Raw genomic sequence first — 72,089 nt, forward strand, 5'->3', positions numbered from 1 at the left:
TGAGTGCTGTTCTGCAGGATAAATATTAGAAAAGGATGAAGTATTGTTCTGAATTGTATGTTGTGTGTCTGATAAAAAATATAATTATTGCTTTTTTAAATCTCTCTCTCTTCTCTCAAATTATTGGGGAGGCCAGGCCTCCTCCACCTCTATGGAGGAGCCTCCACTGCTGTACCTGTCAACATTGGGATTTCTAAATAAGGGAAATTGTGTTACGTTCTAATGCTTTGGTCTGCATATCTTTAGCTTAAAGGGTCTTACCTTATTAGAATACCAAGATAAACTAAATTCTCTGTTGTTACAATGCTAATTGGCATTGTATTTTATAACGTTGGAAAGCCTGTTTATTTACCTTTACAATGATGTCCAACTTGTAAGGATCATGCATTTGTGGGATGGCCAAAATCCTCTGCCAATGCTAAACAGTGTATTCTCCTGTTGGTATTGACTCTTGTTTTGAGTTGTTTGGTGGATTGGATGATTGAACTCTCTCTCAGTACAAGGAACAAACAAGATATATGGTCAATTTGACACTTTATTCATTTAATACACCGTCAGGAGCCTCAGTAGCAGGTGGAAGATCCATACGCATTTTTCATCATTATAAGCATGATAGTGTTGTATCTGACTAAAGACTACAAACATGATTTCAGTATCTACAACCTACACTTTTGTTTTTGAGCCCTTAAAGTACATCATCTAACGTCCACAGGGGGGCAGCAGAGACAATGTTATCAGAGACTATGTTACTTGTATAGTATATTAGAGGGTCAAAACATTATTGTTTTGGTTTCACAGGGCAGGGTTATCACAGAGCAGGGTTACCACAGAGCAGGGTTACCACAGAGACAGAGCAGGGTTACCACAGAGCAGGGTTATCATAGAGACAGAGCAGGGTTATCACAGAGACAGAGCAGGGTTATCACAGAGACAGAGCAGGGTTACCACAGAGACAGAGCAGGGTTACCACAGAGCAGGGTTATCACAGAGACAGAGCAGGGTTATAACAGAGCAGGGTTACCACAGAGCAGGGTTACCACAGAGCAGGGTTACCACAGAGACAGAGCAGGGTTATCACAGAGACAGAGCAGGGTTATCACAGAGACAGAGCAGGGTTATCACAGAGACAGAGCAGGGTTACCACAGAGCAGGGTTACCACAGAGCAGGGTTATCACAGAGACAGAGCAGGGTTATAACAGAGACAGAGCAGGGTTATCACAGAGCAGGGTTACCACAGAGACAGAGCAGGGTTACCACAGAGCAGGGTTACCACAGAGCAGGGTTATCACAGAGACAGAGCAGGGTTACCACAGAGCAGGGTTATCACAGAGACAGAGCAGGGTTACCACAGAGCAGGGTTACCACAGAGACAGAGCAGGGTTACCACAGAGCAGGGTTATCACAGAGACAGAGCAGGGTTATAACAGGGCAGGGTTACCACAGAGACAGAGCAGGGTTACCACAGAGCAGGGTTACCACAGAGCAGGGTTATCACAGAGACAGAGCAGGGTTATAACAGGGCAGGGTTACCACAGGGCAGGGTTATCACAGAGACAGAGCAGGGTTACCACAGAGCAGGGTTACCACAGAGCAGGGTTATCACAGAGACAGAGCAGGGTTATAACAGGGCAGGGTTACCACAGGGCAGGGTTATCACAGAGCCATAACTGCTCATTTCAAACATCATACATGTCACACTGACACAGATAAAGCCCAGGTCTAAATCACACTTGCAAAGAAGGATCATTGAAGTTGGTGATATAATATTTGTAGCACACACATTGTACAGTGTATGGCAAAATGTGATTTCATCCCTATTTTTTCTTTGTTCATGACATGATAGTGTTGTATCTGACTAAAGACTACAAACATGATTTCAGTATCAACAACCGACACTTTTGTTTTTGAGCCCTTAAAGTACATCATCTAACGTCCACAGGCGGGCAGCAGAGACAATGTTATCAGAGACTATGGGTGAATCCCAATTCACCACTCTGGCTCCGTTTTCACCCCTAATCTCCGTTTTGCGCGTTCACGTGTAGCCGTAGTGGCGTCCCAATTCATTACTCATTTAGGGTTAGGGTTAGGGTTAGGGTTACCCCCCTGATGTGCTGCCACCTTGTAGTGGTGGGGGGGCTTAGGGGGACCCTCACCCGAGGACTCTATCGTCCTTGGGTAGGGCAAACCTGACTAAGAGCAGCACATGGCCCTCCAGAAGTGGGGTTGCGTGTGGGGCCAACCACTCCACAGCACAAAAAGCTAAACTGGTTACGGAAAAGAGGGGAAAGAGCTTGGGGAAGCTTGGGGAAAGAGGGGCTTCCACAGAGGAGGTATATGACGCCGGACAGCCAAAGCCGAAGGGACGCTGTAAGGCCGACCCCCCTGCTAACCCCCAGGACCATCACCAAGATCGCTACATGGAACATCAGGACCATGTTCGAGACCGGGAGGACAGTCCAGGTAGCACAGGAGATGAGGACCTATGGCATCCCTCTCCTGGGACTGAGTGAGACGAGGTGGCTGCAAGCGGGGCAGAAAAAGCTAACATCAGGGGAGATGGTGCTCTACTCAGGACACGCAGAAGAGGGAGCACACCACACAGAAGGAGTGGCCCTCATGCTGGCTCCAGAAGCTCAGCGCTCTCTAATCGGCTGGGAACCAGTGAGCCCAAGAATAATCACTGCTCAGTTTGCCACCCAGAGAGAGAACATCAAGCTAAATGTCATCCAGTGCTATGCTCCAACCAACGAAGGCACAGAGGAAAACAAAGACAACTTCTATGACCAGCTACAGGGTGTCTTGGACAGACAGAGAGGGGGCGATGTCACTGTTCTCATGGGAGACTTCAATGCCAAGATCGGAGCTGACAACACTGGGTATGAAGATATCATGGGAGCACATGGGCTGGGCCAGATGAACGAAAATGGAGAAAGGTTCGCAGACCTCTGTTCCATAAACCAGCTGGTCATAGGAGGCAGCAGATTACCACACAAACGAATCCACAAGGCCACATGGATTTCCCCTGACAAGGTAACAGAAAACCAAATAGACCACATATGTATCAGTCGAAGGTTCAGAGGGTCATGCCAAGATGTGCGAGTGAAGAGGGGAGCAGATGTATCATCAGACCACCACCTCCTTCTGATGACTGCAAAGCTCCGTCTGAAAAGACACCACAACACCAGCAACACAACAGCAAGGTATGACCTGGAACTTCTCAGGAACAGGGAAGTTGAGAAAAGTTTCCAGATAAGCCTCAAGAACAGATTCCAGATACTGCAGGACGAAGGAATGGAGGGAAAGGGAGATGTGGAGACCCGGTGGCAGCAGTCAAAGAAGATCTGGCTGGACACATGCGAGGAGGTCCTTGGGAGGAGGAAGACAAAACACCAGGACTGGGTCTCGGCCGAAACACTGCTGAAGCTAAAGGAGAGGAAAGGGAAGAAGGAAAGGATGAACATAGGTAAGACAAGAGCAGCGGAGGGAAAGGCACAGGAAGCTTACAGCAAGGCGAATAAGGAGGTGAAGAGGGGTTTCAGGAAGGACAGAAAGGCCCACATGGACAGTTTGGCCTCACAGGCCGAAATGGCAGCAGCACAGGGAAATATGAGGGACCTATACAGTATCACCAGACAGCTAGCAGGCAAGTTCCACCAGTCTGGTAAGCCAGTGAAGGACAAGCAGGGCAAACCAATTTCCAGCATTCAGGATCAGCGGGGAAGATGGGCAGAGCACTTCAAAGAAGTTCTTAATCAACCAAACCCAGTAGTCAGGCCAGACATACCACCAGCAGATACACCTCTACCAATAAATTGTGAGAAACCCAGCAGGGCAGAGATCAGACAGGCTATCAGGGCTCTGAAGTCAGGAAAGGCTGCAGGGCCGGATGGAATACCAGCAGAAGCAATCAAGGCCGACATCGCAACCACCACGGAGATGCTCCACAGCCTCTTCGCAACAATCTGGGAGGAGGAGAGGGTGCCGGAAAACTGGAAGGAAGGAGTTATTATCAAAATTCCAAAGAAAGGAGACCTAACCTGCTGCAACAACTACAGGGGAATCATGCTTCTTTCAGTACCAGGCAAAGTCCTGAACAGAGTGTTACTGGAGAGAATGAGAACTGCAGTTGATCCCCTACTTCGAGACCAGCAGGCAGGTTTTAGGAGTAACAGATCCTGTGCCGACCAGATTGCCACACTACGCATCATAGTGGAACAATCTATAGAGTGGAACTCCTCCCTATTCATACATTTCGTAGATTACGAAAAGGCCTTTGATAGCGTGGACAGAGAGACACTGTGGAAACTAATGAGGCACTACGGAGTCCCTGAGAAGATCATCTCCCTGGTCCAGAACACCTACCAGGGAATGACTTGCAGGGTCTTACATGCAGGCCAGACGTCAGACAGTTTCGAGGTCAAGACCGGAGTGCGACAGGGATGTCTACTGTCACCCTTCTTGTTCCTCCTGGTCATAGACTGGATAATGAAGACCATCACAGCGGGCAAGAAGGAAGGCATACAGTGGACCCTCTGGTCACAGCTTGATGACCTTGATTTTGCTGACGACCTGGCACTCCTGTCACACAGCTATAACCACATGCAGGACAAGACCACCCAGCTTTCAATCACATCCCTTGCAGCAGGCCTCAGGATGAACAAGGAAAAGACCAAACTGATGAGGATTAACACCCCGAACACCACCCCCATCATCATAGACGACAGACCCATCAGAGAAGTTGACTCCTTCACCTACCTTGGCAGCGTCATTGACAAGCAGGGTGGCACAGACAGTGATGTCACTTCTAGGGTAGGCAAAGCCAGAGCAGCATTTATCATCCTGAAGAACATCTGGGCCTCAAGGGAAATAGTTACTCCAACGAAGGTGCGCATCTTTAACTCTAATGTCAAAAGTGTCCTTCTCTATGGCTCAGAAACATGGAGAATGACAAAGAAAACATTGCAGAAAATCCAGACTTTCATCAACATCTGTCTGAGGCGCATCTTCAAAATCAGGTGGCCAGATAAAATCAGTAATAAGGAACTGTGGCAGAGAGGGAGCCAGGAGCCAGTAGAGAGCCAGATCAGGAGACGGAAGTGGGGATGGATTGGTCACACCCTGCGCAAACCAGCAGCTACCATCACACGACAGGCCCTGACATGGAACCCACAGGGAAAGCGGAAAAGAGGAAGGCCCAGAAACAGCTGGAGGCGGGACTCTGAGGCGGAGTTGAAGAGGCAGGGTACCAGCTGGGGAGAGGTGGAAAAGAAAGCCCAGAGCCGTGATGGATGGAGAAGAGTCGTTGATGGCCTTTGCTCTGCAAGAGATCCAAAGGCATAAGTCAAGTAGGGTTAGGGTTAGGGTTGGCTCAGTTCGGGGAAAATCTTGACCCTCGTTCGATTCGGATCCATGAGACTCCCTTCCGGCATGCATTGCGAAACATCTACAGAAATGTTCTTTTCGCTCTCGTAATACGGAAGCGAGCCTGAAATGTCATTTACTTTTTCTGGAATTACTTGTAATTAAAGACTTGAAAAATTATGATAACCATCGTATTATCTTAGTTCAATGTCATTACAATGCATTATAGACCTTTTATTTATAACAAGCATAACCAAAATATCGCTTTTATGTCGGTGCTGTGTCTAACATTACAGTAACGCAACGCTGCATGACAGTCGAGCATTTCAGAGATGTACAATCATAAATCAATTATTACCTGTGGTGTTTGACAGCGGATGATGGTACACATACAGTATGTAAAGTTATCTATCAAACGTTCGTCTGACTTGTACATGATGCGCATTTTGACCTATTTCCACCCGCAATCTAATCCGAGCAGTTGTTATTAGGTAATATTATTAATGGGTTGTATCATTCATTTAAATGCATTATAGACCTTTTCTTTATAACAAGCAAAATAAAACAAAAACAAAACGTTATTATGCCGATGTGCTGTGTGTCTAACGTTACAAGCTGATTTGTGCATGACAGCCGCGCATTGACATATTTCCATGTCTGATGTCAAATGTCTGATGTACTAATGTCATTTCAATGCATTATAGACCTTTTCTTTACAACAAGCATAACAAAGAAAGATCGCTATTATGCCGATATTGTGCCTATGCAGCGCCCCATGGAAGTGTCAAGCACAGCCATCCCATAAGGAGCGCGATTCACATCGAGATGTACATTCCTGTTTAGAAATAAAACCATTACCTGTGGCGTTTGACAGCGGATGATGATAGACATATTTAATGTGAAGTTATCTATCTAACGTTAGGCTGATGTGTGCATGATAGACGCGCATGACCTATGTCCATGTTTTATTTACAGCTATGGCACGTATTAAACATAAACAACCCGCAATCCTATCCGAGCAGTTGTTATTATGTACTAGTTTATGTGCCATTTTTGATGGAGGGCAGTCGCTCCTAGCTGTGTCGATCGTGATAGGAATGTCGTATCGACACCATTCAAATGGTTTCAGATTCCCTGTCCTCTCCCCTGTCCCCCCCCATTTTCACCGTAAGCCCCGGTAAAGCGACGTTATTAACCCGCAAAGAGTGTGCCCCGGGCACCGTCTTTGTCCATTAATAACACCGGCTAGGAAGGTGGTAAAAACGAAATACTGCTTTGCTAACTTCACCATCGCTATACGGTCATTTTAAGCTGTCAACCACCCTGCTGGCAAACCCGGGAAGTTATGTTTCGAACCCCGAGAGCATGCATAAATGTCTATCCGGAAAGAGTGCACTCTTCCCGGCCTCTGCACGCGCCTCTCCTCGCTAATGCGGAGGTCCAAAGCATAATAACGCATACATGACATAAAAGCATGTCTATAAATGCTTTCATAGGGGGGAAAAAACGAAACTGTTTTTTTTTACCTTTATTAACTAATGCAGTGGACAGCGGCTGTTTCTCCAGTTTTCCTGTCACATCGGATTTCGTAACGCCATAAAAATATATCTGTGCTGTTATATATATATATATATATATATATATATATATATATATATATACATTACATGTTATAAGGCTGATCTGCGCATGATAGTGCTGCATTTTGACATATTTCATGTTTCCGCCCGTTGATGGTATAAGACGCTTTAGTCAGTCCCAATCCAAAAGTCAAGCGCTTCGTAACACAGACGGGGTGAATGTTATGAATGAAAGTGAAAGTTCTGTCACAAAACGCCGTTACGTATCCTCACACATTTTTAAGTGGGTATACGGAAATCCTTGGCCTTTCCTAGTGGGTATACTATACGGCATAGTCCTGCGTATCACCTAGACCAGTGGTTCCCAACTGGGGGTACGCGGACCCCTGGGGGTACGTGAGGGGATTGCAGGGGGTACGTGGAAAGATTTGGAATTCTAATTTATTTCCCTTTCCAAAAAAATTATTTAATATAGTCGTTTCATAAACCTGTTGTTAAAATGGTACGCTGCAACTTAAGTTCCTCCCCGACAGGTGATGACTGTAACACAAGTGGTAGTCACGTCACATTTAAATCACGTTCACGATCATTTTCGCGCGCAAGTCAGCTAGGCCTGTCAGTATACCGCAAAGATGGACAGATGGCTAAAACGACCAGCTACAGTAACGGTCAGATCAGACGGTCAGATCAGAGAGAAAAAGAAAAAAAAGGACCCCGCTATTATTTGGAAACATATGTTTTGTGGGGATTTACATGTACATCGGCTGATCCACCACAGCCACAGTGCTTTTTCTGTGGCGAAGTCCTGGCTAATAATTCAATGAAGCCAGCCCATTTACAGCGACACCAGAGCACCAAACACCTAGCAACTGTTGGTAAAACTGACGACTTTTTCAAGCGAAAACTGTCAGAGTTCAAGTCAAGTCAGGCTACACTGAAGGAAGCGGCAAGTGTGTCAAGCAAAGCACTGGAGGCGTCCTATGCTGTTTCATTACTGGTGGCTAAGTAAAAAAAAAAACATTCAATCGCCGAAGATCTGATTTTGCCTGCCGCTATGATTTTGGCTAAAACTATGCTGGACAAGAAAGCAGCTGACGCGCTCAAGTTGGTACCATTATCAAACAATACCGTCTCCCGTCGGATTGATCATCCATAAATATTGTCGGACAAGTGGTGGATAAAATGAAGCAAGCAGGTCAGTTCGCTTTGCAATTAGATGAAATTACCGACGTTAGTGGGGAGGCTCAGCTGCTGGCTTTTGTGCGTTATAAAGAAGAGTCGGACATAAATGAGCATATCTTGTTTTGCAAGACGCTGCCAGGAAAGATAATTGTTGAGGTAGTGGCGGTTGAGGTGAATCAGTTGCGATTTCTAATGGCCTGCGCATAGAAACTGTTCCGGAGCCTGTTGGACCGGGTCTGGATGCTCCGGTACCTTTCGCCAGAAGGCAACAGAGAACAGGGAGTGGCTGGGGTCTCTGATGATCTTACCACCTTCCTCTTGCACCTCGAGTAAATGTCCTGAACGGCAGGTAGTTTGCAGCCCATGACATTTCACAACTTAAATATAAAACTATTCAAACTGATAAGAGCGGTCTTTAAATTATGTGAAATAAAGTTTATTGCTTAGACTTTTCATTGAACAACACAATACATATATTTCCTTTACAAGGAAAAAGTAATTTACGTGAGAACAGTTTAGAAAATATTTTCTTGGTTCACCATATATTTCATGTCAGATACACACAATCACACAACACTGCCCTCTGACTCCTCTTGTATCTAAAATAAATAAGCCCCAGGCAGTCATGTTATATTGATACACCTCTACAGCCTCCTGAGGAGAGGCCGCAGTTGAACTGTTGGGACGGGATCCGAAAGAGAGGAGTGCTCCGTGCATGCATCCAAAAGAGGGCCTTCTTCATGCTTCCCTTCCCCTCTAAAGGACCCTAGTGTGGAATTTAGGAAGTCAAGTTGTGCAGTCGCACCAGGGCTTTTCTTCCCCTCTCTCGCTAACGCCAGACTACACAATAAAGGGCCTGGATTCAGCTGATCCTGTTAGAAGGCCAATAAAACGGGGAGCTGCTTTGTCCTGCGGGCAGGAAAGCTGAACACTGCCAGCAGTGTGCAACACTTTAACACTAGGAAAGCCGTGAGGTGTCATCGGGCACCAGTGAGTACAAAAAAAAGTTTACCTTTGCACTCGATCAAATTTCAGGACCCTCCTTTCATGACTTTTCCTAGATATGTGCGTTCTACCACCCAGCATCTTTACATTTTCAAAATCGAGTTAGTATAAAGCGATTTTGCAGTATTTCTGTGTGTGCCTGTGTATTTGCCTTGGGATTCGGCTGCCATCTTTTTCTCCAAGGCTGCAATTCTCTTTTATATCAGCAGAGGTAGCAAGGGGGCACACACTGTGCTCAACCTTCAGGCTTCAGTGCTGAATTAGATACAGTGGATAAGACTGATATTTGTAACATAATGTGTTTATATGTAGGCTATATATAGCAATAGTGATACATAAGATATGTATATGTACAGACAGTTATGAAAATGATAAACTGTACAGTATGTCTCCCAATCCCTTCAGATTTGTTGGAGCTGAGTTTTTTTTTCTTCACAGCGGGTTTACCCAAGTTCCATGCAATAGTGATAAGATATTATGATATGTGTAGCCTATGTACAGTTATGAATGATACACAGTGGTGTAGTCTAGTTTTTTCTAGTGGGTATACTGTGATTTTGCCCTCCCAGTCAGAGCGACACCTGTCCCGTAGCGACACCCCATAAGCACCACCACACTCACTTATGCACACAGTATGCATCTACACCGGTGTTTGCTGCCTTGGGGGGGGGGGGTGGCATGGACTGTACTTGTACATCAAGCTGCCTCACGCTACAGAAACAGGAGATAGGCTCCTGCCCCTTAAGGGCCGTTAGGCTCGAGAACCATCGGTTCTCAAGGCTACTTATGTGGTCTTGACTACATGTCCACTTTCTCACCTGGTTCTTGCTGTCTCTCTGGTGTGCCGACACCATCCTGCTCTCTCTCATTCTCTCCCTCTCTATCCTCCCCTCTACCTCTTTTGCTGTCAACCAAAAGGCAAATATAACAACCAGAGTATTTATAATTTAATAAGAGGTATACATTGAATTCATATCAAATCATAACATCATTCTAATTGAATATTGGGTTGCTGTGGGCAATGCAGTCAGATACTGTCTTTACTTACTCTCTCACCTGTAAGAAAATCGTATGTCCAACTACAAAAAACAGACATTTCCAATGAGTGAGGGTTTGTTCCAATGCTTCAATCCACTGTCCATGTACTGTAAATATACCATTATGGTATTACCATAAAGCCCAATTCTAGCAGAATAAGAAAGATTGTATATCTACTTTAAGTAAAATAATAAAGTGCATCCAGTTAGCTCTTTAGCTGGCATGTGTGCAGCAGACTAGCTCATCTAATCACCTCTGAGCACGCTAGCTAGCTTGCTAGTTCTTTGACACTATTATTCACATCATGAAACTATAATCAGACACTTTCTAGTCACAATAATAACGACTAATTTAAACCAACTTTCTCTGTCAGAACACAGTAATTATATTTGCTAACGTTTCAACTTGCTTACTTTCTTCTGCAGAGCTTTCACCCTGCAAAAACTCTCTCGGTCAAAACAAAACAAAACCAAAACCATTCTCCAGCACGGCACGAAGCTGTGTGTGGAGGTCTGGCCCGCCCACCCCAAGGCAACTGTAGGGGAAATACTGAGAGCATTCTGAACGACTGGTTATGCGATAACAAACACAGAGCTGCCAAGTCTCACGCAATCGCCGTGAGACTCACGCATTTCAACCAGTTCTCACGCTCTCACGCCACATCTCTATTTCTCACGGCGAGAAATAACAATTGTTTTATGGGACTTTTATTTTTGAAATTCCTTGAAAGAAAGCTACCGGACATGAGTTTCGTGGCATCTTTCTGCACGCGCGTTAACTTGAGTCTGCAATCGAAGCGGCAGGCGAGCGCTGATGGAAGAACCTGTGTTCACGCGAGCTGCAAGAACGTAGCAAGCAGTGTTGCCAGTGTTACACCCACCATATAGGTCCCTAGCATAAGAATGACAGTTGAGAATGTACTTTAAATAGAAAATAGTTTTATTACATTAGTTCACAATCCAGGCCCACATTGACCTCTCTCCAAAGAACCTCAGTTATTGTTACCAGGGCAGGTGTTATATTCACTGCACACCATAGGCTACACACTGTAGAAAAGGGTTGTTCACTGCACACCATAGGCTACACACTGTAGAAAAGGGTTGTTCACTGCAATCATCTATAAATATAGCACACTCAAACCTGCCCTGATGGTCGAACTGGGATTAACCCGGTGAAGTGGCAATGGTGGGGGAAAAGCGGATTTAAATAACAAATAAACAAACAAACAAACAAACAAAAAGAAAAACTAGTCCGCCCCTCTACCGGCACACTTGCCCAGGCGGACTAGATAAGAACATAAACTTTAACCAAACAAAACGTCTCACGGCAAGAGCAGCTGGCCGCACTGATGCTCTGGAGGAAACACAAATGAACAATCTTAAAACACTATTACCGACATATTAAAATACATAATGATTCAATTTACATGACGAATACATTAAAATACCTGGTACGTCGATGGCAGCGTCCTACCAGCGACTACCAGCCGCCTTCAACCCAGCAGGGAAGTAGGTGACCTGTAATACATCACACCATCAATATTACATACAATCAAAGAAATAATATAAAACACTACGCACAGAAAATAGCCATAGGCTGCGGCCTACCTCTTGATCTCTGCCTGTCAGCATGGAGTAAGGTGTGCAACTACCTTACCTCCGACCTGATCACACGGCTGCGCTCTGGCGTTCCCCCTAAGGTGAGCCCTAAGTGCTTTCCTTTGGGCACCTCCCCTTTTCCTATTGGCGCCACCCGCCACACCAGATTGGGCTACTTTTGGTCACACTGGACGGGTGGATTCGGCAGCTTTTAGACCGGTTGGGCTGGACATTGTCAATTCCGTCTGGCAACCGTGGTAGCAAAATATGTGCATACATTACAACATCGTATCTGGTAGCCTACTGGACTGGGTTGCACCAATATGGCCTAAGTCATTACTAAATGCAGGCATTTAGTAGTTACTAAACCCCTAGTTGTTACTAGTTAGTTTCAAACTAGTTGTTTACTAATTTCGGTTGCACCACGCCAATCTTTTGCCAATCTTAGCTACTCAGTTTTGGTAACTGTTTTTTGTTTCTCTACTGTAACATAACCAGGTACATTAATAATAATAATTAATAATTACAATTTACAATACAAATACAACAATTGGGGGTCCCTCCAAAAAAATATGGGCGCGCTGTGCGCGCACAAAATCACCCACCAAGCCCTCATTCGGACCCAGGAAAAACCCTGGTATGTACTGTATAACATGATAGCCATCTATGAGCAATGCACTGTATATAAGATGATGACCACGGGTCTTCCTGCTGCTGACCAAGGGGCTGAGTCCTGTTGATGGGGCCCATTTTTCTTTTAGAGTCTGTAGGCTACTGTATTTGTTTATTAAGATTTCATAAATATGATATATTGTCTGAATGTTTTTCTTGTTTTATAAAATGTTATTATTTATTAGTTATTATTTTCATTTCTTGTGCTGGTTTATTATGAACAACATGTAAAATTGCAGGAAACTAGCACAAATAATTGGGTGGGAGAGAGGGGCCGCCGCTGCCAAAATGTGCACAGTTTTTGTTACATATAGGCATATGTTAGTAGCCCGTGTTACAGGGACACCTAGGGGTGACCTGATAATGTTGCATGTAAGACCCGGATGTTGTATGTGGGCGTGTGCGGGAGGAACCGCAGTTTAATAAAAGTCATACTGAAACATGGAGTCAGAAGCGGGATCTAAGTAAAAATAAAAATAAAATAAAGACGCTTAAAGAAATGAAACGCCATGGCAAGCAACAGCATCCCCGCGCCCGATGGTATGCGCATGACTGGTGATCTGGCGAAAAACTGGGAAGTCTTCCGTGCAGAGTTTGAGGACTTTTTGCTCGCTACCAGACTGAGCGAGAAGTCGAAGCTGATCAAGGCAGCCACGCTGAGACGGCTGATGGGAAGTGAGTGCCGTCATGTGTACACACATAGCCTCACGTTGACGGAGGATGAACAGAAGGACCCAAAAGCGATTATGGACGCTTTGGGGGTTTACTTCAAACCGGCGAGAAACGTCATTTATGAGAGGTACATGTTTGGAAGCTGCAAACAAGAGGCTGATGAGCCAATAGACAGTTTCCTGACAAAGCTTAAGGAGAGAGCATTGTCATGCGAATACCGTGCGCTGAAGGACGAGCTGGTTCGTGACAGGCTCGTGCTGGGTGTTGCGAGTGAGGGCATCAGGAGGCGTCTGCTACGCGAACGTGAGTTGACGTTACACACAGCGACTGAAATCTGTAGGCTCGCTGAGCTAACCGAGAGACACATGAGAGTGATGGCCCCGCTAGCACAGACGGACAATGTGAATGCCGCGGACAGGCAGAGTGAGAGGCGCGCACATCAAAGGAAAACAGCGCCAGCGGAGAGAGAGCCACAGTGGAGCTGCAAATACTGTGGAGGCAGCCACAAACGGGGCAGGGAGCAGTGCCCAGCCTATGGTAAGACATGCCGGATATGTGGCATAGCAAATCACTTTGCCAAGGTATGCCAGGCTGGCAGCAAGGCTGACAAAATAAAAAAAGTGAATGTGCTTGAAAATGATGAGCAAAGAGAAGATGACTCAGATACTGATGATAGACTGTTTCTAGTAACTGATTGATTGATTGATTGAAAACTTTATTAGAAGATTTGCAGAAGTAGGTACATGAAAGTACATATTACATACAAGGTCAACTAACAGGATAAAAACCCAAGAAAGCCACTGGCTTATTTCAATTGGGGTCCTTGATTGTTATAGTAAAAATAACTGTATGTGTCAATACTGCAAAGGCCCAGCAGGGGCGCAAGTGGTTTGTGAATCTATGCCTGAATGAGAAAAGGCAACATTGTCAGCTGGATACAGGCTCCACCTGCAATGTCATGGGCCGCAAGATTAAAGAGAAGCTGTCACCCAGAGCGGCGCTAGGCCCGAGCGCAGCCAAGTTAAAGTTATACTCTGGGGAAATCATGCCATCACTGGGGAAATTCCACACTGAATGTGTCATCCGGGGAGAAAAGCACAACCTCACATTTGAAATAGTCGACACAGAGCAAAAGCCTCTTCTCGGGGGGGGGCACATGCGAACGTCTGGGCCTCGTATCCTTCACCGTTCCAGATGAACTCCACACAGTTGATGCAAGCCAATCTGTGCCCCTCACCAAAGATCAGCTGCTGAGAGACTATCATGACGTCTTCAATGACCCAATCGAGTCAGTCCCGGGCGAGATACACTTCGAGCTGGATCCTGATGTGACGCCGGTGCAGTGCGCGCCGAGGAATGTTCCAGTGGCTCTGAAGGCGAGAGTCAAGGAGGAACTTGACAGACATGTCAAGGTCGGCAACATTGCGCCGGTGACTGAGCCGACAGCATGGATAAGTAACATGGTGACTGTCGCAAAGCCAGAGAAAATAAGAATCTGTATCGATCCAAAGCCTCTCAACCGAGCGCTGCTGAGGTCTCACTACCATATGCCTACGCTGGAAGATGTGTTGTACAAGTTGCCCAAGGCTCGCCTCTTCACGTTGGCAGACGCTCGTGTTGCCTTTTTACAGTGCAAGCTTGACGACGCGAGCAGCCGTCTGACGACCTTCTGGACACCATGGGGTCGGATGAGATGGCTCAAGCTCCCTTTCGGAGTCTCAGTAGCGCCTGAGATCTACCAGCGCAAGCAACACGAGCTGCTATCGGGCCTGGCCGGCATCGAACCGATCGCGGATGACATCCTGGTGGTCGGGTGTGGCGATACGGATGCCGAGGCCGAACTGGACCATGACAGAAACTTGAGTGCTCTCATGGAACGATGCAGAGCAGTGGGACTCAGGCTGAGTGAACGCAAGCTACAGTTCAAGCTCAAAGCCGTACACTTCCACGGCCACATTCTGTCCTCGGAGGGACTGAAAATCGACCCAGAGAAGACACGGGCCGTGCTGGAAATGCCGACACCCACCGACGTGAAAGCAGTGCAGCGCTTTATTGGGTTCGTGACGTACCTTGCAAAGTTTCTGCCAAAGCTCTCGGAGGTCTGTGAGCCGCTCCGCAGGCTCTTGGATAAGGACGTCATGTGGCACTGGTTGCCCAAACACGAAGATGCAGTGCGCGGAGTGAAGCGTATGGTCACCTGCACGCCCGTACTATGATATCACAAAGCCTGTCACGGTCCAGAGCGACGCCAGCATGACCGGGCTGGGGGGCTGTTTGTTACAAGGGGGACAGCCGGTGGCTTTTGCATCGAGGGCACTAACGCCGACAGAGCAAAACTACGCTCAGATTGAGAAGGAGTGTTTGAGCATAGTCTTTGCCTGCCAGAGATTCCACCAGTACCTGTATGGCAGGGAGGCTATCACTGCAGAAACAGACCACAAGCCGCTTATCACAATATTCAAGAAGCCCCTCCTGAGCGCACCGAAACGTCTCCAAGGCATGTTGCTGCAGCTGCAAAGCTACAATCTGGATGTTGTGTACAAGCCGGGCCCCGAGATGTATGTCAGCGACACTCTGAGCAGGGCCACGCCCCCGTGCCGTGGGTCTGACACCCCGTACGTGCAGCATGCTGTGTGCGCCGGGAACAGCACCCAGGCCGGGTATTCACAGCTGGACCAGGCGCAGCACCTGGACGTTACGGCTTTCAGATTCCACCAGATTGTGCAGCACACAGAGACGGATGATGTGCTTCAGGAGCTGGCATCTGTGATCCTCAGTGGCTGGCCAGACTTTAAAGAGGACACTCCGCTGGCAGTGCGGGAATACTGGCCCTTCAGAGACGAGCTGAATGTTCAAGACGGAGCGTTGTACAGGGGACAGTGCGTCGTCATACCAAAAGCCATGAGATCTGAGCTGCTCAAACGCATACACGCTAGCCACATTGGTGGGGAGGCGTGTTACAGACGGGCCAGGGATACGCTCTTCTGGCCGAACATGAGAGCGGAGATAAAGGACTTTGTGGCGAACTGCTCCGCATGCAATGAGTACGCACGGGTCCAGCAGAAGGAACCGATGATGTCGCATGACATACCGGTGCGCCCGTGGCAGGCAGTGAGTATGGACGTCTACTCATATGCGGGCAAGGACTTTCTCGTCATTGTGGACCAGTATTCGGATTTCTGGGAAATCGACCAGCTGCCAGATCTGTCTGCTGACACGCTCATCACGCGCTGCAAAGCTCAGTTTGCACGTTATGGGCAGCCAGAGAGGGTGGTCTCGGACAACGGCCCACAGTTTGCATGCGAACGGTTCAGGAAGTTTGCAGCGAGCTGGGGGTTTGCCCATGTCACCTCCTCACCCCGACATCCTCGATCCAACGGCAAAGCTGAGTCGGCCGTTAACATTGTCAAGTCACTCTGCAAGCGGGCGAAATTGGATGGCACGGATGCGTGGATGGCCATCCTTCACTGGCGCAACACACCCACAGAGGGGTTGGACAGCAGCCCGGCCCAGCGCTTAATGGCACGCAGGCTCAAAACTTCACTGCCCGTCGCGGACAGCCTGCTTCTACCACGTGTGGTGGACGGAGTGGCAGAGAAGCTGCGGTGGAAACGGCGGGTCGCCAAGTCATTCTATGACACGTCTGCCAGAGACCTTCCAGAGCTGGATGTTGGAGATCACATTAGGATGAGGCCTCTGCCAGGTGATCGCACAGGGCGGTGGCGACGAGGCCAGTGCCTCCAGAGAGTCGCTCCCCGCTCGTTCGTGGTGGATGTGGACGGCACACTGTACAGACGCAACCGAGTGGATCTGCGTGTTGCAGAGCGCTCAGCTCAAGCGCAACAGACAGACATTCTACGGCCTGAGCGGAGCAGTCCTGACCAGACCCAGGTCGCTGGGGAGACTGCCTCAGCCGAGACACGGATTGTCTCAAGTCGGGGGGAGACAGGCGGCGAGGTACATCCTCGTACACCAAGGGCACCGGCGACGCCGGGGGGTCCTGCCACGGCAGGCCAGGGTGTCTACTCACGGAGTGGTCGCCTGTCACGGCCGCCACAACGACTGGACTTATGACTTTGAAAAAAAAAAGGGAAAAAAAAGGAAGGGGTGAGTAAAGGGACAGCTCTTCTCGGACTGTTTTGACTTTGCCTCAGACGGCTGTACTGGACTGTTGTTCTTTGTTCAGAAAAAAAGAAGAAAAAAAAAGAAAAAGGGAAATAATGCAATGTTGTAATGCTATTGTTAATGTTTGGGATTGTTATTGTCAATGGAATTGCAGACGGAGATGCAAGCATGTCATTTGCAACCAGCTAAAGGAAAGGAGATGTTACATATAGGCATATGTGTGGTGGCCTGGGAAAACCCGTCGGATGTCGCTGGCGTTCGTTTGTGGCAAAGAGCAAAAATAGATGGAAATGTCCTATTTCGGCGATTTTGATATTATGTGGTATTCTAGTACTTTGAACTCCATACTACATTATGGTGAATAAACATTTTAAGAAAACAAAAGAGAAAGTACTTATTTTTATGTTTTTGTGGTGGGTAGTTTGCTAGCGAAACAACGTCACGTTGAACGTGTCTCATTCTCAGTTAAGCAACGCACGCACACATGAGCGAAAGGAGAGACGATACTTCCACCTGTGTTATTGCCAGTTTACTGATGCTCACAATAAGCATAAAGTAATACAATCTTAACTAGAAGACACACAAATGGATCTGTCCCTCGCATACCGACGAGGCGAGCAGACTAACACCGCATCACAAGCAGACAAAGGAGACCGGCCGATCTGCATAGGCTCCTCCCCCGACCCGGAGGAGAAAGGTTTCGGGGGCAGCATGGGGGCAGCATTTCTCACCTTTCACTTTTTTTGACATGATACATTAAAATGCTCATAACTTTTTAAAATAAAGGGCTATCTCAGTCATTCAACCAGTTATGAATAGCTGAGAACTTCTAATTTATGGAAATATAAACAAATGAAAATGTCAAAATGCCACCATGGGTTTTCCCAGGCCACCACACATATGTTAGTAGCCTGTGTTACAGGGACACCTAGGGGTGACCTGATAATGTTGCATGTAAGACCCGGATGTTGTATGTGGGCGTGCGCGGGAGGAACCGCAGTTTAATAAAAGTCATACTGAAACAGTTTTGGGTCGCTCCACCGCCAAAAAATCTCACTCCAAACTTTTGGTGAAACTTGGCAGCCCTGCAGATTCACCCAAGATGGCCGCCAGCCTAACAACACAACCAGACTCACCTAAGATGGCCGCCAGCCTTACAACACAACCAGACTCACCTAAGATGGCCACCAGCCTAACAACACAACCAGACTCACCTAAGATGGCCGCCAGCCTTACAGCACAACCAGACTCACCTAAGATGGCCGCCAGCCTTACAACACAACCAGACTCACCTAAGATGGCCGCCAGCCTTACAAACACTCTCCAAGTATATCCAGCTGCGGACATCACGCCTGAAGGGTATACCGCCGTCCACTAGGTGGCAGTATCTCGTTTGTTATGCTGTCCGGCTCAGTCAGGAGTCGGCCATGTTATTATTTGTTTAGTTTCAGACGTTCATGTTACGGTGGCCGTCTATTGAGCTGTCCACCTAATTCCTGTAAGTTGGTTATTCGAATGTTTCTGGTTAAGTTATATATATTACATTTACCCTGCTTATACTTTATCTCAATTCATGCTTCTATTGTTTGTATTATTGCAGGGCTTTTTCATCTGTGTCATTAAATACTTCATTGACATTGAGGAGCGTACGTATTTCTTCAACGCCTATCACCCGGACGCTTGATGGACCATATTTGGTTGGAGTGGTTGGAGCGCGTCATCATACCGCGCCTGCATATTTGCATAGACTATGTCATCGCCTTACAATGGTATGTTTTTTTCAAATCATTTATGCAAGAAATGTTTATACTAAGGATTGTTGATTGTTGAAGTGACTGGATGAAAAGGTAATGTTGTGGCTTATATGCCTTGTTGTGATTTTAATAGATAGCTGGAACTCAGCCATATGTTTTACGTACCATTTTCTAGCATTGACTAATTTTAGATGCAATTGAATTCTACAGGGAAAGGAGGTTTTCATTGCTGACCTTCATGTAACCGCAACGTGGGTCCAGCCCCACAACTGTGATCCCATGAGCCATTTCCCAGTAAGTCAAATGATTGAGCCGGTATTTGAATAAGATAAACAGCTATGTAGACAACATTGTATCCAGCATTACAATTGGCATGCCCTTCAAACTGCGACACTTTAAATGAATGTGCAATAACACTATGTGCAATATGACAACCCTAGTCGTTTTATCTGTACAGTATAGTAGTGGATAGTGTACATAGCCTTTATTTATGTAAACTAGCTCCTTTCCCTTCTCACCTAAGATGGCCGCCAGCCTTACAACACAGCCTTACAACACAACCAGACTCACCTAAGATGGCCGCCAGCCTTACAACTCACCCAGACTCACCTAAGATGGCCGCCAGCCTTACAACACAACCAGACTCACCTAAGATGGCCGCCAGCCTTACAAACACTCTCCAAGTATATCCAGCTGCGGACATCACGCCTATCACCCGGAAGCTTGATGGACCATATTTGGTTGGAGTGGTTGGAGCGCGTCATCATACCGCGCCTGCATATTTGCATAGACTATGTCATCGCCTTACGACGGTATGTTTTTTTCAAATCATTTATGCAAGAAATGTTTATACTAAGGATAGTTGATTGTTGAAGTGACTGGATGAAAAGGTAATGTTGTGGCTTATGAACATGCTGATAGGATGCCCTTATCCTTCCACTGTGGGTTCCAGGCCACTTTGTCCTGTGTGTAAGTGTACTATACCCATATATATATATACAGAGCATAACTTTATGGTGAATGGTGAATGAATGGTGAATGGTCTTTATTGTCATTGCTATAGTACAGGTACCAAACAACGAAATTTGGGAGGGGTCTGATAAAGGTCTGATAAAGATCTGATAAAGGTCTGATAAAGGTCTGATAAAGATCTGATAAAGGTCTGATAAAGATCTGATAAAGATCTGATAAGGGTCTGATAAAGATCTGATAAAGGTCTGATAAAGATCTGATAAAGGTCTGATAAAGGTCTGATAAAGGTCTGATAAAGATCTGATAAAGGTCTGATAAAGGTCTGATAAAGATCTGATAAAGATCTGATAAGGGTCTGATAAAGGTCTGATAAAGGTCTGATAAAGATCTGATAAAGATCTGATAAGGGTCTGATAAAGATCTGATAAAGGAGATATGTGAAGTCCTTACATTTTCTAAATCACATCAGGATAAGCTAGTATGAAGCTATTTTGCCGTTTTTCTGTGTAGGAAGAAAGCAAACTTCTGGTATCTGGTTTTCCTCAATAAGCATTTACGGCCTGTGTGTGTGTGTGACACGGAGTGGGTAAAATGCTTTTTTTTCACACACGCAAACATCTCGTCTCAAATGATTTTCTTTTAGACTATCCTAGCTGCTCCGTAAGCCCTGCTCATTGTGTTTAAATTCTTTCAATCGCTTTTTTCACTGTAAAGTCAGTGAGGAGCTTCCATAGGTAAGCTAGTTCACATTTCTTCGTTCACGTTTGATTTTAATACGATTTATTATTATAATATAATTAGTCAGCTAACTACCTAGCTTGCTAGCTATCCCAAGGTGATTAGCAGCATTCATGTTTCCTCTCACAGCCCTGTGAGCAGCCCCGTCACATGACCTCATAGCTGTGTGTTGATCACATACTCAAACACAATCACATGTGTGCTGTTTGTCTTCGCAGACAAATCCTGTCTTGGAGGGGATGCGGGCGTCTCTGGTACGCCAGTGACACAGACACACAGAGAATCTTGTCACTTAACAGTAACGCTTAAGTAGGTATGCAGTATGTAGTAGGTATGTAGTATGTAGTAGGTATGCAGTATGTAGTAGGTATGTAGTAGGTATGTAGTAAGTATGTAGTAGGTATATAGTATGTAGTAGGTATGTAGTATGTAGTAGGTATGTAGTATGTAGTAGGTATGCAGTATGTAGTAGGTATGTAGTAGGTATGTAGTATGTAGTAGGTATGTAGTATGTAGTAGGTATGTAGTATGTAGTAGGTATGCCGTATGTAGTATGTAGTAGGTATGTAGTATGTAGTAGGTATGTAGTATGTAGTAGGTATGTAGTATGTAGTATGTATGTAGTAGGTATGCAGTATGTAGTAGGTATGCAGTATGTAGTAGGTATGTAGTATGTAGTAGGTATGCAGTATGTAGTAGGTATGTAGTAGGTAACCAGGGACCCAATTATCAATATAATGTACCATACAGAGTAGGGAGCTCTAGTGCTTGATTGGAAGTGCCGTTTGTAAAAAGACATCTCACACGTACAGGCACACAACAAGTACAACATGTTGCATTTTTATGCCATTAGGCAACTTGCTTCCTAGCATAGCAGGTCCCTGCTAATATATAGCAGTCGCGTGCAGGGCCTCTAGGGAATGGCCTAGGAGGGTGAAAGTTGACATGGTACAATGTCCCATGAAGGGGAAGGAGTGTGTAAAGTTTGGTGAGTGTGACTCTTTCGCAGCCCCTTCCCTGGGCCCAAACGTACCCTTTTCTCCACAGACACAAACAGTGGCCATATAAAGTCATGGAGGTATTTCAAAGTCCAAATGGACCTGCTATGCTAGGAAGCAAGTTGCCTAATGGCATGAAAATGCAACATGTTGTACTCGTTGTGTGCCTGTACGTGTGAGAAGATGTCTCATTCCAAACGGCACTTCACATCAAGCACTAGAACCTCCCTACAGTTGTCCGCCGTGTCGCGTGAATACGTTAGTTTACACCTGCGTTCGTCCTGCTCAGGACTTGTTTAATTATTGTCATTTCGCAGAGTCGTTTCATTAAAGCAAATGAACAAATGGAATATTGTTCTTATTTATAATTAAACAACGTGATGCAGTCAAGCAGACAAATCCAGCAAAGAGGAAGACGCATGTATTCGCGGACGACTCACACGGACATCGGCAAATAACGCCACCCCGGAATCTGTAAGCAAATGGAATATTGTTCTTATTTAGAATCTATGTCATGGTATTTGATGTACTGTACCAACCTGGTCTCACACGGCAGCCGGCAGGATTCGACGTCTGTCGTATAGTACAGTGGATTGTGTACATAGCCTTTATTTATGTAAACCAGCTCATTCCCTTCTTGTGATTTTTTTAAAAGTGTTTTTTTTTTCCCTTTCCTAACACCAGGGGAGCCACCCCTCCTAAATTTCGTTGTTTGGTACCTGTACTGTAGCAATGACAATAAAGTCCATTCATTCATTCATTACAGGGACACCTAGGGGTGACCTGATAATGTTGCATGTAAGACCCGGATGTTGTATGTGGGCGTGCGCGGGAGGAACCGCAGTTTAATAAAAGTCATACTGAAACAGTTTTGAGTCGCTCCACCGCCAAAAAATCTCACTCCAAACTTTTGGTGAAACTTGGCAGCCCTGCAGATTCACCCAAGATGGCCGCCAACCTAACAACACAACCAGACTCACCTAAGATGGCCGCCAGCCTTACAACACAACCAGACTCACCTAAGATGGCCACCAACCTTACAACACAACTAGACTCACCTAAGATGGCCGCCAGCCTTACAGCACAGCCAGACTCACCTAAGATGGCCGCCAGCCTTACAGCACAGCCAGACTCACCTAAGATGGCCGCCAGCCTTACAACACAGCCAGACTCACCTAAGATGGCCGTCGGCTTAACAACACAACCAGACTCACCTAAGATGGCCGCCAGCCTTACAAACACTCTCCAAGTATATCCAGCTGCGGACATCACGCCTGAAGGGTATACCGCCGTCCACTAGGTGGCAGTATCTCGTTTGTTATGCTGTCCGGCTCAGTCAGGAGTCGGCCATGTTATTATTTGTTTAGTTTCAGACGTTCATGTTACGGTGGCCGTCTATTGAGCTGTCCACCTAATTCCTGTAAGTTGGTTATTCGAATGTTTCTGGTTAAGTTATATATATTACATTTACCCTGCTTATACTTTATCTCAATTCATGCTTCTATTGTTTGTATTATTGCAGGGCTTTTTCATGTGTGTCATTAAATACTTCATTGACATTGAGGAGCGTACGTATTTCTTCAACGCCTATCACCCGGACGCTTGATGGACCATATTTGGTTGGAGTGGTTGGAGCGCGTCATCATACCGCGCCTGCATATTTGCATAGACTATGTCATCGCCTTACGATGGTATGTTTTTTTCAAATCATTTATGCAAGAAATGTTTATACTAAGGATAGTTGATTGTTGAAGTGACTGGATGAAAAGGTAATGTTGTGGCTTATATGCCTTGTTGTGATTTTAATAGATAGCTGGAACTCAGCCATATGTTTTACGTACCATTTTCTAGCATTGACTAATTTTAGATGCACTTGAATTCTACAGGGAAAGGAGGTTTTCATTGCTGACCTTCATGTAACCGCAACGTGGGTCCAGCCCCACAACTGTGATCCCATGAGCCATTTCCCAGTAAGTCAAATGATTGAGCCGGTATTTGAATAAGATAAACAGCTATGTAGACAACATTGTATCCAGCATTACAATTGGCATGCCCTTCATGGGACATCAGCACATTAGCTGTGTTGGTCCTAAATACCTTCTTTTTTTTTTTTTACTTGATTTCATCAAGGTAAATTAAATGGTTTCCTAACACTAAGCCAAAAAAAACACTACATGTATGAGAAAGGACTTCATCAAATTATCATGTAATTCATAATCATGCACACCCCAGTTAAGTGTTGGATAAAAATGATAAATGCAGTACATGGTTTTGAACAGGAACATGCTGATAGGATGCCCTTATCCTTCCACTGTGGGTTCCAGGCCACTTTGTCCTGTGTGTAAGTGTACTATACCCATATATATATACAGAGCATAACTTTATGGTGAATGAATGGTGAATGGTCTTTATTGTCATTGCTATAGTACAGGTACCAAACAACGAAATTTGGGAGGGGTGTGGGGGTGTGGGGAGGGGTCTGATAAAGGTCTGATAAAGGTCTGATAAAGATCTGATAAAGGTCTGATAAAGGTCTGATAAAGGTCTGATAAAGGTCTGATAAAGATCTGATAAAGGTCTGATAAAGATCTGATAAAGATCTGATAAGGGTCTGATAAAGATCTGATAAAGGTCTGATAAAGATCTGATAAAGATCTGATAAAGATCTGATAAGGGTCTGATAAAGGTCTGATAGTATGTAGTAGGCAGTGGCGGGCGGTGCATTTCACACCTAGGCCTTCAGTGATGTCCGACACATTCCTACCTGAATTATTCTACCTCTTAATACCATCGTTATGACGCCATGGCTCTAGAAACTAGACAGAAACACAGTATAACCGGGCGTTGCATCACCTTAACATAGTCAGACAAGTACAACAGAGTTATATTAATATTTCCGAAGCATTTTTAATCAATAAATCCGCATTTACAATGAAGAGTGTTAAACTAACATCTTTAAGATCGCTACATTACCCACGTCTGTCGTCTCGTCCACCATAATAGCGACAAAGGGTGCCTTTTTAATCTCCATTTTGATCTCTTCTTCCATCACTTCAGCAATAGCAAAAATCAGGTCGTTTTGTATTTTGCCTGACGTCCCAGTAAACACTTTGTTTGTGGACAGGTGGTAATGTAAATCTGGGTTGTTTTCAGCCAGAAAAGAAAGAAGCTCAACGTAGTTTCCTCTGTTTGTGGACTTGGCGCTTTCATTGTGTCCCCTAAATGAAAGTTATTGTTTACCCAAAAACAGGACACAATCGATCAGTATTATCGATCAGTCAACGAAAGCTTTCGTTGTGAGGCTCCGTTTCCCTGCGCCCTTTCAAAAGTTTCACATCTACCGGCATAGTTCCGCATCTCAATAGTGAATATCAATAGTGCGTATCAATAGTGCGTAGCAATAGTGCGTATCCAATCAAAAGACGTGCTGGGTGCTGACATCATTGAGCCTTACAGCAGGCGCCGTTGTTGCTTTTGCTCGCATCTACGTAGGTTTACTAGGTACGCCACAGGTTTTCTCGTTCCAATGTTAAGTTACAGGTCGAATCCGCAGCACCGTATAATGTGAAGGCGGGCAGATTTTTGAGCCCCCTAGCAACACATTTTGATTGGATAAAAGCTCTAACATAAAGGCCAGCCCTCCAAATCTCAATCGGAGACTGGAAGCAGCGCAACCAAGAGGAAAGCTATGAAATGAAGAGAATAGACTATGGGGAATCATTAATACATATTTGTGGAAAATATATATTAAAATAAAATGTATATTCTGATGATGTTTAGGCCAGCAGAGAAGGCCTTGCTGGCCCTGACGGCACACCACTGGTAGTAGGTATGTAGTATGTAGTAGGTATGTAGTATGTAGTAGGTATGCAGTATGTAGTAGGTATGTAGTATGTAGTAGGTATGTAGTAGGTATGCAGTATGTAGTAGGTATGTAGTATGTAGTAGGTATGTAGTAGGTATGCAGTATGTAGTAGGTATGCAGTATGTAGTAGGTATGTAGTATGTAGTAGGTATGCAGTATGTAGTAGGTATGTAGTAGGTAACCAGGGACCCAATTATCAATATAATGTACCATACAGAGTAGGGAGCTCTAGTGCTTGATTGGAAGTGCCGTTTGTAAAAAGACATCTTCTCACACGTACAGGCACACAACAAGTACAACATGTTGCATTTTTATGCCATTAGGCAACTTGCTTCCTAGCATAGCAGGTCCCTGCTAATATATAGCAGTCGCGTGCAGGGCCTCTAGGGAATGGCCTAGGAGGGTGAAAGTTGACATGGTACAATGTCTCATGAAGGGGAAGGAGTGTGTAAAGTTTGGTGAGTGTGACTCTTTCGCAGCCCCTTCCCTGGGCCCAAACGTACCCTTTTCTCCACAGACACACACAGTGGCCATATAAAGTCATGGAGGTATTTCAAAGTCCAAATGGACCTGCTATGCTAGGAAGCAAGTTGCCTAATGGCATGAAAATGCAACATGTTGTACTCGTTGTGTGCCTGTACGTGTGAGAAGATGTCTCATTCCAAACGGCACTTCACATCAAGCACTAGAACCTCCCTACAGTTGTCCGCCGTGTCGCGTGAATACGTTAGTTTACACCTGCGTTCGTCCTGCTCAGGACTTGTTTAATTATTGTCATTTCGCAGAGTCATTTCATTAAAGCAAATGAACAAATGGAATATTGTTCTTATTTATAATTAAACAATGTGATGCAGTCAAGCAGACAAATCCAGCAAAGAGGAAGACGCATGTATTCGCGGACGACTCACACGGACATCGGCAAATAACGCCACCCCGGAATCTGTAAGCAAATGGAATATTGTTCTTATTTAGAATCTATGTCATGGTATTTGATGTACTGTACCAACCTGGTCTCACACGGCAGCCGGCAGGATTCGACGTCTGTCGTTTGTCTCCAAACGTCGAATTCCGACGAGAAAACGAGCTCTGAAAGCGCAGGGGTACACCTGTTATGTGCGCCTGTCGGGCTGCACGCCACATTAATTAGTTACGCCACATTTTGAGATACAAGCGCTTCAACGTTCATTCATTTGGAACTGCGAGAATGAGTAACGTTAGCCCGATTGCACTTGCATTAATAAAGCGTTATATAAATATAATTAATTATTATTATTATTGCCTACAGCTAATTGTTACAAGGTGAGAGCTAAAATAACATACGTGTAACGTTAGCCAGCAATAGCTAGACTAGATATATATAGCTAGATATAGTCACCATATAGTCTAAATGCAACCTGGTCTCACACGGCAGACGTCAGGATTCGGATGTAATATTAAACTCCCATATTTATTCTTTAAACAAACACATCTGGGGGAGTGGTCGGAGTTAACGAGATATTGTTCCAATCCATTACCTGGCCATTACCTGCCTGTGAAAAGTATGAAACGTTTGCATTGCCTAGCGTGTAGGCCCGTGAGAAATTGAGAGCATATAAATCACTAGATGCCTACAACTACGCAATCTGTGGTCATGTACAGTCAACCTGGTCTCACACGGCAGCCGTCAGGATTCGACGTCTGTCGTTCGTCTCCAAATGTCGAATTCCGACGAGAAAACGAGCTCTGAAAGCGCAGGGGTGCGCCTGTTATGTGCGCCTGTCGGGCATACAAGCGCTTCAACGTTCATTCATTTGGAACTGCGAGAATGAGTAACGTTAGCCCGATTGCACTTGCATTAATAAAGCGTTATATAAATATAATTAATTATTATTATTATTGCCTACAGCTAATTGTTACAAGGTGAGAGCTAAAATAACATACGTGTAACGTTAGCCAGCAATAGCTAGACTAGATATATATAGCTAGATATAGTCACTATATAGTCTAAATGCAACCTGGTCTCACACGGCAGACGTCAGGATTCGGATGTAATATTAAACTCCCATATTTATTCTTTAAACAAACAAATCTGGGGGAGTGGTCGGAGTTAACGAGATATTGTTCCAATCCATTACCTGGCCATTACCTGCCTGTGAAAAGTTTGCATTGCCTAGCGTGTAGGCCCGTTAGAAATTGAGAGCATATAAATCACTAGATGCCTACAACTACGCAATCTGTGGTCATGTACAGTACATCAAATACCATGACATAGATTCTAAATAAGAACAATATTCCATTTGCTATTCAGATTCCCGGGTGGCGTTATTTGCCGATGTCCGTATACAGATTCCGGGGTGGCGTTATTTGCCGATGTCCGTGTGAGTCGTCTGCGAATACATGCGTCTTCCTCTTTGCTGGATTTGTCTGCTTGACTGCATCACGTTGTTTAATTATAAATAAGAACAATATTCCATTTGTTCGTTTGCTTTAATGAAATGACTCTGCGAAATGACAATAATTAAACAAGTCCTGAGCAGGGCGAACGCAGGTGTAAACATTAGAACAGTAGTCTAATCTATTTCCCTTTCCGGTGCGTGCACCTAAACATAATATGACCGTAGTGCAATATTCCCTAGATTCAGACTTTTATGTCTTGAAATCAGAAGTCCTCCCAAGCCAAAGACAAGATAGGTTGTCTTACAATCCGTGCGTTTAATTGCGTTTAATTGCGTTTAATTGCGTTTAACGCTTCGGGTTCAGGTGGTGAAACGGGGCTCTGATCTAGAGTCAGTTTACCATAGCGTAATCATTATGTAGGAAAGGGCAAAACTGATCTTAGGTCATTATGGGTAAATTGGTCTGACAGGCCATCAGAGTTGGAAAGACCTCCGGAGAGAGAGGCTTCAGATAGGCCTTCACTGTCTTAATCTTAACATAATCTCAGTTTACAGCATGCTTTGCCCAATCCATCCCAGCTGGCTGTTAAAATCACTCTCTCACTCAAAAAACAAACATGAGATTAAAACGGATCAAATGATCTGACAAATAGGTTTGTTAATGAGCAGGAGCAGATTACTGCCTTTCAGTAATCCCTGAGTGTGTGTGTGTGTGTGTGTGTGTGTGTGTGTGTGTGTGTGTGTGTGTCTGGCATCTCTGGACCTATGAGCATTTTGCATCCATTGAATTTCAGAAACTCACCCTTTTGACCACGTACAAGGCTCATTCAGAGGAGCAGAATGTCTGGGTTTACGGATCTTTCAGAGAGAATTCACGCTGGTTTTTAGTTACAACAATCAGCCACCAGTGTTTATTAGGATCTATTGTCCAAGACAGTATATTCCTTCGGTGAATTGATCACATACAGACATTAAGATAATATTCCTAATCAAATTATCATGCCAGGTTAGATATCGCAATATCGGTTTGAACAATCAGCCATTTCAAAGCATTCGGCTGATCAATTTCCTAACCATTATCGGCCAATACCGATTGCTGCCCAATTAATCAGTACATCCCTAAATATATAATGATTATGACATTATAATTGTCTCCAAAGAACCCTTCTATTTCTTTCTCCAGGGTCCGAGCCCCGTTGGAGAAGTTTCTGCAGCTGCCCTTCTGGGTCAGGAAGTTCCAGCTGGCTGGTATCCAACCTGTGAGGCTCCAGGTGTCCATCTACGAAGAGAAAGCTGAACTAGTGTAAGGGTTAACTAACTACTGAACTAGTGTAAGGGTTGACTAACTACTGAACTAGTGTAAGGGTTGACTAACTACTGAACTAGTGTAAGGGTTGACTAACTACTGAACTAGTGTAAGGGTTGACTAACTACTGAACTAGTGTAAGGGTTGACTAACTACTGAACTAGTGTATGGGTTGACTAACTACTGAACTAGTGTAAGGGTGACTAACTGCTGAACTAGTGTATGGGTTGACTAACTACTGAACTAGTGTAAGGGTTGACTAACTACTGAACTAGTGCAAGGGTTGACTAACTACTGAACTAGTGTAAGGGTTGACTAACTACTGAACTAGTGTAAGGGTTGACTAACTACTGAACTAGTGTAAGGTTTGACTAACTACTGAACTAGTGTAAGGGCTGACTAACTACTGAACTAGTGTAAGGGTTGACTAACTACTGAACTAGTGTAAGGGTTGACTAACTTCTGAACTAGTGTAAGAGTTGACTAACTACTGAACTAGTGTATGGGTTGACTAACTACTGAACTAGTGTAAGGGTTGACTAACTACTGAACTAGTGTAAGGGTTGACTTACTACTGAACTAGTGTAAGGGTTGACTAACTACTGAACTAGTGTATGGGTTGACTAACTACTGAACTAGTGTAAGGGTTGACTAACTACTGAACTAGTGTAAGGGTTGACTAACTACTGAACTAGTGTATGGGTTGACTAACTACTGAACTAGTGTAAGGGTTGACTAACTACTGAACTAGTGTAAGGGTTGACTAACTACTGGACTAGTGTAAGGGTTGATATTGGTCTTAAATCACTGTAATTGCAATTGTGCTATTAGATTTGAATTGTGTGGTTATTACGGATCCTTGAGAGCTTACGTTTTCATTCTAGACCGTCAAATCAACGGGACAGCTCTGCTACTCGCTATCTGCACAACCTCTTACAAGGTAAACTAATGTTGTGTCCATTGCAAGATAATTCTGTAGCATTGTAAAGATAATTCTGTGTCATTGTAAGATGAGAAGTGTGATTTTAACATCTTTGTTGATAGATAGTCTTGTACAACTTCAGTGTTGAGATTCTTATATCAGCCCCAAATCAGCACTAACTATATTGTCTGTGTGGCCTGGGGTGGTCCAGTGGTCTAGCACCACGGTCTACAGTGCACACATGGGTTCGAATCCGGCCCATGCCCTGCTGACATGCCCTCTCACCCTTCTTCTCCTAATTTTCTGTCTGTCTTCACTATATCTGTCCAATAAAATGAAAACTATGAGTGGGACTGCCCCACTCATAAAAATAACTATATTGTCTGTTCAATTGTTTACCTGAAGCATCCAACCAGATGGAGGCAGTGTTGCGTGAAACACAAGCTGATTCCACTTTCATTGAGCTCTACCTGACCATAAGAAACATGAAGGTGCGATGGTGCGGAAATGTGGATTTGCAAAAAGAAAAAAGTAGTGAAGTGTGCAGAATTTCTAACGTAAATTTGTTTAACGTTAGTCATAGAAGCTAATTCTCCCACTCTCTCTCCCAGATCTGTGTAAATGACGATCTAGTCACCAAGAGGTTTGCATGTTTCCCAAGCGGGAAGAGTCATTCCCCTGCACAGAATGGTGTTGTGGATCGATCCCCTGCCATCCTGACTTGTGACATCTACTCTGACACGGAGAGTTTCCTGGCCACAAATGGCTGCACTATACGATCACTGTCACCCCTGGTCTCACCCAGGCACCCTGCTGTCACGAAAGGTCTTCAGTGACCAATCAGAGACCGGTAATAACATCAGGGCAAGTGGCATTGCAGACTTCCAATGGAGCATCACAGGTCAGTGTCACTGCCCATATCAACGTCTAGGAGAGATTACTGTGATTTGCAATTGAATTTCCCCAATTAATTTAAATGTTCTTTGTGGTTTTATTTAAGGGCCAAGGAAAGGTCAGAAAGCTCTCTGAGGGAGGCGGAATTAACCAAAAGGAGGCGCACCATCCAGAGCTTGACAGTGACGAGGGGTACAAATGTTTTTACATCGTTTTGAGAATAAACTCAGAAATATGGCTGCATTATATGCAGCATGATGTAATTAGATCTGAATTGTTTAAACATGTGTGGGTTTAGGCACCATGGGTTGAGAGAGGACACACAGGACACAGACATTTCTCTGGTGGCAGACTTGTTAAAAAATCTGAATCGGGTCAGGTAAGATATTGACTTTTAGTTTTGTAATAGCTCCAAAGAGAGTCAAGTTAATTCCTACTTTTTCTTAACAGATTCCTGACGTTTCTGAATCCTGCTTCGAGTGCTCAAAGGCCGGTTCCTAATGTGAGTGTGGCTGTTTTTAGTTTTCTAAACTTGCAGTATATTTCACATCCCCTAATGTCTCATTCCTACATATTGGTGATTCATCATCCAAATCCAGGAAGTATACAGTTAGGTCCATATGTGATGGCAGCTGATGAAAGGTGCAACCAGTTGTCAACTGTGAAACCTTGTGAATCCTAAACATAGCTTTCTTTTGAACAAAATGTGATTTTAGTTTTTCATAATACGCAACTTGAAGTACCCACGCGATATAACAAGCAACTGTTTTACGATCACTAAATACGCTTAATTTGTCAGCAAAGTGAGCTTGTTTTTCTATCTGCTAACAGTAGGGTTTGGGGGTGGGGGGCATGTTTTGTTTCCAAGAAACCAAAGTGACAAAGGGGCGGGATAAACAAAAATGTCACAACAAGAAGTTCAGCCGCGAAGTTGTTGCACTGTTGTCCTATATCAGTGCAGACTGGCAGGGTAGGAGCACAGGTTGCATACAGGTTAGAGCACCGTTATTCTGTCATGGTCTGATAATGAAGCATTGTTATTGCTATTATTCGGCCGAATACATTCGGTGGCCGAACCTTCGGTGCATCCCTAGTATCGGCAGATATTGCTCATAGATGACTGTCTTCACTTTTCAGAAAGGCAAACTCAATGTAGAAAGATACCGCACAAGTGAGAGCCGCAGCAGCTCCGCGACACACGCGCTGCTGAGGTAGAGGTAGCCCTGCTGAGGTAGAGGTAGAGGTAGCCCTGCTGAGGTACAGGTAGCCCTGCTGAGGTAGAGTTAGCCCTGCTGAGGTAGAGGTAGAGGTAGCCCTGCTGAGGTAGAGGTAGCCCTGCCGAGGTAGAGGTAGTCCTGCTGAGGTAGAGTTAGCCCTGCTGAGGTAGAGGTAGAGGTAGCCCTGCTGAGGTAGATGTAGCCCTGCTGAGGTAGAGGTAGAGGTAGCCCTGCTGAGGTAGAGTTAGCCCTGCTGAGGTAGAGGTAGCCCTGCTGAGGTAGAGGTAGCGCTGCTGAGGTAGAGGTAGCGCTGCTGAGGTAGAGGTAGTCCTGCTGAGGTAGAGGTAGAGGTAGCGCTGCTGAGGTAGAGGTAGTCCTGCTGAGGTAGAGGTAGAGGTAGCCCTGCTGAGGTAGAGGTAGAGGTAGCCCTGCTGAGGTAGAGGTAGCGCTGCTGAGGTAGAGGTAGCCCTGCTGAGGTAGAGGTAGCGCTGCTGAGGTAGAGGTAGCCCTGCTGAGGTAGAGGTAGTCCTGCTGAGGTAGAGGTAGTCCTGCTGAGGTAGAGGTAGCCCTGCTGAGGTAGAGGTAGCCCTGCTGAGGTAGAGGTAGCGCTGCTGAGGTAGATGTAGCCTTGCTGAGGTAGAGGTAGCGCTGCTGAGGTAGAGGTAGCCCTGCTGAGGTAGAGGTAGTCCTGCTGAGGTAGAGGTAGCCCTGCTGAGGTAGAGGTAGTCCTGCTGAGGTAGAGGTAGTCCTGCTGAGGTAGAGGTAGCCCTGCTGAGGTAGAGGTAGTCCTGCTGAGGTAGAGGTAGCCCTGCTGAGGTAGAGGTAGTCCTGCTGAGGTAGAGGTAGCCCTGCTGAGGTAGAGGTAGTCCTGCTGAGGTAGAGGTAGAGGTAGCCCTGCTGAGGTAGAGGTAGCCCTGCTGAGGTAGAGGTAGCCCTGCTGAGGTAGAGGTAGCCCTGCTGAGGTAGAGGTAGTCCTGCTGAGGTAGAGGTAGCGCTGCTGAGGTAGAGGTAGCCCTGCTGAGGTAGAGGTAGCACTGCTGAGGTAGAGGTAGCGCTGCTGAGGTAGAGGTAGCCCTGCTGAGGTAGAGGTAGCCCTGCTGAGGTAGAGGTAGCCAGTGTGGCCCTAGTGTAACTGTTAGCCTGTGCTGCGGTAGCAAAGTAGAATCTTTCACTACTGGCTTTTGTGGACAACAAGATGATATTTCACCTGAACATGAAAATAGGCCGAACCGTCCCTTTAAGTACTGTGGATGTTTTGATGTTTAGACTGATCTTGAGGAAGAGAATGAAGAAGATGATGTTCATGGGATCTCTGGGGCTAAAGATGAAGAGGAGCTGGTTGGTGCAACCCAGCAGACCGTAGATGAAACAGCAGGATGGTATGAATGCACGTTACACAACTGCTACTACTACCACCCCTAAGTAATTGTTAGATTTTAAATTCCAAATTGTTGGAGTATATAGCTAGAAGTATAGAGCTAAAAGAAGACAAAATACTTCCTCTTTCCAATACTTAATAATAATTAAAAAATGACACTGTATTCTATTGACGTGATGATGACCTGTTGTAATAGTCCAGATCTCTATGTTCTTGCAGTAACGGTGGATGTGAAACTGATGATCCTATTGAACAGCAGGGCACTGAACCAAGGTGTGTCAGTCCTTCTCTGTCTGATGTTCTACTTCATGTCTGTCTTCAGCGTGAAGTCCATGTTACTGTTTGAAAAAATACCATTTTAAACATTTGATCGTACTTTATCATATTAAACGCCAAGGAAAGTGATTTGTACATTCTCTGTGTGGTTAACAATGTCGTTCAGTTGGTCATTGGTTTGAAAGGCTCCTATACTGTGTTGTACCTGTGTAAAGGCTCCTATACTGTGTTGTACCTGTGTAAAGGCTCCTATACTGTGTTGTACCTCTCTAATGACAGTACTCCCAGTGACCCACCTGGAGCTCTTACACAGGAGGCTTTTGCTGAGCAGCCAACCATTGAGGACGAGCTAGCCTGTGCACGGTATGGTCATCCTGCCCTGTGCTGCTCTCTTTGGAGTCTTTTAATGCTGCGCTCACTAGAAATTGAAATACACATGTGCTGACAATTCATAACCGTGGCATTGGGCTATGGTGGGAGTTTCAGTGCGTTGAGAATCATACCGGTGACCCGAGCTGCCGCTGTGTCTCTGTAGGTTGTTGCAGTTGCTGAACCCGGACCCTCTGAACCCAGACGTCGATTCATCAGATGTCACCGTAAGCACTTTGGATCAGCATCTTAGGAATGTGTGAATGCATGCAACTGGCTGTGTGGGTAGCAATAACCTAATACATCTTCTTGGCACCATTACGTCTAAGCGTCATTGACTGACCGTGTTGTCCGTGTCAGGTCATCCATAGTGATCCCAGCAGGAGCGCCGTTGTGGTGCACTCTGCCTTCAGTCTGGACCCGTTCACCAGTCTGCCCAACGCACCCATCACTGACGCCTTCCGCAGGGTACGTTCTGCTCTCTGTCAGGCACTGATAGTCCTGACTGAATCTACTGTTCAAATAACATTATATTACTCAATTGCACCTGGAATACAGATGAAGTCAGTTAAATGTATATTACATTTTGTTATGTCCCCAAATAGTATCCAGGGGATGAGGGGAGTAACAATAGAATAGAACCGGGAGACGAGACCAAGAGGCGGACAGGAGAATATAAATAAACCAAGATTTATTGTATAATTTGTCAAATAAACAGGTTTCCGTGAAACTCTTAACTAAAAACTACATTCTATTAAAAAAGGAGAAAGCAAATGAATATTTATAAGCAATGTAACAAGTAAATTATATAGTTAGCAGTTAACTGTAGAAAAGACATGGTTAAATGTAGAAAGTAACTTAAAGTATGGCCAAACACAAAACTAACACGCACTCTCAAAGTCAAAGTTACCCACACCGGTACACACTACAACCTGTAGCAACACACAATAGCTGTAGCTAACACTTTAAACACACACACACACACACACACACACACACACACACACACACACAAAACTCGGCTCACTCAGGCCGTCACCATGGCGATAGGCAGGGAGGAAGGGCAATCACCTGGGAGAAACACAGAAAACACACAACACACTACGGCTGTAACAATTTGATATTAATAAAAATATTGAATGAGGGTTTCTACATGTGATCTGGAAGATGTGAAATCACATTCATTGATTGTCAGTTGTCTAAGTCAGATGTTGTGGTGACGAATGTGTATAATATATGTGACACACTCTGATCATTTGGTCCGCATGTCGGCAACCAATCAAAGTGTTCAGACTTTTCTTTTGAAACACTACGTTTCAACGTTGTTGAGAATCACAACACAAACTCGCTAGTTAAGCCAAAATACTGCAAGGCAATGGATTGCCGGTGAGTAATTTCCACTGCTATCTAGTTAACTATAACACTACTTTACATTGTTAGCAGGCTCACAAAACAAGCTGTGTTAGTTGACTAGCGACGTGTGTGTGTCATTGATTTTCAACAACGCGGAAATGTATTCACATTTTTCGAAAGAAAAGTCCCATCATTACATCGGATCCCGACATGAGGACCAAAGCATTAGAATGTGTCATATTATGTGTTCTCTCCAGATCCTAGTGAGACAGAAGTTCACTAGGCCGCCGGTGGCTGAAAGCTATTGCTGGCCAGCAGTCGCCCGGGGCTGTGACACGGTCCTCATCTCCCGCAGCGCAGACGAGCCCCTCACCTACCTCCCCCCGTTACTGGCTCATATGCAGCTGTCCTCAGGCTACAGCACCCTCTCCTCACACACCGGGGTGAGCCCAGCACACACACACGCACACACACACACACACACACACACCAGACTGGAGGATGGAAGCTCAAGCCTGTCTCCATAGTGTCAATGTAGGAGTGTCTGTGTTATTAACAGACTAGCCTAAAACTAGCTAAAATATGTACAATAGAACAATATTGTTCCAACTCCAGTACTTTCCATGCTATCAGAAGGCTGATTTTTAGATGTGGTTTTCTGGACTACTACAAATCCATAGTAAAACGATCAAGTGGTGAGTGAAGATACCCATGTGTTGTTGTTGTTGTTGTCGTCTGGTGCCCCCCCCCCCAGCCCATAGCAGTGATCCTGTGCCCGGGGTGGGAGTAGGCCCAGACTGTGTTTGACCGGCTGGAGGAATGCCAGACTGCCCAGTCCCTTCACCCCATGATTGCACTGGTGGGACTAGGGAAGGACGAAGCCAAGACGATCAAGATCCAGAAGAACTGTAAGCCTACTGTCTCGGGAGCTCTATTAGACTTGCTCTAGTTGAAGTCAAAGAAATTGTTTTGGGGGGGGGGTTGAATTACAACATTTGGGGGGGCGGCGGTGGGGGTGACGGTAGCCTAGAGGTTAGAGAGGTAGCCTAGAGGTTAGAGAGGCCGGCTTGCAATAGGAAGGTCAGGAGGGCGCTTGCATGTGGCAAGGCAATTAACCCCTGTGCGTTTACTATGCAGGCTGGGAAGTGTGTGTGTGTGTGTGTGTGTGTGTGTGTGTGTGTGTGTGTGTGTGTGTGTGTGTGTGTGTGTGTGTGTGTGTGTGTGTGTGTGGCTACTTGAAAAGTAGATCTTGGTTCAAAAAAGATTGGGCACCCTGGGTCTAGAGCAAAAATACCTAATTCCAACAATTGACTGTATAGTATATTGTTGGATATTTGAATATGTCATTCCCTCATTCCCTAACCCTTCTGTCTCCAGGCCAGATGGTTGTGACCACTCCCTTCAGCCTGGTGCGTCTGATGGCCTTCCACTGCTTTATGTTCCTGCGGCTGTGTCACTTGGTGCTGGACGAGGTGGATCTGCTCTACTCACAGGCCCCAGACGAGGTCAGAGAGAGAGAGAGAGAGAGAGAGAGAGAGAGAGAGAGACATGATTTTATGATGTTTAGAATGGAGTTCACTAAGTTTAAAGAGGAACAACCGCCTGATGCAGTGGAGGACTGTCTGTCAACTAGGGCTGGGCGATATGCCCAAAAAACGTTATCATTATATATGATATATTTTTCCTATTGATCAATAACTCCAATTAACATAATAATTAATTAAATTATGTTCTATGTACCTTTTGAAGGGCATTTTATGCTTATGACTGAAGCCTAAAATAACCAGCAGGTTCAAAATGTCTGAAGGCAATACCAGATAACCAAAAAGCAGTGCTTGATTACAGTTGCAGTAACAACACTTTTATCTATATCTTTTTATTCATTGTCTTATTATATTGTTAAATGTGTATCTATTTATTTTCTTCCTTGTTCTGTATTTTTTTATGCTATATGAAAAGTTATTTGAATTGCCCCTGTTGAAATGTGCTGTACAAGTAAACTAGCCTTGCCAACACCATCTCCCCATGAGTGTTCTCTGACTGCATTGTTCCTTCTCAGATGGCCACCATTCTGCAGCACTTCCAGAAGGTGACCGACAGAAGCGAGCGGGCTTCCTGCCCCAGGCAGATCATCGCCGTGGGCAAACGCTGGAGCAGCCAGATGGTGGGGCTCCTGGCAGACCACATGATCAACCCCTGCATCATCATCACAGTGACCGAGGAGGCAGCACTTTACGGCAACGTGCACCAGGTCAGCTTAACCTTTGAGGTTGCATATACTAGGCAACCATGTCTTTAAACTAATGCTGTCAATCGATTAAACATTTGAATCAAGTTAATCACAATAATAGGCTGTGATTAATCACATGTTTAAAATACTAGTATTTACTTGTATTTTGGGTGGGAGATAAAGCATAAAACAACTGCATGGCATACTGGTTAGAGGAATCTGTTATTTGTTTTACTTTATTATAAAATTTCTTAGTTTTGATGATTTCTAAATAAGATTAGAATCTCTTAAATTTGCAGAGTAAAAGAGTCTCAAGCTATGCAGTCAGAATTGCACTTAACTGCCAAACCTCAGACTGCACCCGTCTGTTCTCGCCTGAATTCTAGTCGGTTGACTCAAGCCCTATCGTAAGTAACTGCTCCGCCTCAAAGGTGAAAGGAAAAAACGTTTTTCCCGCCCAGTCTCGAACCAGGGACCTCCGGAGTCGGGAAGAGTTACTCTGAAACTCTTATGTCTTCGACCACTAGTTCGTTTTGTGGCGCTGTTCCGACTTTTAGTACTTCAGCAAGCGGAGAAGTAGTCTCCGAAGACTAGAAGAAGTCTGACAAATGTCTTGCTTTCAGACAGTTTTTTTCTTCAAACCCATCACTGTTATTTTCATTCTTGAATTGCTATCACAGAATACAGTATACTTTTATAGCTCCTACATAAACTAAGAAGGACACAGGTTAAAGTATACCTTTTGCTCTTGAGATCACGTTGGCCTTGTGAGAGGAATGGTAGAGCGCTCGCTTAGCATGCGCGAGGTAGCGGGATCGATGCTACGCATCTTAGTAGAATTTGGTAATATGAAGTATGATTAATTTGCGTTACATTTTTACGGATTAATCGGGAGTGTTAACACGTTAACATTGACAGCCCTACTTTAAACACTTGATGATATGTCTGTACACGATCAATTCACAAAAGTAAATTATTTTCTTGAGCAAGAGATCCTAATAAAATGTTCTACCACCTTTTTGTGGCCGATTGTTATGATTACATCAAGTTTTCTTTGAAAAATGGTGGACATCGCAAGTCTGTAAACACAAAAGAGTGCGTTTCTGAAATTCAATGGATGCAAAATGCTCATAGAGTTGCCCGTATACATTTTTGATTATTTAAATGTTTTGTCAAAGGTATAACCACTTGAAATGCTAATGTTGCCTATGTGCAACATCGGGTGTTAAGGACTATAAATCACACATTTATGCTTAGGCTTTCATGTAAAATAATATTTTTGTGGCTCAAAGGCTGAATTAAAACTAATGTGGGTATTAACTGCCTATATCTGTACAAAAAAGACAGACATGTTATCCCTTCCTTGGGAAGTCCTAATCACAGTTTAATTTCATGCAAGGCAAACTGGGTCCTGGTATCAAAGGGTTATGGGGGTAGAGGGTCTCCACAAGACAGTTGGGTACAACTATCAAACCCCATGTGTCCTAGTGTTGTCATAAACAGACTTTATTTGGCATAATCAATTGGTGTACAGATCCCCCCAAAAATCTGCTATTCCTGGTATAATCTTACAGTCTTCAATCACTTGAGATTATGTTTCCCTCTCATCTTTCTCCCCACAGATGATCCTGTTGTGTCTGGAATGCACAAAGATCTCAGTGCTGCTTGGTTCGTTAGACTTCAACCCTGAGGTGGTCCAGAAGACCCTCATTATCGCTAACTCTGCAGAGGAGGTCGAGCATGTCTTTAAGGTACAACACTCTCCTGTGTGAAGAGGGTTTTTTCATTTTTGCAACCTTGGGAGACTGTCTATTGCAGGGGTAGTGGAAGAACCAAAAGACCATTGTTGTTATTGATGTATCACCAGTTGCCTAGTTATGGCTTTGTTATGCCTACCATTGAAAAGGCATTTTTTTCTGCCATTTGACCAGTGATTGTTATGCCATTTCGTATGTCTGCTCACTGTGCCGATGTCTACACGTCTCCTGAATATTGTAACAATTAGTTTGTGCCATTTTAGTTTAGCATTTACCTTTGTAAACGTGTATCTTGTCATGCAAAATATAAATCACTATCTTGGAGAAAAAGTACTGTAGAAGTATAATAAATAAATAAATAATAATTGGTCATTAGGGTTGGGTACCGAAAATCGGTACCGGTAGGTACCGGTTACATCGCAAAGGAGATTTCGGTACCTAATTTCGGTACTTTTCTACTTTTTTTCTTTTTTTTCCCCCTCGTGTCCGGTGTCATGCAACAGTCAACCACACGTGACTGAGTCGTGACGTGACATCGCCTGTTAAATTTCCAATCAGTGCGTGTCGTGGTAGTGAGCTGAGCAGTTGTGTTACGAGAACTTAAGAAGAGTGAGTTTATAGCAGTGGAGGCTGGTGACTTCCAGAATTGAGGAGGCCAAATTTTTTTCCGCTTGCTCGCTTCACTCGCGATGGAATGTTCCCTGTTCTTCTTATCTGTCTTTGTTAAAAATTATTAATTTGTGTTTGGCGGTACTGAAGGGATTGGGACACTCTCAGGATGGTGGATGAAGCAGCTTTTATTGCCTGCACAATGGGTCATCAAATAAACAAAACAATTGGCATGAATCTCTGGTCCGCCTGCAGCAGCTATTATTCCTTCTGCTCAGGCTCACAACATTCACCACAAGATACTACATACAATCAATGACATGTCAAAAGCACTCAAACACTATGTCAATCAGACACACAACATACAATTCAGAACAATACATCATCCATTTCTAATATTTATCCTGCAGAACAGCACTCATACGCGTGTGGCGGAAAAAGGTACTACACGGAGGCCAGGCCTCCTGTGCCCACCCATTTTCAGTGATTTGGCCAATCACATATTGCCATGCAAAAAATTGCATTACATTGACTTCTATGAGAAACCACTTTCCGACAGGAGGCCTGGCCTCCGTGTAGTACCTTTTTCCGCCACACGCGTGTATGAGTGCTGTTCTGCAGGATACATATTAGAAATGGATGAAGTATTGTTCTGAATTGTATGTTGTGTGTCTGATAAAAAATATAATTATTGCTTTTTAAAATCTCTCTCTCTTCTCTCAAATTATTGGGGAGGCCAGGCCTCCTCCACCTCTATGGAGGAGCCTCCACTGGTTTATAGTAAGTGTTATATAGTTACTAATATAGTTAGTGATTGTATTATTGTATTATTGTATTATTATTATTATTATCATCATCATAATCATAATCATATTATCGAATTTCGCTAGCTAGCCTAGCTACGGGGTCAAAGAGAATTCCGAAGGCCGCAATGAAGCGTTCTAAAGTGTGGCTGCATTTCACCCGACTCGATGAAAACAACGCGAAGTGCTCAAAATGTTTAAAATCATTCGCGTGTAAAGCTAAAAAAAAAGTTTGATACAGCTACATGCTGATACAGCTACATGCTACATGTTGATACAGCTACATGCTACATGTTGATACAGCTACATGCTGATACAGCTACATGCTACATGTTGATACAGCTACATGCTACATGCTGATACAGCTACATGTTGATACAGCTACATGTTGATACATATGTAAGGTGAATAGTGAGTTAACATGTTTATTAGTTGTATCCCTTCCTTGTTGTAAAACGTGTTGTTGTTGAACATGTCTGTGACTGAGATAGACTAGATACTACGGAGGAGGAGGAGGATGTTATCATAGTGTTTGTGATGCTAACGGCGCCATCTTTGCTAGCCTGTGGAGACGCGATAGCATTAGCTCCACACGGATTTAACATGAACAGTAGTCATAGACACTTGTAGTAGTAGTAGTTGTTGTTGTATAAGGTGAATAGTGACTGGTTATTCAGTACCCAGTCTGGAGACTAGATAGAATATGAACAAGCACTAAACCATAAACACACACAAAGACACACACACACACACACAAAGACACACACACACTCAGGGCCGGACTTATGCATGGGCTACCCTGGGCTTGAGCCCAGGGGCCCCGGGCTACAAGGGGCCCCAAAATAAATCCAAATGTATGAATAAATATTTGCTCTTTGATTTTGAATTCATAAATTACGTTCAAATTGGAAAAAAATGTTTTGTCGCAGCGCAGGGCACGGAAATACAGCCCCCCCCCCCCTCCCCCGCGGGCATGGAAATACAGCCCCTATCACTATTCCTACTGGACGCTCTGATGAATGACGTGTTTTAATTTGTTTAATTATACTGTATATTTAGGCCAATGGAGAGGTTTACATCGACGCGTCACGCGCAGGGCAGGGGCATCATCTTTAGTGGAGCGATTGTCAATGTCATGATCATGGCGGACAGGAGGAATTACGAGAGTGGAGCGCAAAAAAGAAAAATGAAAAAGTGGAACGCGAAAGGGAGACACTGAGAAAAACTCCAAAACTTACTGGGTTTTTCAAACCAGTCGTAGATGCTTCATGAGTTCAGACACTCTCGCCCAGACACATACTGTAGCTGTCCAATACACACCTCACTTACATTTCGTCTCAGGCACCCACACACTCCCCCCACGTAGGCCCTGTTAGTGTAGGTTTGTTATTTTGTCTGTCTTTATTAAATAAACATGTTATTATTGTCACCCTTGTCTCTGTGTCCGTCTGTTCTGGGGTTCTGCCACATTTGACCGCTTGGTTCAGGCCTAACACTTGCTTTTTCTTCATGTGCTTTATGCCAATAACATACTCCATTGGGATACGTGTGTTTCTGGTCATAGGTTCTGGTTGGTGTAGTTGTAGCTTATCATTTTTAGTGTAGGTAGGGGCCCGAACAATGACTCAAGCCCAGGGGCCCTCACCCCCCTAAGTCCAGCCCTGCACACACTACTATATATATATATATTTTTTAGAGTTTCTACATTTGATGTCAACACATCGAACTTGATGAAACACCTGGCAACGAACGGGATACATTTAAGGGTAGAAGGCTGCACCGTGTTTGACAGCTTGCGCGGCAAGCACCTCAGCAGCAGCAAGCACCTCCGGAGAGGGGGAGGGGGAGACCACCATTCCCATTGAGGATGATGATGAGAGCAGCATTTCCTCAGGTTAGTAATGTTTCCGTTTATTTATTTAAAGAGGGGGACAGTGGACAATCGCCCTCTATTTTTGTAATCAGTATTTTATTGAATTTTTCAATTAACACATTTCTTGACTTATACAACTTTTGTATAAAATGGTATCAATATCACCGAATAAGTCTTCCTGTCATCAAACAGAAATAATACAGAGAAAAATAAAAAATAAAAATAAAAATAAATAAAAAAGCACCCCTAGATTACATTCATCACTCATCCAATTTGTCAACTTAAGTCTTACAACCGACTAGCAATATATCTCAAGTAGCCTCCCCATTTTGCTGTGTATTGTTCATTTCTGTCCATAGTCCTGAAGGACATTTGTTCGTATGCTGCCACCTTTGCCAACTCCATAAGCCATTCCTGGAAAGACGGCTCCCCTGCGTTCCTCCAGTGTCTCATAATGATTTGTTTTCCAACCATTATACTGGTCTGAATAAATTCTACAGCTCCACATAGAGACGTCATTTGTGGATCACTGAGAACATACAGTCTCGGACAAAACTCAAAGTTGTCCTGGGTAATGTTTTGCACCCATTCGTGGATCTTTCGCCAGTAATTTTGAATCATAGGACATTCCCAAAGTAAGTGAACCAGGGTCCCTTCCGGCCTGCAACATTTCCAGCAATCAGCATTGTCCTTGAGCTTCAGCCTGAACATCCTGGAGGGGGTCCAGTAGAACCGGTTAAGAACCTTGAACTGGATCAATCTAATTTTAATGTCTCTCGATACTCTCTTAATGTTCTCACATATTTTGTCCCATTCTTTTTCTGTGAAATCAATTTTCAAATCAACTGACCAAATGACCTGACATTCGCCCTCTATTAAATGATTTCTTGTTTTGTTTTATTTAACCAGGAATGGGGGGGGGGGATTGAGAGATTAAACATGCAGGTAGGTAGGCCCAGGATGGATGGTGTTAGCTGGACTGGGGGAGTAGGGTGAGGGGTGTGTGGAGGTCAGGCAGGCAGACCGTCTGATCCGCACCCAAGCGACCCCAGGTGTCGTTATGTGGTACAGCATTCACGAGGGTCCTATCCAAGACAGGCAGCAGCAAATATTTAGCTACAGTAACATTATTTAACCTATGTTTATATTGTTGGCTCTCCAGCTACAGCATCAGAGACCCCATTCACCTTGGCAAAGAAGGGAACTTTGACCAATGACAAGGTGGAGGAAATTCACAGGGCTGTTACCAGGTTTGTGGTCAAGGGACTGCATTCCTTTTCCACTGTGGAATCTCCCTGTTTCAGGTAAAGTGACGTGAAAACAATATTTGTTTACTTTATGTTTATAAATCTGTGCCATTAGACAATTATGTTTACAGAGAGATGACCACCGCCCTCAATCCTCGCTACAAACCGCCATCCAGGGATGCTCTGTCCAATACCCTTATTCCTGCATGGTACTCCGTAGAAAAAGAAAACCTCATTAAGGAATTAGCACACATAAATGTGGTTGCTATTACCTGTGATTGGTGGACGAGTGTGGCACAGGACCACTATTTAACGGTTACTGTGCACTACTCGATTCATGGCCACATTAAGCAGAAGGTGCTTAACACCAAAGCTGTGTATGAGTCACAGACAGGCCTGGTGGTGGCAGAAGAAATACATGGCATTCTGGATGAATTTAAGTTAAACAAAAAAGCTGTAGCCGCCACAGTAGACAATGCCAGCAACATGGATGTTGCATTGAAAAATATGCCCTTATTAAAAGTGGGGTGCTTCGCCCATACCCTAAACCTTGCAGCCCAGAAGGTTTACTCCATCAGTGCAGTTACACGGTGGTGTGCCAGACTGCGCACAGTTGTGGTGTGGCTGAAGCGGTCCACCCTGTCCAAACATGTCCTGCGGGAGAAGCAGCGACTTCTGAGTAAGTAGCGCCTATAAATCTCAAAAGGTTATGTTTGTTTCAAACATCTTCAGCAATGTAGATTGTAATTCAAAATGTGTTTCAGACCTGCCAGAACACAACATGATTCTGGATGTCAGAACACGGTGGAACTCCCTGTTCCTGATGGTAGAGCGGTTTCTGGAGCAGTACCCAGCCATCCAGGCAGCTTCACTGGACCAGCGACTCAGAAAGCCAATGGAGAAAGACAGGTGATGGACAAGATGGGTGTATTTTACTTAAGCACACTTTATGAGCTAGCAATAACATTTCACTGCACATTATACCTGTGTGATGGAGTATGGAGAAGTGGACCTTGAAAAGATCAGTTGTTAAACAACTTTGTTGATATTTTTTATTCTTTATTTTATCTTCTTTTTTCACCCAGGCTGGAAAGGCTCACAGACAATGACTTCCAGAAAGCAGAGGAGTTTGTGAACGTCATAAAGTTGCTGTACACCTCAACCCTCTGCGTATCCAGTGAGAGGTCCCCCACATGTGGCGAAATTCTCCCCATCCTGAACAAGCTGGAGAAGCATTTCAGGGTGATTGAAGGAGACGACACTCAGTTCACCCGTGCTGTGAAAGAGGCGGTCTGGGGAGATCTGAAAAAGCGATACCAGGTATTTTCCATTTCCAAGCATAGCCTATGCTTACAAGAGGGCAAACCACATAATTTCACTGTTAGACACTAAACAGTTTGTCATGTTCATTTACAGAATCCAGATATTCAGAACTTTCTCCAGGAGGCCACTTCGATGGACCCTCGCTTCAAAGGCAGATTTAAATATGCTGATGCCTGGGAGAGGTTGAAGAAAGCAGCAGTTGCCAGTGCCAGTGCAACAGAACAGGTATTTTATCCTCATCCTTGTTTACTATGTGTCCTATAATACCGTTTCTATGATGAAGTATTGCTATTTATGTGCAAAATTGTGCCTACAGCTTCCAATGGCGGGCACAGGGCCAGGGGAAGAAGATTCAGATGAGGACAAGGCAGAGGAACATGTAAGTTCATAAATAATCATGGAATACCTCAAATGAACGAATGCAATTTTTTAAGTATGTTTGTCTAAACACTACTTTTATGTATTTTTCAGCACAAGAAGCGTGCCAAAAAGTCAGCCCTAGAGGAGCTGTTTGAGGATGAGGACCTAGAGCTTCTTCAGGAAACAGGGACCAGTAATAGTGCCCTCCCCATCACTGAAGTGGTCCAGAAAGAAATTTAACTGTACACAAGTTTGTCTTCAATCCCATCAGGTCAAGACCCTGTAGCCTGGTGGTGGGGTAAGCGGGACAGCCTCCCCATACTGTCTAAGCTTTCAGATAAATACATGTGCGTACAAGCCTCATCCACACCATCTGAGAGGGTTTTCTCATGTGCAGGTCATGCAATTAGTCAAGAGAGGTGTCGTATTTTGCCAGAGAAGGCAAATATGCTGATCTTTTTGCAAAAGAATTGCTGAGGTAGGAGTTTTATTTTTTTTAATTTTAATTTAAGTGTATATTTAACTGTAATATTATATATATATATATATATATATATGTATATTGTGCCTCAGTCAGCAGGAGTTTTATTTTCATTTATTTTAATTTGAGTGTATATTTAACAATATATATTGTGCCTCAGCAATAAAAAAGTGAAAAGCTGTTTAATGTTGTCGACCGTGTTATTATTAAATCAAAAGTACCGAATTAAGTACCGTTTCGGTACCGGTACCATTTTTAAAGTATCGGTTAGGTACCGGTACCGGATAAAACCCAAACGATACCCAACCCTAGTAATAACACAGCTGTTTTTCATGAGAAAAATACTTTATGCGTGAACGAACGCCCCCCAAGAACACCTCAACGCCCCCCTTTAAAACATATTTGTTCCAGCGCCCCCCGGTGTTGTCTGAACGCCCCCGTTGAGAAACGATGCCTTAGAATGATAATAATATACCATATTATACTATAGAATGTTAGAATGATCATAGAATAGGGTTAGGGTTAGTAGTACCCCCTTCATATTTTTTCACTTTATTTTTATTTTTCCTTAGAATGATATCGGTTGTTAAGTCGTGACGTGTTTCCGGGTCCAAAGTTGGCTGAGGCGCTGTCTTCGAAATGCCTCAGTAATAATAATAATTCATTATATTTATATAGCGCTTTTCCGAGGCTCAAAGACGCTGACAAATATGGGAAAAAACGGGAAAGTGCTGCGTCCCTTGTTGTATGAATAGATCCGAGTCTAAAAAACGATTGAACTGTCATTCTACCGCTGTAGTACACTGGTACGATGGTGCAGGGAATTTCTGGTTTGGACCCGGAAATTGCAAAACGTCACATTTGACGTCAGACTTAACAACCGAATTGTAATCAGCCTGCCTGGTCCGACTACGTAACAATTGAAAATCGAATTTTGTGGTGCGACAAAATCGCATCGCATGCTGTGTGCATTGCAATCGAATGTTGTCCTGCGACATACCAGCGTCATGTCCAGGGGGTGTACTAACTTGTACATTAAGCCGCCTCACGCTACGGAAACAGGAGATAGGCTCCTTCCCTATGGGCCATTAGGCTCGAGAACTATCGGTTCTCAAGGCTACTTACTTATGTGGTCTTGACTACCTGTCCACTTTCTCACCTGGTTCTTGCTCTCTCTCTCTGGTGTGCCGACACCATCTCTCTCCTTCTCTCCCTCTCAATCCTCCTCTCTCCCTTTTGCTGTCAACCAAAAGGCAAACATAACAACCAGAGTATTTATAATCTAATAAGAGGTATAAATTGATCCATATCAATTTATAACATAATTATAATTGAATTTTGGATTGCTGTGGGCAATGCAGTCAGATAATGTCATTTTGACATTACTCTCTCACCTGGGAAAAAACCCATGTCCAACTATACTATACAAAACAGACATTTCAAATGCTTCAATCCACTGTCCATGTACTGTAAATATGCCATTATGGTATTACCAATGAAGCCCAATTCTAGCAGAATAAGAAAGATAGTATATCTACTTTAAGTAAAATAATAAAGTGCCTCCAGTTAGCTCTTTAGCTGGCATGTGTGCAGCAGACTAGCTCATCTCATCACCTCTGAGCTAGCTAGCTAGCTTGATAGTTCTTTGACACTATTTACAATGGAATTATAGTCATTGTCAAGTGTCAGTCAGACACTTTCTAGTCACAATAATAACGACCAATTTTAACCAACGTTCTCTGTCAGAACACTCAGCAATTATATTTGCTAACGTTTCAACTTGCTTACTTTCTATCTGAAGACATCTCACCCGGCAAAAACTCTCTTGCGTCGCGCGCACAATGTTGTATTTCTGGTTTGGAGCCAGAAATTGCAAAACGTCACGTTTGACGTCAGACTTAACAACCGGATATTCAGGGCGCAAGTTTTGCGCCCCGGCCGAAAAATAGGAGACAGCCAATTGGAGCGCTGCTACAGCTCACGTGTAAGCCAAAAGTATTTGGCCTGCCATAGACTTGCATTCGGCCGGCGCCCCGACTCCTCCCCCTATGTATTTTAACAGTGAATTTTACACACACACACAGATAAAATGTTTATTGTATTGGAGGATTTTTAATGAATGCTGATAGGCGCCGACAGAATATCAGCCGCATTTTGTGAATAAACAATGTTTATTTAAAAAAAAAACTTTTACAAATCGCAACTAGGAAGTGAAGGTGGGGGCGGCGCCCCAGCGCCCTCTATCGGCCAGCCGCCACTGCTATGGACATGAGACAGATGTGCACATGTGGGACCGGGTTCTGTCCCCTGATGAGATTAACAATTACACGGACAACAGAGTCTATCCACCAGGAAATGTGGTCAACTGGAATGCTCTGGAATACACCAAGCATGGATTTGTGGTTGTTGATTCGGTTTGATTTTGATTTGGACCTGTTCTGTTGAGAACAGACATACTATATACTGTATATAGTATTAATTAGCATTACAGTAAAACCTTTGATGATTATCAAATACTGTTTGATTGATTTGGTGTATCATTGTTTGATTTATGTGAATTGACTTGCTGTTGACAAAAATTAACCATATTAAAAATTATATTTTTGTCATGATAACTTAAATAATAATTTTAAAATGATTTTTTTTATATTTGCACCACACACACGCACGCACGCGCACGCGCACGCACACACACACACACACACACACATACACACAAGGAGGAGGGCCGTTATGGACAACACAGTCATCGTTGGAAAAACTCAAATGTATGTATTACCTGGCTATCTCACGTCTCAAATCAATCCAACGTTTTTTGTGTACAGTAGTGTTCAATCCAGTTATGGTGCAGTAACAGCCTTCTACCACCAAGTGTCGCTGTCGCCCTGCCAGGAATCCTCTGGGTAAAGTTGTGCTTTTTTCACCACTTGGAAACCAGGTGAGGTCATTGGTGATGAGAACCCCCAGGAACTTGATGCTGTTAACTCTCTCCACAGCAGACCCATTGATGGTGATTGGGTCTTGTGCCTCGTTTTCCTGAAGTCCACTACCAGCTCCTTGGTCTTGTCAGCGTTGAGTGTGAGGTTATTGGCCTGTCTGTAAATGGTAAATGGACTGATTTGTATAGCGCCTTATTGCACTACCTGACTACTACTGGAACTTTCTCTACTGTATCATATCTGTACTATATTATTGCATATTGTATGATATTGCATTTCATCTCATTGTCACCTGCACAGCATTTTGCACTACTGTTCTACTGCAGTGCGACTGGTACCACTGCAGTACAACTACCATCACTTTATTACTTTAGTACCTTATTCTACTTTTTTTTTATGAATTAGGCTACCTTACTTATTTTACTTTATTCTATTATTGTTGATTTTGTATTCTGTTGCAATGCCAATGTCGAAAAACCTGAACCTAAGAATTGTACTCTACTGTGTAGCCATACATTACTCTACTGTGTACCCATACATTATAAAAGCAATTCTGATTCTGAAATGTTTCACAACTATATTGTAGGAATAGAATAGCAAATACTTGGTTTGGTTTATGTTAGGATATTTTAGGAAGGTAACACCTGTGCACTTACCGTCCGTGAAAAAGCCCACCTGCCATCAATTCAAAAGTCTAGTTTCTGTTTAAACAAGTGGATGCTTTTGTCAATATGCTGTGAGATAAGCCAAAGTGCATGGTTAGAGACGTGCAGTAAAGAGATGGTTGGAACCTGCTTGTGGACAGTTAGAGAGTTTGTATTATCTTATCTGTTCATCTGATCTAGTGGATTGTCTTTATACTACTGGTCGGAAAAAATGTCTGCTGTTAAATCCCCCTCCTTATTACCTATTACCTACTCTGAAGCACCTGACTTCTTTATGATTATTACAGTGATTATTACAGTGAATGTTTTCATAAGAAGTATCCAACAAGAAACAGCTTGGCCTTGATAGAAATATGTATCCATAGAGAAGCTTATGCAGCAGGTATGACATCATGTGTTCATTGGGACAAAGATACAATTTTATCCTCAGTTATTTGTTTGTGTGATTATTAGCTTCTCTATGATTAGAATCTTCCAAGAGTGCTTAAAACAGAAAGAATATAAAACCTCCCTCTCCCTATTTATGCTTGCATAAATAATATATATACAAATACAAACTATATGTATACCATACTAATGTGTGTGTGTGTGTGTGTGTGTGTGTGTGTGTGTGTGTGTGTGTGTGTGTGTGTACGCGTGTGTGCTTTTGCCTATGTGTGCCTGTGTGTGAGTGTTATATAAATATATAATAATAATAATAATAATAATAATAATAATAATACATTAGACTTATATAGCGCTTTTCTAGACATAGTGAGGCTGATAGGCAATTGTGCATTTTATGACTAAAGCATAATTTTTATGGGGGTTGGAAAACTATATTATTATCATTCTAAGGAAATTAAAAAGAAAGTACGTTTTTTTTCTTCACTTTATACATTTTTAAAATAATTGTTATCATTCTATGATCATTCTAACATTGTATAGTATAATATGATATATTATTATCATTCTAAGGAAAAAATAAATAACGTTTTTTTAAATTATCATTCTATGATCATTCTATCATTCTATAGTATAATATGATATATTACTATCATTCTAAGGAAAAGATAAATAAAGTGAAAAAAAGAAATAATATATAGAATGATAGAATGATTCTATGATTATTCTATCATTCTATCATGATCATAGAATGAGAAAAATGAGAAAAAAATACTGATGTTCTTTTTTAAATTTTTATTCAGTAATTTTTTTTCTCATTTTTCTCATTCTATGACCATTCTATCATTCTAGGAAAAAATAAATAAAGTGATTTTTTTTAAAATCAGTTTTTCAGGTTTTTTTGTTATGCTTGTTGTAAATAAAAGTTATATGATGCATTGAAATGACATTAAACTACGATAATAAGATGGTTATCATAATTTTTCAAATCTTTATTAATAAGTTATTACAGAAACAGTAAGTGACATTTTCCGAGAGTGAAATCTGTTGTGGGATTTTAAAATGGCGGTTAGCAATAAAGTCTATGGCATTGACCAATCAACGGTCTGCAGCGTCACACATCACACACAGCCTGGCATGAAAGTACCGAAAGTACCCCTCTCGAACTGGAACTAAAAATGGCACGGGTACTATGGCCCGGTACGGCTCGGTTGGCAGTGGAGAAAGCAAAACAAACCAGGATCACGCGGCCTGGCACGGTACGGCACGGTACGACACTGTAGTGGAAAAGCGCCAATAGTCAGTGCAATTTATGCCGGTAGATGTGGGACGTAAATCGTGAGGTTGTGGGTTCGTTTTGTGCACTTGTATCTTGAGATTTGCACTTGTAAAATAAATATTTGCACTTGTATCTTGAAAGTTGCACTTGCAGATTTGATTTGAGAACTTGTATCTTGAAAGTTGCACTTGTAAAATAAACATTTGCACTTGCAGATTCGATTTGAGAACTTGTACAATAAATATTTGCAGTTGTATCTTGAAAGTTGCACTTGCAGATTCGATTTGAGAACTTGTACAATAAATATTTGCAGTTGTATCTTGAAAATTGCACTGGCAGATTCGCGACTTTCGCTGCTCGAGTTAAGTCCCATTTCTTGCAGTCGGTATGGGACAAAACAAATCTGTGACTTGTGTAAAGCAATGCGAGAGCGCAGGGAAGGGCGGGCATGCAATGATTGATTGACCAATGACAAGAGAGCATTTTCGAGCGGGCATTGAGTGATTGACTGCAGTGATTGACCAATCACAGAACATTTGAGAGAATTTCAGCACGAGGGGAGTGGTCTCATGCAATGATTGATTGACCAATGACAAGAGAGCATTTCCGAGCGGGCATTGAGTGATTGACTGCAGTGATTGACCAATCACAGAACATTTGAGAGCATTTCAGCGTGGTCTCATTACAAGACAAGATGGATAACCAGCAATCGCACACCCCTCAGGTAAGTGTAGCTAGATAGCTATATTTAGAAGAAAAAAAGTTTGTTAACTCTTAAACCTTATCAGTATTATGCTTCACTTGTTTTCTTTCATCGAAATACATGTGGAAGAGTCCCTCTGAATGGTCACTTAAGTAGTTTATGCTAGCTAACTCATGACCATATGCTGCTATTAGCTGTCCCATAGCTAAAGCAAATGTGGAAAAAAAGTATATTTTGGAATCGAATGGGAAACATTTGCATTGTTGTATGTAGAAAGAATATCAAAAACTACCATTGTCCATTTTTTTGGTAACTCACATTTTATTTTTCAGGAATTACTGCGAAACCAGGTCATTGAAAGACTTGAAACCAGACTGACAGGTTGGCTGGACCGTGTCCCATTGGACTTGGACTACCTGGAGTTTGTATGCTCTCAGGAGCTGGTGGTCCTGAGTGCAGTGTCAGGCCAGGTAGAGGTACATGACATCTATGATATCAGATGGTCTGCAATCGCAATCAAGAGACACGTGTGGTTGTTGACCACGAGAAGGGAAGGGCTGGGCTGGACGACCCAGGGTGATCATTGATGAGGAGTACGCATCCCAAGTTCTTGGCATGGGATTAACAGTGACAGCCATTGCCAAGATGTTTGGGGTGTGTAGAAAGACCCTTCAGAGGCGTATGGCAGAATGGGGGTTGTCTGCGAGGTCACAATATAGCGCATTGAACGATGAGGAACTGGACTCCCTTGTGTCAGAGATCCATACAATCAACCCAAATGCAGGGTATCGAATGATGCGGGGTCTGCTAAAGGCACAGTGACATCGGGTTCAGTGGGACGTTCATCAATGCACCGTGTAGACACTACCAGCATCGTGTCAAGAATGACACGGTTAGGATGTGTGGTTAGGAGGACCTACTCTGTCCCGAGCCCAAAGTCCCTGATGCACATCGACACAAACCACAAGCTAATACGGTATGTTAAGATAACACTAACAGTGTACATTATTTACTAGATAAAACATTGTTTCACTGTTTTTCTAAATGTTCATAAATGTTTGTGTATGTGTTCATAAAATGTTCTAGGTATAACATTGTGATATGTGGAGGAATCGACGGCTTCTCCAGGAAGGTATTGGATATATATCGATTTGTCTCTATAACTCTTCAAAATTATTAGTGAAGTGTGGGGAGAGGATTCTGAAATAGGACAATATTTAAGGTCTAAGTACACTTGGTTACATGTTTGTGAGTCCTAATGAGAGCCAATCTCCCACTGTGTGTTCTTAATAGATAATGTATCTTGGTGTGGCCAATAACAACTTGGCTTCTACGACATTGTCTTTCTTTGAAGAGGCAGTTGAGAAATTTGGATTTCCACTGAGGTAAAAAGTGTCCTCTGCATTTCACGTTTAAAAAAGTAGCCTATTTAGCAGAGGACCGTCATGTGTTGAGATGAAACATATCTAACTGAACTATATGCGGGGCATGTAATGAATGAAAGCTTTATTTCGAACATGTGAAAAAAGAAATAGTTATAACAACAAAAAACTAAACAAAAACAAGAAAAAACAAAACAAAAACAAGAAAAAACAAAACAAAAAAACACTATTTACTTAACATGATCAGTAATCACTGTACTGCTCACTAAGTTGTATTTTTTCATGGTCCGAGGAGATCATGGAGTTGAGAACGTGGGTGTGGCACGCCTAATGTTCTCTGTCCGTGGAACAGGGAGAAATAGCTTCATTGCTGGCAAAAGCGTTCACAATCAGAGGTAAAATATACATTTTAGAGAGGATATTTCTGAGATCCCAACATAAGCAAAAGGGTAGCCCCAACATTTGTTTAGTTAATTACATTTGTTTAAACTGAAATGTAGATTGTGATCATGAAGTGATCATGCCCTAATGCTCCAGGGAATCAATTCAAAATCAAAGTGTTTCATGTACAATCATCTGAAGAATACAACTTGTTTTCCTACCTCTGCAACTCAAACTATAATAATATGAACACAGCCCACCTCACATTCATGTTCAGTTTTTTAAATACAGATCATATCTAAATATTTGTCATATTCTTCCTTGAAACAGGATTGAACGCTTGTGGCGTGATGTTTTCACCGCAGTCACCACCCACTTCTACCATGCCCTACATCAGCTGGAAGAGGATGGTCATCTCGATCTGTCCAGTGGCCTGCACATCTTTTGCTGTCACTATGCGTTCATACCACGTGTCCAAGAACACCTGAACATGTTCCGAGATGGCTGGGATGATCATCCCCTTTCAACAGAGGGCAATCTCTCTCCCAATCAGCTGTGGCACCTGGGGCAGCAGTACCATTCTGAAGAGTGTGATGTGGTGGGCATGTCTAAGATAACTCTGACCTGGTTTTTTGGTTCATTCATTCATTAAACATTTCATTTGTTAATGCTGAATTGATTTGTTCTTACAGGCTCTGAACATTCCTCAAATAGATTGGGAAAGCAGCGGTCTTGTCGTCAGTGATCCAAACTTGGGCGTTCAGGTTCCTGAAATCGAATGCCCACTGAGCCCAGAGGAACTTGCTGGACTAAAGGCTGCTGTGAACCCATTGGAACTGTCAACAAGTTTTGGTGCAGATGTTTATTTACGTGCACTGGAATATATTCAGAGCATTGGCTACATGTAGAATGCTCTGTGGGCCATGTGTTCATATTGTTAAATTATTGTAATTTGAATGTTGATATTTAGCTCATATAACTCTTTTTAAATTATTTTTATGATTAAATAAACAAACAAATCATAATCTGCGGCCTCGTACCTACGACCGAATCACAGCCGTGCTGATATTCAGTATAACACACTCCCTCTCGTGTGATATTGCTTAACTAAGGTTAACCATTCTGCAGTTTCGGCTCTTTAGAGATGAGGTTCAAGAAATAGTCATTACACCACAATATGAATAATGACATTATTGCTTGCGAGCAAGACATACAGAAACGGAGCATACATCTCAACTATTCATTATATTATATTGTATTTTATTATTATTTATTATTATACTCATATTATTATATTATATATATATATATATATATATATATATTCAGTGTTTAACAAAATAATATTATCTCAAAACTACATTCGTTTTTCAGAACATTGTCCTGCAGGAGTGTTTAGATAGACTAAAAGAACAACTCCAATGGGCCCTCAACAACAACCCTCTTGATCTGGATTATTTGGAATACATAGTGACCCAAGAGAGGACCCTCATAAGTGCCTTGGAGAATGTAGGTCTGCCTAATGAGGTCCGTGAAGCTCTTGAAGACCTGAGCACCTTGTTTGAGATGAGGAACCAACCTCCCCCTTATAACTCCCTGATGAGGATGGTGGGTCACCATGGACGTTTTAGGCTCCAGGTCACAGAGGACCACCTACAAAGTGTTTTTCAGTTGGGGCTACCTGCTACATCTGTCGCACGCATTATTGGAGTCTCAAGACGTACCCTATACAGGAGGATGCAAGAGTACAATATATCAGTTAGAAGCATGTACTCCACTCTGACATTTAATTTTTCCCACCAGATATAACATGGTGATATTCGGTGGCATTGATGGCTTCTCTAGGAAGGTCAGTTTCCTACTCATGAAGGACATAGTGGAAATATTGTAATTAAATTCATCATTCATTCATTCAGAGACTGATAGTCTGTCAAGCCTTGAAAAAGTGTTGGCATCACAGCTGTAGGTCACACCATAAATTGAACTCCATAGATATTTTAATTTCTGTCATATATTTCTTAATGTGCAAATATACAGTCCAGGAAGCTTTTGTGATGACTGCTCTGCGGATGTCAGGGGGAGCGATGCCAGGATGCATTCAATGCTGCATTTTCATGACCCTCGTGTGAGGAAATTATCCAGTATTTGAGTACATTATTGTGGATTGTTTATATGGACAGGGGCGGCGCTAGGGGGTGACTACTTGGGCTCAAGCCCCGGATGTTTTCTGAAAAGCCCCGAATGTTTTACTTTTCACCAAAAAAAAAACTAAAAAAAACTCTCGTGAGTAACGTGCAGTACCGGAGTCCAACAGAGAGGCAGCAGCTGCGCGACATTAGCCTGCGTACTGCGTAGCCTGCCCTGCCCTGAAGAAGAAGTGATCTCAATCAGTGCCTGACTTGCAAAATTGTAAGAATGGATATCCCAAAGTTGTTTTCAACAAAACAAGCGCCAAGAACTGTTGCAGCAGCAGTTTCAGCAGCTGACAACAATGACATCACCAGCAGTGATGACATAGATGATGTTTCAGGTTTGTGAATCTTATTAGAAAGGTGACTGACTCACTGACACTACTTTTCCGGTTTGCTAATGCTAGCTGGCTATCATAACATAACGTTATGTTATAATGAAAATGAAACATAGCACGGTACTGTTACGGTACATGGTAAGAAATCAAACAAAGGATAATACTTGTACAAATAAAGTGAATAACAGGCTGATAGTCTTTGATATCTGCACTCTGGTTGACTGAGTAACAAGTGAAAAAGAATGATGTAACGTTAATGTTACAGCTAGTAAACATGGAGTTTTCGGCCCCCCAAAAAAGCAAAAAAAATTCGACATTATATTCTCCCTCTGGGCTAAGCCCCGGATCTCCTACAATCCTAAATCCGCCTCTGTATATGGATAACCCATTTGCAATAATGATAATCAAAGTTACATGCAGTAAGTTACATGTTATTATTATGATTGGTGTGCCCTTCATTGTGACATGGCCTACAGTTCAACTACTGTTTGGCTATTCTTTTACAGTTTGATTAAGCAATGTGAAATGTTTGTATTTGTAGAATTCAACGCCTATGGAGGGACGTTTGGACAGGGGTTATGCACATTTACTGCGATGTCCTACACAGCCTAGAAGAAGATGGATCCCTTGACATCTCGGATAGTCTTCACCTCTTCCTCTTCTGTGTTCATTACACCTTCCTCCCTAGACTCAAGGGTGATCTGACAAAGTTTTCTGCTGGCTGGAATAATCATTCCATCAGAACGGAAAACTACCTTACTCCCAACCAGCTGTGGGAGCTCGGGATGATGCAGTGCCCCTTCAGAGAGCCAGACACATCGGACCAAGATGTGGCAGTTGAGTTATAGCAACCATATTATCTTCCTTGCAGATATGATTCTCAATCTACACACTACAAACATTTTCTCTAATTTTCAGGGAATCCAGATCAATGACATTGATTGGGAGTGCTCAGGGCTGTCCCATAGCAACGCCTCTACCTCAGGTGTTACGGTGCCAGACCTGGACTGTCCACTGACTGCAGAGGACATTGAGACGCTACGCCTCACTGTTGATCCCCTCGCTCATTCTGATTCTTTTGGTAGACATTTATTTGGCCACATTATCGCATGCTTTGTACCTACTACGGCACCATTGACAAACCTAATTTCACTAATGTGGTGACACCCTACCTCCTCCATAGGAATCTTGTTGTAAATATTAAGACTGTAGGCTATATTGTATTAATATCATACAAGTAAGTTGCAAGCCTAACTAAGTAAATGTAAAATTAAAAATAAACTGTACTTTGAAAATAATTTGTTGGCACGGATAAAGCAGTGACTTGTATAGTTGTGTGTTTGTGTGTCTGTGTGTGTGTGGGGGTAGTTAAGATAGAACTTACATCTACTGAGATGTCTACTGTAACATCTTTTGGTTATAGCTAGGTGGGCTAGAAAAGTCCATGACATTATACAATAGTCCTTATCACCGCTGGACTGGCCATACAATCTTTCTGCCCGCTGGCAGATGGGCCGCGCTAGTTTTGGGCCGGTCGGGCCGCCTGACCCCCCCCCCCCCCCCCCCCCCCCCCCAAAAAAAACAAAAAACTAGCGTGGCCCAAAATAGCGCGGCATCAACTAGCGCTGAATCAAGCGGCGGCCCGCGTTTATACTAACACATGGGCTGGCCCAATCACATGCTTAGGCCCTGCTGTCCATCGGCCCCCTCCCCCACTCTGATCCCTCGGCCGACAACCCAAGTGCAGTGTCATGTTCGTAGATAAGAGGTGATGCCGGTAACGCGTTACTAAGTAACGCGTTACTCTAATCTGAATACTTTTTTCTGTAACGAGTATTCTAACGCGATACTATTTCCAAATCAGTAATCGGATTAAAGTTACTTATTCAAGTGACTGTGCGTTACTATTGCGTTACTACCTCATAACTTAGGCTAAATGCAGTATTTCTTTGTAATGTTCTATAGCTTTTCTCGCGTCTTGGGGAGTGACGTCAGTGCTCACGTTTTCAACACGAGGTTACTATGGAAGGCCATGCCCGCAAAAAACGGCTCTCGACTATCGCGAGATTGCAGCAGAATCGCTCACGTGTATCACCACGCTGATTGCACAGTGTAAACAGAAGCGTAGCCTACACAATGGAGCGAGAACAGAGATATGCGTTAAATAGCTGGAAATATAAGGATTATTTTGAGTTTGTGTCAGCAAAGGATGACAAGAACATAAATGTTGATCATTGATAAACTCAGACTCACCCAGTTTAGGATTAGGATTATATTAGGATCATATCTGAATGGTCAGGGTAGGTTTTAGGTTTTGTGAAACCACTCCTTGCTAGTTACTGTTAAATAAAGATTATATTTATTTTATTGTTTAAAAACAAGTATTTATGTTGGGTGAGGCAAAGAAAGACTCTTTATTTTGTTGTTTTAAGTTATTGTTGAAAGTTTAATTATGTAATTTAAGTTACTGTTAAAATAAAGTGAGTTTTGGCAAAACCAGTTTTCATTTTTATGTTGCGGGGGGGGGGGGGTCGGGTGCCTAGGCAGCTGCCAATAGTAACTAAAAAAGTAACTAGTAATCTAACTTAGTTACTTTTAAAATCAAGTAATCAGTAAAGTAACTAGATTACTTTTTAAAGGAGTAATCAGTAATCAGTAATCAGAATACTTTTTCAAAGTAACTGTGGCAACACTGTAGATAAGATAGTGAAAGGGGGTGCCCAGAAAATTAGGGAGAAAAAAAGTAAGAAGCTAGCAGAGGATGCCTCAAAATGTCAGAAACTGACAGATAAGTTCTCTGCATCGACTGTGGGGGCTAGGCCTACTACAGCTGCGGCTGCCACAGCAAAATCTTTACCGCTAACTAACGTTAGCACTGATGTGCCGTTAGCAATTGAGGAGGAGACAGAGGACACAGCTAGCGAGGTAAGCAATGTTGTTACTTGGTTTTACAAAAGCAAAGTTATGTTAGTCGCTTGCATTGGCCAGATTAAGGGAGCAGCAGCAGAGAATGTCTTATGACTTATGCTAACCCGTACAGGCAGCATGATTGCATTGCGCTTCACCAGGACTTGGCTGGAATTCATGCACACACAGTGATCTCTCTCATGGTGTAACGTTAGTGCTGCTTGGCTGTGGACTCTATAGCTAACGTTAGATGGGGGTGTTCTGCATTTTGTGACTTTCTATTTTGTTGCTAGCTAGCAAGTTGAGGTATCACTGTCACTGACATAAATGCAATACCAACAATGGGTGTTAATAATACTTTTTATTTGAAAATAAAAATATTTTTAAAAAAATCTACACTAGCCTAGTTCAGAACTAATGAATGTTTTTTATTGCATGGAGAAATAAAACTCATGCAGTCTGCAACCCAATAATGTTGTCTTGCAACCTTCCATTTGAAATGACTGGGCTTCTGGTGTAACATAATGCAATCATGCAGCCTGTGTGTACATGTAAATGAGAACTTTGCTGATTTTGACAACCAGTTAGTTTACTTCTCGGTCCATGTCTTGTTGAACCAGGTTGAGCTGCTGCTGCCCTCCCCAGAAAAGCAGAGTGTCAGGGAAAGAGAGGAAAAGGAGAGAGAAAAATATGAAACAGAGGAAACAGAGTGCCACGTTCAGGACTTCAATTACTTTGCCTGTCCTGAGCCTTCCATGCTTTTTAGATTACCACCCTCAGCAGAGAACCAAAAATACAGCGGCACAAAAGTATTTCACATGTGCAGATGGCACCAGTAGGAAGTGGCTCACATATTGCGAAGAACAGCATACATTGTTTTGTTTTGTCTGTATGGCATTTGGCAATAGCACTGACCCCAGAAAATGTATTACTGGAATGACAGGATGGAGACGTGCGCAACAGAATGTGGAGGAGCATGAAAAGAGTGCTACACACCGAAAGTGTGCTGAAGCCTATTTTCTAAGAAGTAGAAAAGGAGATATCCAGAGCAAGTTTGCTGGCAGTCAGATGTCTGCTCATAGGCAGCAAGTAAGAAAGAAACGCCAGGTTTTGGAATGTGTTGTGGATGTGGTGAAGGTGATAGGCAAGAGGGGCTTGAGCTACAGGCATGTGGAGAACGAGGCAGCATACAAGTGGGACGACAGTACCCTGGATCATGGCAACTTTTTGGAGCTCATCCTTATAATAGGAAAGTGCAATGTTAGCCTCAAAGAGCATCTTGAGGAGTGCATTAAAAAGAGCAAAGAATTGCATGCATCCAGTGGAACAAAAGGTAGAGGGTCCCTCACTTTTTTCCGTTTGTGTTGGTTGATCTGGAGTTCACAGGCAGCGTTTTGACTTGGTGAGTATACACTATATAGACATGCTGCAAATCTGTTTTTTGATTCCCAGAAGATTCTGATCTGAATCAGTTATGTAATAATCACTTATCATGTCTTCTCACTCCTTGTCTCTTTATCTCTGCCCCTCCCTCTACTCTGTTCCTCTCACTATCTTTTCGGATATGGCCATTAATTGTCCAGGTGGAGATTGAAAGGGCTGAGCCTTTCGGAACTGGGTGAGTATCCAATCTTTTCAGCTATAGCCATCTTTTACATGTGTTGCTGTACCATGTCTCACATTTCTCTTGTGTGTGTGTGTGTCTTTCTCTCTCTTCCCTATTGCATTGTCTGCAATTTTTTTACAGTGGTGTTATATTGAGTGATATTTGATATTGTTTGTATTTAAAATGTTAATAAATAATTGTACTACTTAACAGTATTAGAATGTTAATAAATAATTGTAATTATTCCTATGACTGCCGAGCTTTTTGTTATACAACTACTTAACAGTATTGAGTATGGGTATTGTTTGCTCAGCACAGCAGCCATGTCTCATCACCGTGGAGTACGTCAACAGTGAGTGAGTACACTGGTTCACACTTGCATTGGTATACTTGCTGTCCATGTCACTTACTCCGCTCTATAGGGGGTTTTACAAATGGTATATTCAACAGACTGCCAGCATGTTGATCGGCGGTGTCGGACCGATTGTGTTGGGCCGGTCTGAGCCACATGGCAGGGCCTAATTTGTGTCCCAGTCCAGCCCTGGTCCTTATACAGCTTTATCCTTGTTTTCAACCCATGAACTACCAAAGAGACACCTACTGAACATCCTGATGGGTCATGTGATTTTGTCGTCCCATAACATTTCCAAGATGGCTGTGCCAGGTTGTCACAGATCTGACAGAATTAGTTACATTTAAAAAGCTTGTTTTTCATTGCTAAAGATAAGATTCACCCATTTAAGAATTCTAATGCTGCATAACATGTCCTTTATTATATTTAACATTTCCTGAAACAAATTTCTTGAAAAACTGAAAAAACAAATCAGATATCAATTGTTCAATTAAAACAAATGCATATTAAAACAAATGTAAACAAAACATCATGTTATATTAATTAAAGTATTAATAAAATGTATAAGGAAGCCATTTTTACCTATCGATAAATAAAATAAACAGACAAAAAATATTTTCCTACCAAATAGTCATATTCCAGACCTAGATGGGGAGTGTGTCTATGTTCCCACGGCCCGATGGTCCCACAGCCCAATGTTCCCACATTTCGAAGTAATCTAACTAACACTAACCCTAACCCTAGTCCTAACACTGACCCTAACCCTATCCATAGCCCACCTATGAAATATTAGCAATGTGGCACCAGATTGGGCTGTGCGACCACTGGGCTGTGGGAACATAAGGCCAATTTTTTTTTAATTTTTTTTTTTAAATGTGGCACCATTGGGTTGTGGGTTCTTATGAGTTAAACATTAAGAAAAGCTGCCCCGCCGTGGAAGGCCTCTCTCATAATTTCTTTGAAGTCTTCATACGTTTGCATATGCTGAACAGGCAGGCAGATGGTGTTGGTACAGGCAGTAACTGTTGGGTAGCAAACTGTATGAGCACCAAACTGGATATGGCATGTGTGGTTGAACTGCACAAACACTTTCATGTCCTTCTCTTCTGGCAAGATGGGAATATGGCCCTGTCCTGTAAGCCACTGCAGAAAGGTACTGGGGGTGAGGGGACCCGGACAATCACCCACTTCTGGATGTTCACCTTTTCAGAGACAGAAAGGAAACAATAGAATACTTATACAACTCCACTACTTCCTGAAATGAGAACTGCTATTTTATTTCCTGTCCTACACTATTGGATGAAGTGAATCAGGTGTGTCTGATCATTGTGCTACAGTCAGCCACACCCGATTAATCACTTCATTCAACAGGGCATTACAATTACCGTTTATCTCTATTAGCACAGGGTAGATTTTGGAAATGTAATCGCAATACTTAAATGATGATGTAAACTACATGGAAACATGACGTGTATGAGAGACACTAAGTACAAAGAGTTTGCAAGAAGAAACCAGCAATTACAGTCATCCAGATCCTGCAAGAAGTCCTGGAGATGGTTCATGACTCTCACTTCCACCTGTTCTTTGTTGGAGCCCTTCTCGCTGAACTCAGGGTGGCATATTGAGATAACAAAGTCAGCATCGGCCTGGTGAGAGAAAACAAATAGCATCATTAGTTAATCTGAATCAAAATAATAACATGCAACATAGATTAATCTGCTTTTCTTTAAGAGCAATATCCTGGCATTAATTTCACACCTCTAGACAAACCTGGCATTAATTTGTCTGACCCTTTGGATAATACACATCTTTATACATAATTCAAATTAAAGGGTTTGCAACCACTGTTAACAGTTAAAAGTGATACCAGTCCAACCCTACTACAGCATTAACTCACCTTCACCTCCATCCCAGGAACAAAGAGTGATTGGCAGATGTCTGGGTATTGGCTCATAAGAGCAGCAAGACCATAAAGGTTAAGACCATCACGTAGCTGGGAGAGAAGGGCCACCAGTCGGAGTATGGCATGAAGAACAACAGCGCTGAAATGTAGGGGTAAGTATGGAGTTGAAAATAAAAATGTAAATAGTAACACATCACAAAGGCAAGAGTGTAAAGGCAAGAATTATACCGAACAATTTCTTCTCTCTTTTCAATAATCACAGGTCCACGGTAGCCGCAGGTAGAAATATCTTCAACCATCTCAAGCATCTCATCTTCTGTGGCTGACTCAACCTTAAAAGCCAGACAGACAAACAAACATAAAATAACATGTCAAGCGGGCATGGCGGTGTAATAATTGGAATGTCCACATTGAGCATGCCAGCATGACAGTTTAATATAGAGTACAGCACACACTACTGTAGAGATAATGAAGTGTATGCAAGAATTGACAGAGAATAGGCCCTTAAATCCAAAAGTAACCCTATCCTTCTTGAGCATTTAGGTATCCTAAATACTCAAGGTATATCTGTAAACTCCTTTTAGACAAAATGCAACAACACATGGGTTTACCATCTAACATTCACTGTGAAAGCCCCTGACTATCCCCATCTCCAGCAACATTAAAGCAAATTCTCATAATTCTGTAATAGCTGGAAATTCTGCATTACCGTGATGTGATGCCAAACATTTACAGCAGTAAAACTAAATACTTTTTACCTTGGAGATAAGTGCTGTATAGTGAGAGTCACAAATATCCTCTTTTGAAAGGTGCTCCAACTGAACCTCTCCAGCACAGAGGTACTTGTAACACCATGGTTTGAGGCAGCAGGGTGGTGGTCCACCTTGTGCAAGACTAGCAGCCCATATTTCACCAGCACTCCTAAAAGAGATGCAATACATAGCAGTCACATAGGCCTATCCTATAGAGGACAATACTGTAAAAAGATCATTGGCAAAGCTTACTAAACAATCATTGGCATGATAATATGTAAAGAATATTATGTTTGAAGTCTCAGACAGATTCCACTATATACGTAGTATATCCACATGACATGCCTGAAGTTGGCTTGGTCCAGATCCAAAAGAGAGTATTTTGGACATTTTCCACTCTGGTCACCCTCAAACAGCCTCCGTTCAATGCCTGCAACCATGTCTGTCAAAGCAAAGAATCAAGAATCAAAGAACCATTGACGGTAACTTCTACCTATTTTCAATTTGGTACACATATGGAATGTGTACCTGTGAGGAATTCCTTCCGGAGTGCCCCTGTATCGATGCCTGCCTCTCCTATGAGCCGGATCTTCAGCTGGTTGGTAGGGCCTGACTTCTTTTGGCGCTTCCATTGAATAAGACTGCGCTCCACCAACTCGAATCTTGACACCGTGATGAGAAATTCTTCCTCTTTGTTGACAGCAGCAGAGATGGTTTGAAGGACATCACCAACGCTGAAGGAGAAATTTAAATTAAAGGAAAACTGTGTACAGTATGTTGTGTGTTTATTAATGTCGGTAGTGTGTGTTATGTCTTGCTTCTAATAACTGTATTATTTCACATAATAGGTACAGTACACAAGAGTGACAAACACCAGCCTTTTAATAAAACCACTTGAAAAACCTATTAAAATGTGTGGGACTACTTTTTTCATTTTTCTAAATAACAAATCACCCAAAAAAGTAAGAGAAGAAGACATACACACCTAGAAATGCTCATGCTGTCATTTGAAATTGGAGGACAAAAGTCTTCATTGCTGCAATGACAAAGCGAATATGAAATTGAGAGTAGTGTTAAAAGCCACTATACATCACATACAGCATCATACATGATGACATATAGCAGCCCGGACAAATAGCAGTCAGTATTTAGGATAACTCGGTCCATTTCAAAGTATTAAATCTAACTGATCAATATATTAATCCATTGGAGGGAAAACAGATGGTTTAAGTGAGATCGCAAACTCAGATGCTACAATGTCATACACTGTATGGCATACAGCATTTCTGAAATTGAGCTAAAAGATTCCATTACCTCTCTCCGCATATGCTTGCATGCATCTCTAGCTCATGCTGAGGAAACATCTGGCCACAGATTGGGCACACGGTCTGTAACTGGAAGCACAGACATTTTTATTATTAATAATAATAATAATCATAATAATTTATTCTCATGTCTGAGTATCAACCATAACATACATGACTTATGGAATCTGGCGGAAACCCACGCAAACACGGGGAGAACATGCAAACTCCACATAGAAAAGTCTTTGGGCAGTTGGGATTTGAACCCAGAACCTTCTGTCACAGCACGTGAGGCAGCAGTGCTAAAATACATGACAGGTGGACACAATATTATCTTAAAATACACACAAAACATAACAAACCTCTGTGTCTGAAGACACGGCCACCACATCATCCTCTGTAAGCTGTCAAGAGGAAAAGGGAATGGAATGGGAGGAATAGGGGCAGTTTTAAAGACTAATGGTATTTAGATGTGATGCCGATGCAACAATGTTTCTGCAGAAACTGTTCAATTATAAATATAGTCTTCTATTGAAAACAGTTAAAATATCTGTAAAAAACATATTAAATCTGGCTCCATACATAGCTCACTATACAAGTTATGTCGAAATCTGTCTAATAATGAACATTTGTTCTCTATTTAACATTAAATATATATTTGTGATTAACATTTTTAGAAGTTTTATGTCCCCCTAATAAGTACTCCAATATAGCTTGGGTATGCATACCCCAATTTAATAACTATTTGAGAATGTCCAAAGGATTGAATTGACATTTGTTTGCTTAAGCCTATGGAAAACATGATAATACACAAAAATGGTAACTGGCATTGCCTGACATGCTAGTAAAGGTACTACCTTCTGATTACAGTTCCTTTTCCGTCCGTCTCCCCCATCTGACTCAGGGTCACTGGAATACAGCTCGTTACTACTAATCTGATAAAGGAGAGTAGGACATTCTGTTACTACAGTATATGGAGGAGACAGTTTCCCAAGTAAGTATACAAGTGGCATTCATCATGTTGGACATGAAGAAGATTCAACTTCAACTTCAGCTTGGGCGATTTCATTATTTTCAACCTGAACTTCTTACCATACAAACCACATCTCGGTCTTGGCTCTCCTCCTCTTCGGCTACAGATGTGCTAATCTACTGTATAAGAGAAAGGTCAGTTCAACAATCATGAAACTAATTTAAACAGTGGACCTCCTCTTTTGTAGTTTGCACTAAATTGGTTTACTTACATTATTGTCACACCGACAATGTGATATATGAGATGGCAACAGCTGTAGTGGAACTAATACGCCACAGGTCATGCAGAAGTTCTTTGGCATGTTCTCGAACTCTGGTGCATCATAGGGTAAGGGGGCTGTGCCAATTGATTCTTGCAGGGGGACAATGTAGATGACATTTTTGCCATTGTTTGAGGAGGCCTTCAGGAGTTTGGCATTGTAGCCTTGGGAAGCCTGCGGCAGCGGATTCAACTTTCTTTGCCCACTGCCCCCTTTTAAGGGACACATTAAATTAAACAATGAAAAGTCCATCTTCTTTCCAGAGTTATAAACTATGAAATATGTAAAATAGTAAAAGGTGTGGCTGAACAACCCTTTTGTCCTGTTTAGAGTGGATAATGTGTTTAGTGACATACCTGTGGCTTTTTGAAGTAGCCAACCACCATGCACATCGTTCAACTTGGGGAACTCCTGGAGGAGGACTGTGGTTATCTGAAGAGTCAAAGAAATAGCTTCAATCAAAACATGTAATGAGACCAGAGAAATGGCTAAAATTGATCTTCATGGCTGAAAACAAACAAATAATCTCAGGGCACTACAAAACAAATGTTGGGGTATCTTTTCTCAGTGTACAACAAACTTAAGCATCAGTTTTTGCACACTGGCGCACCTCTGTGTGATCAGCGTCGTCTGCCAGATTCACAGTTCTCCTTCCCAGGCCCGCTTGCAAAAGCAGTGTTTCGTCCCTGGGAGTCTTCAGGTGTTTTTCTTTTTAGTTTCCCCTTACTTCCACGGTACATTCCTGGAAAACTTCTGTAATTAAAAATGAAGAAAAAATAACTTTGAAATGGAAAATTAACAAAGCTGACTATATTTAATCTAGCCTAATCTAATGTTGATAGCAATATATTTCAACAATGTGTTTAAAGCTCTTCTTTAAGCACAGTAAAAACATACAACACTTGTTGTACAAGTGTTGTAATGTCAACAAATGAGTAGGTGCACCACAAAATTAGACACACCTTTTTCATTCTATATTTGACTAACTGAGTCGGCCTACTTGATAAAAACAATAACACTACACAACATGCTAATATGGGTTATTCTATCTGCAGTATTTTCTGTTTTGTAAAAGTATTGTGTACATAGATTATTTTAATAGGAGTAAAATAGAACAATATGGCAATATTTACACAAATGTAATTCAAATGTAATTACACAAATGTAATTCACTATCCACTCACAAATACAGTATTATATAATGAATGAGAGTTTGAGTACACAATTACCTACCGTTGCATTTCTTGCTGCGTTGTGTTAGGTCTCCTAACAGGCTGGCCAACCCCAAGGGCACCACTTGCCCCAGCTAGTGTGCCCACGGGCTGGCGCCAGGGCTGGACTGGGACAAAAATGAGGCCCTGCCATGTGGCTCAGACCGGCCCAACACAATCGGTCCGACACCGCCGATCAACATGCTGGCAGTCTGTTGAATAGACCATTTGTAAAAACCCCTAACATGACACTGCACTTGGGTTGTCGGCCGAGGGATCAGAGTGGGGGAGGGGGCCGATGGACAGCAGGGCCTAAGCATGTGATTGGGCCAGCCCATGTGTTAGAATAAACGGGGGCCGCCGCTTGATTCAGCGCTAGTTGATGCCGCGCTATTTTGGGCCGCGCTAGTTTGGGGTCGGCCGCGCTAGTTTTATATATATATATATAATATATACTGTATATAGATTTATTTATTTTTTATTTTATTTTTTTGGAGGGGGGCGGCCCGACCCCACAACCTCACGATTAAAGTCCCACATCTACCGGCATAGCAATTAGGGGTTAAGTGCATTGCTCAGGGGGCATACTACATCAATTTCCTCCAGGGCTGCCAAGTCTCACGCAATCACCGTGAGACTCACGCATTTCAACCAGTTCTCACGCTCTCACGCCGCATCTCTATTTCTCACGGCGAGAAATATACTTTTATTTTTTTATTTTTTTTATTTTTTTTACGGGACTTTTATTTTTGAAATTCCTTGAAAGAAAGCTACTGGACATGACTTTCGTGGCATCTTTCTGCACGCGCGTTAACTTGAGTCTGCAATCGAAGCGGCAGGCGAGCGCTGATGGAAGAACCTGTGTTCATGCGAGCTGCAAGAACGTAGCAAGCAGGGTTGCCAGATTGGGCTACTTTTGGTCACACTGGACGGGTGGATTCGGCAGCTTTTAGACCGGTTGGGCTGAACATTGTCAATTCCATCTGGCAACCGTGGTAGCAAAATATGTGCATACCTTACTACAACATCGTATCTGGTAGCCTACTGGACTGGGTTGCACCAATATGGCGTAAGTCATTACTAAATGCAGGCATTTAGTAGTTACTAAACCCCTAGTTGTTACTAGTTAGTTTCAAACTAGTTGTTTACTCATTTCGGTTGCACCACGCCAATCTTTTGCCAATCTTAGCTAGTAAATACTCCGTTTTGGTAACTGTTTTTTGTTTCTCTACTAAACCAGGTACATTAATAATAATAATAATTATTAATAATTACAATTTACAATACAAATACAACAATTGGGGGTCCCTCCAAAAAAAAGTCACCCACCAAGCCCTCATTCTGACCCAGGAAAAACCCTGGTATGTACTGTATAACATGATAGCCATCTATGAGCAATGCACTGTATATAAGATGATGACCACGGGTCTTTCTGCTGCTGACCAAGGGGCTGAGTCCTGTTGATGGGGCTAATTTTTCTTTTAGAGTCTGTAGGCTACTGTATTTGTTTATTAAGATTTCATAAATATGAGATATTGTCTGAATTTTTTTCTTGTTTTATAAAATGTTATTATTTATTATTTTCATTTCTTGTGCTGGTTTATTATGAACAACATGTAAAATTGCAGGAAACTAGCACAAATAATTGGGTGGGAGAGAGGGGCCGCCGCTGCCAAAACGTGCACAGTTTTGGGTCGCTCCACCGCCAAAAAATCTCACTCCAAACTTTTGGTGAAACTTGGCTGCCCTGCCAAAAAGTCTTAGAAGTCTGCGTGTGTATAGCCTACATTTATTGTATATTTGGGTTCCATAGAATAATAAGTTATGATAGTGTGATTCCTCCTTCTCAGAGCGTCAATGTGTTCCTTTCAAACCATGTAGGCTACTATCATTAACAACGCAACATTCTCTATGTATGGTTCCTCTTCTGTGTTCAAGCGTCTGTCTGGTGTAACAGTAAACTGGATAAAGGTTTAATGTCTTGCTCAGCTCAATTCTGGCTCATTGCAAGATGTCAGTATGGCCGAGCGGTCTAAGGCGCCAGACTCAAGGTGAAAGTCCTTCCTGATAAAGGAGTATTCTGGTCTCCGAATGGAGGCGTGGGTTCGAACCCCACTGCTGACACATTTTAAGTAGAGCATGGCGGGTGTTAGCAATGTTGACTCATTCAATGTTCTGTAAGATACATTATTATAACATCGAGTTCAACCTCAAGGTACCATAACACTGCATGGTCTCTAACAAGCGCTATATAAATATAATTTATTATTATTATTAACAAGAACATACAGCATAGTCAGTGGCTCGATGTAGCTCAGTTAGAAGGGCATGCTGCTAACAATGCTAATCACCATGACTTTGATTACAACTGGAACTGTCTATAGCCTATCCATATGAATGAATGAATGAATGAATGAATGAATGAATGAATGAATGAATGAATGGTCTTTATTGTCATTTATATAGTACAGGTACCATACAACGAAATTTGGGAGGGGGGGGCTCCCCTGGTGCTAGAAAAAAAAAACTAAAAACAAGAAGGGAAAAGAGCTGGTTTACATAAATAAAGGCTATATCCACTATCCACTATACTATACAAATAAAACACTGTGCTGTACTCTATGCTATGCTATACATATCCTAACATTTCCTATCTCTGAACCTTATGTACCCGAGGGTTGTCATATTGCACATAGTGTTATTGCACATTCATATGCTCATTCAGCTGTACATTCCTTCGGTTCATAGTCTACTCCAGCGGTTCCCAAACTTTTTCAATCAGGCCCCCCTTGGGTAATTGGAAATATTTTCGAGCCCCCCCTAACCCGGTCCCCACCTAGATTGATATAATTAATTGTATAAAGTTGTACAAACATTACATTTTCTCTTCTAATAATAACAAGACACATATATCCAACTATAGTTTTATATTTTATTATGGGTTGAAAAGGAACATAAGTGCTTGGCAAATGATCCTGTGCCACTGAAATATTCAACATATCAACATTAACTATTTCTACTGCATCACTATTCTTACTCTACACATTCCTATCACAATTACGATCAATGACTTGTGTGTGCTTGCTTTGCCTTGCAAATCTTCTCAAAGCGGGGTTGTTGTTTTGAGACTGCCACTCTCAGTTCATTCTCAATGTTCAACTTCGACCTGTATTTGCTTTTGATAGCAGCAACAGCAGAAAAGCCTATCTCACACAGGTACGATGTTGCAAAAGGCAGCAGTATTCCCACAGTTTTTTATTTTTATTTTTATTTTATTTTTTATTTCTGCGCCCCCCCTGCAGTACCCCCGCGCCCCACCAGGGGAGCGCCCCACAGTTTGGGAAACGCTGGTCTACTCAATGGCATGTGTGCTTGTCATATTATAAAACACATCATTTGCCAGATATATTCAGGTAATTACACGTATAGCAAGTGTATACAGCTGTTGTATTATCGTGTCTGTCTGGTGTGACAGTAAAGGTTTAATGTCTTATTCAGCTCAGTTCTTTAATTCATTCACAATTGTCGGGATGGCCGAGAGGTCTAAGGCGCCAGTCTCAAGAGTTGCTTGACTTGAGACTGGAGGCGTGGGTTCGAACCCCACTTCTGACAACGTTTTTGTGGTTCAGATGGTAGACTACTAGAGCATAGTGTTAGTGTTCATCTAGGTTACGTGTCCTTTTTAGTTCATGTAGGAGCTGAAGTATAAAAGTATACTATTATTCTCTCATAGCAATTCGAGAATTAAAATAAACAGTGATCGGTGAAAACTGTCTGAAAGCAATGCGTTTGCCAGACTTCTTCTAGTCTTCGGAGACTAGTTCGTTTGCTGAAGTACTGAAAGTCGGAACAGCGCCACAAAACCAGCCAGTGGCCGAGGATATAATACACTATAGTATGATACTAAGGTCTGCCATATGTAGCGAGTTGTAATGCGTTATTTACTCACTGTATTAGGGAGTGTTTACTAGGCCACACAGGTGTTAGCTTGTTAACTAGCTAGCTTTATTAGAAGCTTGTTTGTTTTTGTTAGCTGACTTAGCGTGGTTTTGTTTGTTGTGTTGTTCACAAGTTATTGTGTGTGTGTGTGTGTGTGTGTGTGTGTGTGTGTGTTTACTACACTAGCCAAACAAGTGTTAGCTTATTAGCTAGCAGAGCTGCCAAGTCT

General features: G+C 42.9%; 1 pseudogene across 1 annotated transcript; it reads left to right on the top strand.

The window, feature by feature from the left end:
• The first annotated feature begins 15,608 nt into the window (after positions 1–15,608).
• Positions 15,609–39,653, top strand: LOC308149879 (putative ATP-dependent RNA helicase TDRD12; annotated as a pseudogene). Its single transcript has 15 exons — positions 15,609–16,600; positions 29,120–29,239; positions 30,127–30,182; positions 30,570–30,655; positions 30,776–30,996; positions 31,165–31,240; positions 33,542–33,654; positions 34,209–34,292; positions 34,465–34,525; positions 34,659–34,766; positions 35,909–36,094; positions 36,406–36,559; positions 37,029–37,156; positions 37,711–37,902; positions 39,504–39,653. The product of its transcript is annotated as a putative ATP-dependent RNA helicase TDRD12 (transcript).
• Positions 39,654–72,089: the final 32,436 nt, after the last annotated feature.

Source organism: Nansenia antarctica (genome assembly GCF_963989245.1).
Source record: "Nansenia antarctica genome assembly, chromosome: 2".
Classification (NCBI taxonomy): Eukaryota; Metazoa; Chordata; class Actinopteri; order Argentiniformes; family Microstomatidae; genus Nansenia; species Nansenia antarctica.